Source organism: Pelophylax lessonae (genome assembly GCF_965119305.1).
Source record: "Pelophylax lessonae genome assembly, chromosome: 2".
Classification (NCBI taxonomy): Eukaryota; Metazoa; Chordata; class Amphibia; order Anura; family Ranidae; genus Pelophylax; species Pelophylax lessonae.
The window spans coordinates 567,886,549-567,958,637 of record NC_138769.1 but is presented as its reverse complement, the minus strand read 5'-3'; the positions used below and the strand labels follow the sequence as shown (position 1 = coordinate 567,958,637).

The 72,089-nt window shown below is 44.6% G+C and overlaps 1 protein-coding gene across 2 annotated transcripts; it reads left to right on the top strand.

Annotated features, from left to right (window-relative positions):
• The first annotated feature begins 21,689 nt into the window (after positions 1-21,689).
• Positions 21,690-69,122, top strand: LOC309546089 (17-beta-hydroxysteroid dehydrogenase type 6-like). Of its 2 annotated transcripts, none has more exons than XM_082245602.1 (5): positions 21,690-21,782; positions 46,738-47,082; positions 53,850-54,108; positions 64,692-64,855; positions 68,741-69,122. In XM_082245602.1, the coding sequence occupies exons 2-5, from the start codon at positions 46,770-46,772 to the stop codon at positions 68,944-68,946; spliced, it is 942 nt and encodes a 313-aa protein (XP_082101728.1). In that variant the 5' UTR covers positions 21,690-21,782; positions 46,738-46,769; the 3' UTR covers positions 68,947-69,122. The 2 variants fall into 2 exon arrangements, with proteins under 2 accessions (XP_082101728.1, XP_082101729.1); XM_082245603.1 differs by lacking the exon at positions 21,690-21,782 and adding an exon at positions 31,011-31,132.
• The last annotated feature ends 2,967 nt before the right edge of the window (positions 69,123-72,089 follow it).

Sequence of the window (72,089 nt, the reverse complement as noted above, 5' to 3'; positions counted from 1 at the left end):
CATTGAGATGATCAGTGATGTTCTTGTCCTCGGCCATTTCTATGGTCAACTGGTGGAACTGCTGGCTTTGGTCCTGGGCTCTCCCACCAGACCAGGACATCCTCTTGCTGTCTGTAAAAGCAATCCAGAGGCTAATTAACTGCTAGAATTACTGTTTCATTAAACAGCATGATGAAGTAATAAAGAAGGTGCGCTAAACTAATATAACTCTTGATCACACAAATGACTAAAAATAAAGAGCAAAAAGATTAGTGAAGTGCAAAAAAAAAAATTTGTCATAAATAACCAGAGTTGTATAAAGTACTTGAAACCCATACTTGGGTAAAAGTACAAGTGCTCGATCAAAAAGTGACTTGAGTAGAAGTGGAAGTGCTCGATCAAAAAGTGACTTGAGTAGAAGTACTAAAGTATTCAACATTTTTTGTACTTAAGTACTGCAAGTAGTTTTTTTTAAAAATTTTGCTACTCAAGTACTGAAAGTAAAAGTACCAGTAGTTTTGAAAAAAAAAATTGCTACTCAAGTACTAAAAGTAAAAGTACAAGTACTGTGTTATGTAGTTATTAAAGAAAGAAGTCAAAAGTTTGAACATCATATTGTTTTTTATTATTTCAAATGCAGCTTTTATTTATACATACAGTAGCATTTATTTTCGTATGCGCTGATAATACTGTACACATGTTTTGAACTTCATGAAACCTGCCATCTACTGTTCTGGCAGTGGTAATTTTTATAATAGTAACGAGTAACTATGCAGCACAAAAAAAATATCAGAGTAGAAGTATTGAAATCATTGAAAAAATGTAGTGAAGTAAAAGTGGAAGTAGGAGAAAAAAATTCTACTCTAGGAAAGTACAGATACCGCCTTTTCGGTACTTAAGTACAGTAGTGAAGTACTTCTACTTAGTTACTATACATCTCTGTAAATAACAAAATCAATGTATGCAAAATGCAAAATATGACTGACCAGTTGAACCAGTATAAAACAACAAAGAAAGACTGGTAAAAGTACAGTCAATAGCATAACTTGGTGCCAACAAATAAACGTATGTGCAAAACACAATGTATGACTACCAACTGAACCAGTGTGAACCAACAGAAGCAAACCTGGTCAATAAGCAGCCAATAGCATGAATATGTGCAAATAAACAAATTCTTTCAACTGTGCAAAGGTGCATAGTCCAAATTAAAGTCAGTGGTAAGATTAAATACACTCAATGTAATTCCAAATGAAAAAAATCCACAGCAACTGGATGTGAAGTTGATCCCACCACCGATAATGTGCTGGCTCCCTTACCAGAGTGTATGAAAAAAAAAGGGCGTGTAGATGACCTGATCCACAGGTGGATATTCTCATGCTGGGGTGAGGGGAAGGGGAATATCAGCAACTCCTCTCCTCAACAGGAAAAGGTGAATAAGCCTCTTACCAGATCTGTATATTATAAAAGCTGGTGAAATGGCTCAGCTGGAAGCAGATATCCTCCTCTCCTCCTGGCATATGGCTGGATCGGTCACCTCTAGTATGTTTTGTTATGGACACAGATCCAGGTCAGTGCAGGTAGCTCCCCCTCTGCATCCTCACCAATGGGCTCTTCCACATAAAATCACCGCAGTGTTCCCGATGTGTCACCCCCGGAGAGCTCCCTGCTGTCTCCTGGCCGCTTAGCTCCAACATATACGCAGGTTCCTCCGGACTCACAAAGGCAACGCGCTGCTGCCAACTGAGCACACCACACATCAGCGCACAGGTAGAGCCTCGCCGCCTAGTGGCTGACTCCAGGTACTACATAGATGGTGACCGATCCAGCCATATGCCAGAAGGAGAAAAGGTTATCTGTTTCCAGCTGAGCCATTTCACCAGCTTTTATAATATACAGATCTGGTAAGAGGCTTATTCACCTTTTCCTGTTGAGGAGAGGAGTTGCTGATATTCCCCTTCCCCTCACCCCAGCATGAGAATATCCACCTGTGGATCAGGTCATCTACACACCCTTTTTTTTTCATACACTCTGGTAAGGGAGCCAGCACATTATCGGTGGTGGGATCAACTTCACATCCAGTTGCTTTGGATTTTTTTCATTTGGAATTACATTGAGTGTATTTAATCTTACCACGGACTTTAATTTGGACTATGCACCTCTGCACAGTTGAAAGAATTTGTTTATTTGCACATTTTCATGCTATTGGCTGCTTATTGACCAGGTTTGCTTCTGTTGGTTCACACTGGTTCAATAAGTAGTCATACATTTTGTTTTTCACATACGTTTATTTGTTGGCACCAATTTATCCTATTGACTGTACTTTTACCAGTCTTCCTTTGTTGTTTTATACTGGTTCAACTGGTCAGTCATATTTTGCATTTTGCACACATTGATTTTGTTATTTTTGATTTTTTTTTGCACTTCACAAATCTTTTTGCTCTTTATTTTTAGTCATTTGTGTGATCAAGAGTTATATTAGTTTAGCGCACCTGCTTTATTACTTCATCACATTGTTCCTTATTTTGGATCTAAGATCGCAGCTTCACTATTTTATATCCAGCGCACTTTCTCTATTTACATTCATTAAACAGCATCGCTGGCCAAAAAGGATACTGGACTGATGCCTGTAGCTGCAGGCATCACCCTGATATAACCACTTCAACCTGGCAACGTACTTGTATGTCACAGAGACTGAAGTGGTTAAATTACAGAACTGGTTGTGGTAATTTTACTAAACTAACACTAGGTGGAGATGTTCTACATCCCTCTCAACAGGATAGTAAAGCATTTGGACAGAATTAGATGTATTCATTACAAGAATATAGTTTTTTTAAGCATTTTTATTTTTTTACTTTTCTCTTTAATGTTATCAGTGTTTTAATAACCGCATGTTTTGTGCTCTCTCACATGGATAGCGCTGCCCTAACTTGCTTTGTTTCACAGGGTACATGGAACAATGTCCATCCATTATTTCCATACAAGAAACGGCCAGCATTCAGTCCCACAGATATCTGTAGGAAAGAGTACATCTAACAGTCAGAAGTCTTTGCATTCATGATCTATTTGGCCCCTACATTCCCTCATCATCACAAATAATGTGGGGGTCAAATGTGTTGTGTGCAACTATTGAGCATTGCATGGACACCCTCTGCTCCTCTTCCCTCAAGAAAAGGGGTGTCAAACTCAATTTCCTTTTGGGCTGCATCAGCAGTTTGGTTGCCCCCAAAGGGCCGGTTGTATCTGTAAGACTGATTATCTATTCATTCATTATTCAGGAGTGTGGTTCAGAGTGCAGAATACAGAAGTACACTATGTACAGGGTGCACAGTTCAGGTTTTAGAGGTGTGCATAGCTCCCAACTGTCCCTGATTTTGAGAGACTGTCCCTGATTTGGAACAAAGTCCCTCTTTCCTCCTCATCTATCCCTCATTTTGGTCTGATCTATATAGTTGTACATAAAATGCACTTTTTATTTTTCAAAAAGTGTTTCCAAGTGCCCTTTCAACCAATTTCTAAATTGCTGCATTTGTTATGTTATTATGAGTATCACAATAGGAACCAATCCTCAGAATGTACCGGGCAGAGGCGCATATAGACCACATGTACAGAGAGGAGGATGGAAGAGACACATAGCGTAATCCTGCTTATGGCTAAAAACACTTTATTTAAAATTGCACTTAAATAAGGACACAGAATCGAGCATGTCACAAAAAAAATGCTGTGGTGGATATGAATTGCGGCGACCCCTCATTCTCCCATACAAACAGAAGCCGGCAAAGGGGGCGTGGTGACATCATGTCTGGCAACCCCAACCCTGCCCCCACACAGCTTTCTTGCACCTCTACGCTCTCCTACCTCTCCCTTTGTGGGTGGCTGTAGTAGCGTCCTGTGTAGGCAGCTCTCTCTACTACCCATGTATTTGGCTCGGTTATACCCTCCTGTGTAGGCAGCGCTTGCCTTGCTCTCAGATTCTGGAGAGCGGCCCCCACTGTGCCCCATTCTGTCAACTCCAGAAGCCGTTGAACTGGCTGCAAAACTGGGTTTAAGGGCCACATGACAAGGCCTGGCAGTCTGGATTTTCTTGGGCGCCCCTCCCCCCATGCAATTTCGCTTTCAAACTGCTGTGAGACATACAATAAACAGAAGCTAGAGTCAAAATCAATTTACTGCAGCAGATCAGACTGTGATTGGTTTCCAGAGGTTACAGCATATAATTACTGCTCACTGACTGGCTGCTAGAGGTTACTGCACATGATTTCTGCTTGCTGATTGGTTGCTTAAGTACTGCACATCATTACTGCTCACAGATTGGTTGCTAGAGGTTATTGCACATCCTTACCACTCACTGACTGGTTTCTAGAGAATGCTGCACATCAATACTGCTCACCTGTTGGTTGCTAGGTGTCTAAGGTCTTATCTTGCCCTCCTGTTGGCAGCCATCTTGGACATGTGCAGAATGCTGCCTCTTATAAACTCTGATTGCATCATCACTTGCCTGCTGCCTGGGTGTGTCACAGTGATGATGCTGCACATCTGAATATATCACCTGATGGGTTGCAGTCCTTGCCTTTGCGTTTGTGCTCCAAGGGACATCTCTGCTAACAGTTTTCTGTTCTCCGTGTTCCTCCATGTATGACCTGGTTTGGCTGGTGACTCTCCTTGCTCTCGACCCCGCATTGGCAGCTGACGCCGCATTGACAGATGACCCGCTTCTGGACTCTACCCCGGCTTGGATGACTACCCGCTTCTGGACTTGCCCCCGGCTTATTCCTGCTCTCACTTCCGCACTCTTGCTGTGCCTTTATTGTTTTTTGCTCCAATAAACTGCTTTATTTTACCTGCATCCCCATGTGGTCTGGTTTCCTGGTACCATGACACTAGGCTACTGCACATCCCTACGGCTCACTGGTTGCTAGAGGTTACTGCACATCATTACCGCTCACTGACTGGCTGCTATAGGTTATTGTGCATCATTACCACTTATTGGTTGCTAGATGCACATCATTACTGCTGAATGGTTGCGAAAGGTTACTGCACATCATTATTGCTCACTGATTGGTTGCTAGAGGTTACTGTCTATCGTTAGAACATACTTATTGGCGTAAAATTCTTAGAAAATATAATTTGACCACTGACCTTTCCGCTGAGTACTGCAACACCTATTATGAGTGCCGATTCTGGGTAATAAAATTAGTAAAAGGGCCTTATACTGTGGCAAATCCTGAATCACGAAGACCAAAGCTGGAAATCTTTGGCATGAACGTAGTGGGGGATTCTGCACTGACCAATATAATGAGGGATTTACACTCATCACCAATGTAATTGAAAATTTACCCTGACCACCAATTTAAGGGCGGCTTCTACATAGACTATCAATGTAAGGGAAGATTTGACACTGACCACAAATGCAAGTTAGGATTTTTTACCGACTAGCAGTTTAAAGAGGAAGTTCTACATTGGCCAACAATGTAAAGAGGATTTACACTGACCCCTAATGTAACAGGAGCTTTCATAGTGACCACCAATGTAAGGGGGGGCATTCACACTGACCACTATTGTGAATGAAAAGATTTGACGCAAAGCCCCAATGTAATGAGAAGATTTACATTAAACACCAATGTAATTGAGACATTTAGACTACATTCACATTTGTGTGTGTCGGGAACACATGCAAAATCCCTTTCCTGACACCACAGAAACTCCCTTTAGCATATACACAGCTGTGCCATTGTTAATGACACCCTCACGCATCTGCTGACTTGTACATTTTCACATGTGCCAAAATTAGACGACGCAGTGGTACCGTGTGGTTGGGTGTGATTTTGAAAAAGGCTCAAGGATCTTTTTACGCATTTCTAGCACATTTGCTGCCTTGACAAGTGACATACACCTTATGCACCCTGTCCACCCCAGCATTCAGCAGAGGTGATGGTGGATGGGACCACAGGGGGGCAAGATATACATATGAATGAAGCCTCCTGCTATTTACATATTAATGCCGCCAGCCTGCCTCTATTTACATATCAATGCTGGTTATTTACTCGTGAAAGCTGATAAGGTTTGCACATAGTCATCGAGTCATCTGGACACGACAATAGGGCAGAGCTAGGCAGCATTAGTGACAGCACTTTATACTGACACATCAGGACACAGCGAGGGACCATGATTCAAGGGACAGTTGTCAAGTATAGGGCAGCTACTTTTGGGCCCCACAACAATGCCTGGGCCCAGAGCCCCTACATCTTTTGCCCTGCCTTAAAGATGGCCCTGCTCCCTCCATCCAACTGTGTCCCCTCCTGGTACATTTCTGCACCTTTTTCCTCAGTCTATCTGTTCAAATTTGTGCATCTACCTGGCACCTATTTCCATTCCTTCCCAAAACACCTCTCTACCTAAATGTGTCCCCTCCTGGCACTTTTTTCCATCACTTTCCCATCTACCTAGTGCCTTTCCTGGGACACAAGGAAGCCTCTTCTAAAGATGATGCACATGAAAGCCCGCAAACAGTTTGCTGAAGACAAGCAGACTAAGGACATGGATTACTGGAACCATGTCCTCTGGTCTGATGAGACCAAGATAAAACTATTTGGTTGAGATGGTGTCAAGCGTGTGTGGCGGCAACCAGGTGAGGAGTACAAAGACAAGTGTGTCTTGCCTACAGTCAAGCATGGTGGTGGGAGTGTCATGGTCTGGGGCTGCATGAGTGCTGCCAACACTGGGGAGCTACAGTTCATTAACCACTTAAGCCCCGGAGGATTTGGCTGCTAAAGGACCAGGGTTTTTTTTGCGATTTTTTACTGCGTGACTTTAACGGACAATTGCGCGGTCGTGCGACGCTGTACCTAAACGAATTTGACGTCCTTTTTTTCCCACAAACAGAGCTTTCTTTTGGTGGTATTTGATCACCTGTGCGATTTTTTGATCACGCGCTATAAATAAAAAAAGAGCGTAAATTTTGCAAAAATAACAATATTTTTCACATTTTTTTATATGAAATTCCCCAAAAAAAAAGTAAAAATCAAAATTTTTTAACATTTTCGGCCAATTTGTTTTATGCTACCTATGTTTGGTAAAAAAAAAATCGCAAAAAGCGTATTTTGATTGGTTTGCGCAAAAGTTATCGCGTTTACTAACAAAGGTAAAGATTTTTGTCATTTTTTGTGTTTTTTTTTTTAACGCGTAATGGCGGCGATCTGCGATTTTTTTTTCGGTACTGCGACATTGCGGCGGACAGATCGGACCCTTGACTGACATTTTTGACACTTTTGGGGGTACCAGTGACATTACTGCAGTAATCAGTGCCAGTGGCGGCTGGTGCTCAAAATTTTTGGGGGGGCGCAAAAACAAAAATGTAATAGGTATTGCTTCGCGGCAAAAAACGAGGTAAAAAAATTGCATGACTTTGAGGTCATGGTACAGGCATGGCACATGTGATGGTATAGGCATGGCACAGATGGTACAGGCATGGCACAGGTGATGGAATAGGCATGGCACAGATGGTATAGGCATGGAACAGGTGGTAGAATAGGCATGGCACAGGTGATGGTATAGGCATGGCACAGGTGATGGTATAGGCATGGCACAGGTGATGGTATAGGCATGGCGCAGGTGATGGAATAGGCATTGCACAGGTGATGGTACAGGCATGGCACAGGTGATGGAATAGGCATGGCACAGATGGTATAGGCATGGCACAGGTGATGGAATAGGCATGGCACAGATGGTACAGGCATGGCACAGGTGATGGTACAGGCATGGCACAGGTGATGGTACAGGCAGGGCACAGATGGTACAGGCATGGCACAGGTGATGGAATAGGCATGGCACAGATGGTATAGGCATGGCACAGGTGATGGAATAGGCATGGCACAGATGGTACAGGCATGGCACAGGTGGTGGAATAGGCATGGCACAGATGGTACAGGCATGGCGCAGGTGGTGGAATAGGCATGGCACAGGCATGGCGCAGGTGGTGGAATAGGCATGGCACAGATGGTATAGGCATGGCACAGGTGATGGAATAGGCATGGCACAGATGGTACAGGCATGGCACAGGTGGTGGAATAGGCATGGCACAGATGGTACAGGCATGGCGCAGGTGATGGAATAGGCATGGAACAGATGGTACAGGCATGGCACAGGTGATGGAATAGGCATGGCACAGGTGATGGTAAGGTCATGGCACAGGTGGTGGAATAGGCATGGCACAGATGGTACAGGCATGGCGCAGGTGATGGAATAGGCATGGAACAGATGGTACAGGCATGGCACAGGTGATGGAATAGGCATGGCACAGGTGATGGTAAGGTCATGGCACAGGTGGTGGAATTGGCATGGCACAGATGGTACAGGCATGGCGCAGGTGATGGAATAGGCATGGCACAGGTGATGGAATAGGCATGGCACAGGTGATGGTAAGGTCATGGCACAGGTGGTGGAATAGGCATGGCACAGGTGATGGAATAGGCATGGCACAGGTGATGGTAAGGTCATGGCACAGGTGGTGGAATAGGCATGGCACAGATGGTACAGGCATGGCGCAGGTGATGGAATAGGCATGGCACAGGTGATGGTAAGGTCATGGCACAGGTGGTGGAATAGGCATGGCGCAGGTGGTGGAATAGGCATGGCACAGATGGTACAGGCATGGCACAGGTGATGGTAAGGTTATGGCACAGGTGGTGGAATAGGCATGGCACAGATGGTACAGGCATGGGGCAGGTGATGGAATAGGCATGGCACAGGTGATGGTAAGGCCATGGCACAGGTGGTGGAATAGGCATGGCGCAGGTGGTGGAATAGGCATGGCACAGATGGTACAGGCATGGCACAGGTGATGGTAAGGTCATGGCACAGGTGGTGGAATAGGCATGGCACAGATGGTACAGGCATGGCGCAGGTGGTGGAATAGGCATGGCACAGGTGATGGAATAGGCATGGCACAGATGGTACAGGCATGGCGCAGGTGGTGGAATAGGCATGGCACAGGTGATGGAATAGGCATGGCACAGATGGTACAGGCATGGCGCAGGTGGTGGAATAGGCATGGCACAGGCATGGCGCAGGTGGTGGAATAGGCATGGCACAGATGGTACAGGCATGGCACAGGTGGTGGAATAGGCATGCCGCAGATGGTACAGGCATGGCGCAGGTGATGGAATAGGCATGGCACAGATGTTACAGGCATGGCACAGGTGATGGAATAGGCATGGCACAGGTGATGGTAAGGTCATGGCACAGGTGGTGGAATAGGCATGGCACAGATGGTACAGGCATGGCGCAGGTGATTGAATAGGCATGGCACAGGTGATGGAATAGGCATGGCACAGGTGATGGAATAGGCATGCCGCAGATGGTACAGGCATGGCGCAGGTGATGGAATAGGCATGGCACAGATGGTACAAGCATGGCACAGGTGATGGTAAGGTCATGGCACAGGTGATGGTAAGGTCATGGCACAGGTGGTGGAATAGGCATGGCACAGATGGTACAGGCATGGCGCAGGTGGTGGAATAGGCATGGCACAGGCATGGCACAGGTGATGTAATAGGCATGGCACAGATGGTACAGGCATGGCGCAGGTGGTGGAATAGGCATGGCACAGGCATGGCGCAGGTGGTGGAATAGGCATGGCACAGATGGTACAGGCATGGCACAGGTGGTGGAATAGGCATGGCACAGGCTTGGCACAGGTGATGGAATAGGCATGGCACAGATGGTACAGGCATGGCGCAGGTGGTGGAATAGGCATGGCACAGGCATGGCGCAGGTGGTGGAATAGGCATGGCACAGATGGTACAGGCATGGCACAGGTGGTGGAATAGGCATGGCGCAGATGGTACAGGCATGGCGCAGGTGATGGAATAGGCATGGCACAGATGGTACAGGCATGGCACAGGTGATGGAATAGGCATGGCACAGGTGATGGTAAGGTCATGGCACAGGTGGTGGAATAGGCATGGCACAGGCATGGCGCAGGTGGTGGAATAGGCATGGCACAGGCATGGCGCTGGTGGTGGAATGGGCATGGCACAGGCATGGCGCAGGTGGTGGAATAGGCATGGCACAGATGGTACAGGCATGGCACAGGTGGTGAAATAGGCATGGCACAGATGGTACAGGCATGGCACAGGTGATGGTAAGGTCATGGCACAGGTGATGGTAAGATCATGGCACAGGTGGTGGTAAGGTCATGGCACAGGTGGTGGAATAGGCATGGCACAGATGGTACAGGCATGGCGCAGGTGGTGGAATAGGCATGGCACAGGCATGGCGCAGGTGGTGGAATAGGCATGGCACAGGCATGGCGCAGGTGGTGGAATAGGCATGGCACAGGCATGGCGCAGGTGGTGGAATAGGCATGGCACAGATGGTACAGGCATGGCACAGGTGATGGTAAGGTCATGGCACAGGTGATGGTAAGGTCATGGCACAGGTGGTGGAATAGGCATGGCACAGATGGTACAGGCATGGCGCAGGTGGTGGAATAGGCATGGCACAAGCATGGCGCAGGTGGTGGAATAGGCATGGCACAGGCATGGCGCAGGTGGTGGAATAGGCATGGCACAGGCATGGCGCAGGTGGTGGAATAGGCATGGCACAGATGGTACAGGCATGGCACAGGTGATGGTAAGGTCTGGCACAGGTGATGGTAAGGTCATGGCACAGGTGGTGGAATAGGCATGGCACAGATGGTACAGGCATGGCGCAGGTGGTGGAATAGGCATGGCACAGGCATGGCGCAGGTGGTGGAATAGGCATGGCACAGGCATGGCGCTGGTGGTGGAATGGGCATGGCACAGGCATGGCGCAGGTGGTGGAATAGGCATGGCACAGATGGTACAGGCATGGCACAGGTGGTGGAATAGGCATGGCACAGATGGTACAGGCATGGCACAGGTGATGGTAAGGTCATGGCACAGGTGATGGTAAGGTCATGGCACAGGTGGTGGTAAGGTCATGGCACAGGTGGTGGTAAGGTCATGGCACAGGTGGTGGAATAGGCATGGCACAGATGGTACAGGCATGGCGCAGGTGGTAATATAGGCATGGCACAGGCATGGCGCAGGTGGTGGAATAGGCATGGCACAGGCATGGCGCAGGTGGTGGAATAGGCATGGCACAGATGGTACAGGCATGGCACAGGTGATGGTAAGGTCATGGCACAGGTGATGGTAAGGTCATGGCACAGGTGGTGGAATAGGCATGGCACAGATGGTACAGGCATGGCGCAGGTGGTGGAATAGGCATGGCACAGGCATGGCGCAGGTGGTGGAATAGGCATGGCACAGGCATGGCGCTGGTGGTGGAATGGGCATGGCACAGGCATGGCGCAGGTGGTGGAATAGGCATGGCACAGATGGTACAGGCATGGCACAGGTGGTGGAATAGGCATGGCACAGATGGTACAGGCATGGCACAGGTGGTGGAATAGGCATGGCACAGATGGTACAGGCATGGCACAGGTGATGGTAAGGTCATGGCACAGGTGGTGGTAAGGTCATGGCACAGGTGGTGGTAAGGTCATGGCACAGGTGGTGGAATAGGCATGGCACAGATGGCACAGGCATGGCGCAGGTGGTGGAATAGGCATGGCACAGGTGGTGGAATAGGCATGGCACAGGCATGGCGCAGGTGGTGGAATAGGCATGGCACAGGCATGGCGCAGGTGGTGGAATAGGCACTTACCTGGCGACGGCTCGGCTCCCGGCGGCGGCTTCTCCCCTCCTCGCGACTCTGATGTCCGTCCTCTTCTGCTCGGCTCCTGGCGGCGGCTTCTCCCCTCCTCGCGACTCCTCTTCTTCGCGGGCTGCGGCGGGAAAGTGACCGGGCGGTGACGGTGAGTGACTGATGCACGCACCGGCACCGCCCCCAACGAGGTCACCATGGATGTCCTGAATCATGATTGGTCCAGGCTGGAGTCTGGACCAATCATGATCCAAGACATCACAAAAGGGGGTGGTGTAGCGCATTTTTCTGCGCTACAGTTACGCCCCAGAAGGCCGCCAATTGGCGCCTCTGCTGGTGGAAAACCCCACCCCCCATCGGCACCAATGCGGCGGACGCCGAAAGAGGGGTGGTGGAGCGCAGAGCTCTGCGCTACAGTTACGCCCCAGAAGGCCGTCTATCGGCGCCTCTGCGGGTGGAAAACCCCACCCCCATAGGCACCAATGAGACGGGCGCCCCTTGTGGGCAAAAATTTTTTTTTTTTTTTTTTAAATCTTTTTTTTTTCTTTTTCTTTTTTTGGGGGGGGGGGGCGGCGCCCCTGCGCCCCCTATGGGCCGGCCGCCACTGATCAGTGCTATACATATGCACTGTTACTGCAAAAATTACACTGGCAGGGAAGGGGTTAACTTTATTGGACAGGGAGGGGTTAAGTGTGTCCTAGGGGCGTGATTCTAACTGTGCAGGGACATTCCTATTGGTGTAAAAGCAAAGATCAACCGTTCTTCATAGTAGAACGGACAGATCTTCACTTTTACACAGGGAGAACTGACAGGCAGCTTGTTTACACAAGCCGCTCTGTCTTTCTCCCTTCACAGGAGCGATCGCAGTGTGACTGGCGGACATCGAGTCCGCCGGTCACACGCACTGACTTGTCTGTGAACGAGCCGCGGCGGGCGCGCGCCTCGGCGGGCGCGCGCCCGCCCGCAATAGGCTCGCAAGTCAGTGACAGGCGAGTGACGTACCGATACGTCACTCTGCCTGGCCGGGGCTGACCGCCGCAGTATATAGTCGTGCGGCGGTCGGCAACCGGTTAAGGGAACCAGGAATGCCACTATGCACCCAAAGTGCTTTATCCCAATGATGTGGATTGAATCCTTGTTTGAGTATCCCTCATGAGATTAATTGCTTCTCTGAGATTTCAAATCTTTCACCTATCACCAGCCTATGTGCTTTATTTATCAAGAGTTACACTGCACGCTTCAAACCAGCCTCTCATCCATTTGTTACTTTATGGTCATATATATATATATACATTATTTTGATATGTCTTTGACCTTTTTGACACATGATTTATATGATATAGGAATAGAGGGAGAATGATGTTTGATTGATTTTATCCATGTGTGTCCTGTATGTGTTGGTTTGTCTTTTGGTTGGATGTGGTTTTTTTCATCATGCCAGAATTCTTTGATATGTGTTTTGTGATTTTTATGAGTTTTTTTTTCTTTTTTTCAATAAATGAATCATTTCTGTTCCAGTGATTTTTTCATTTGGATTGGGTGGTTGTAGTATACAAAACCAGTTTGCTTTTATTCAGTTTTCTTCATTAGTATGTACTGGTTTACTCCCCTCCCCCCCCTTTCCTCTTTTGTCTTACTTTAGACACTTGATATGCCTAACCCTTAATTATGATATAAGAACATCCTTGAGTGCCCATCATTTTGTTTTTCTGTATAACTAAAAGCAGTGGGTCGCACATATTTGAACGGTTGTCATTGAAAAAGGGGGGGTGTGACTTGTCATGTGACTTTAGTGTCCAAAGTCACATGATAAGTCTCACAAATGTGAATGGAGCCTAACTCTGTCCAAAAGGTCTCTTGGCTCAGCTGATGCCCTTAAGCCTGGTACATACAATGAGATTATCGGACAAATGAACATTCAGGTTTTTTTTTTGCATGCTAGTCTCCATTTCGAAAAGAAAGAGGTTACTAAAGTTCCAAAAATTCTCGTACCACAGAATGAAAATCTGGAAGTATGTAATGTATTGTATTGGTATTACATGGATGAGAACTGTACTGACTAAAATGAAAAACGTATAATATGGTATAATACGAGAAAAATTTTCATGCTTGTCCCATCGGATAAATTGATAAGACCTGTCCTGACCTGCTCTCGAAAGCCATGTACTAATGAACAGATTATCATACGATCGATTAGAAAGCAGCATTTTTTGTATAATTTTCTGATCATGTGTACTAGGCTTAAAAATGTATGTTTATGACTATTAGCAATGGAGGGGGAAAGTGAGCAACCACAAACAGTTGGTCACTGCACTAGCTTATCTTATCTAAAACATAAGTTCTCTTAAGAGAAGCAGATGTCTCCCTGAGATTGGTGAATGGGGTTGAGCAGACATCTGCCTATCATTTGTATATATTAGTTCTGCCCATCCAACAGGCTGAAGAGTTCTATGCACAGTCAACACATTCTGTTATGGGGCAGTAGGCAGGACTGTTCCACTTTAACCTTACTAACTATAAAGAAAAGAGACCACCCATTTGTATAATTTTGGAATGAAAGAGGCCGCGGCCGTTTATTATTTAAACAATCATAAAATCAGAAAACTCTTTAAACTTTAATAACATCGTAAAAACCACAAAACAACCCGGTCAGCACGACCCAGGTTGTCATATCAGAATTCAATATTGAAATAAATCATCCAAACTTTATAAACATAAACGTCCCCCTTCAAAAGAAGGGGACCCTAAAATAACAAACTGACCGCGACAATAACATGGGAGGGGGGGGGGGGGGAAGTTGAGAAGTCTTCTTTTCTTCTTCTGTAGGTGAAGTGTGAAGATCTGTTCCTGAGGAGACTCCTTAAATGACCTGGCTGGAGACCCACGGCCAATCGAAATCCTGGCCTCCCGGCGGGAAAAACCGGTTTAGGCAAGTAAAGAAGTTATTCTCCCCAGATACAGTGACCTATAATGTTATGATAACAGCCAATCATTTTAAATTCATCTTTATTATTGAAACTGCCTGACAACAAGCTCAAGCTAGGAGCCATGACTGTTTTAACACTACGCCTGCCACAGCCCCATAAACAAAATGGGCTATTGAGCCCATTTTATTTTTATTCTAGTTGTAAAAGGTATGTGAGCCATTCCTGTGCTCACAACATCAGCTGCTTCTCAATGAGGCTAATTTACAAAAGAAGTTATGAATCATCACAAAAATTGGTTGAATATTCACCTTAATTATCCAGTCATGTAAAAAGCAAATTCCTTTTTACTTATTTCATCTTATTTAATAGCCCATTTATATCTTCCTATTTGTTCCCCTGTATAGCTCACTCCTCTGCTAAACATCACACTGGGCTGTTGGATCAGGGTGGGACAATCACTTTGCCCTCTGACTGTGGTTTGCAGAGCTGCCAGAAGCTGTCCTATAGAAATTTGGTTGTTGATTGATCTAGCCAACAATAGCTGGTGGAAAGCTGGCTATAAATAGGTAAATTTTTTTATTTTTTTTCTACCAACAGGTTTTCGTCAACAGGAGGTTGTTTAACCACTTCCCACAAACTGACATACCTGTACGTCGGCTTGCAGAAGTGGTTGTTCCGGGATGATGCCTGCAGCTGCAGGCATCAATCCAGTACCGTTTTTGTAAACCTGGTGGTCAGCTTTCAGGAGATAACAGCTGATGTGGCCCAGCAGCTGCTTGGCCGTTATCCCATTAAGCGGGAGGGGACATCCCCCCCTCCTCCCACAGCTCTGCCCGTGTCTTCCATCCCACCGGGAGACCCGAGCAACCAGCGGGCACATCCGCCGGCTGGTTGGAGTCCCGAACAAAGCCGGATTCGATGTAGTAACCCGAAAGCGGCGTGACAATATTCAAAAATGCAGATTTCAGCATTTTGAATACTTTGAAGTGCAGTGGAGGGGTTTGGGGTCTTTTAGACCCCCGATCCCTCCATAAAAAGTACCTGTCACTGCCTATTACTGTCACAAGGGATGTTTACATTCCTTGTGAAAGCAAAAAAAGTGGTCAGATTTTTTGTTTTAAAAAACAGTGTTAAAAAATTAAATAAAATAAATAGGAAACAAAAAATGTAAAGCGCCCCCGTCGCCGTGAGCTGGTGCACAAAAGAAAACACATACGTGAGTCGCGCCTGCAAATGAAAATGGTGTTCCAACCACACATGTGAAGTATCGCCGTGATTGCCAGAGCAAGGGCAATAATTCTAGAAAAAGACCTCCTCTGTAACTCTAAGCTGGTAACTGTTAAAATATTTAAAAGTGTCGCCTATGGAGATTTTTAAGTACCGTAGTTTGTTGCCATTCTACGAGTGTGCGCAATTCGAAACCGTAACATGTTAGGTATCTATTTACTTATGATGACGTCATCTTTTACAATATACAAACAAATATGGATAACGTTACGGTTTAGTTTTTTAAATGCAATGAAATGTATTTTTTCCAATAAAAAATTGCGTTTGATTGTCCACTGCACAAATACTGTGTGACAAAAAATATTGCAATGACTGCCATTTTATTCTTCAGAGTCTTTACTAACAAAAGATATATAATGTTTGGGGGTTCTAAGTAATTTTCTAGCAAAAAATACTGGATTTTAACTTGTAAACAACATGTGTCAGAAATAGGTTGGTCCTTAAGTGGTTAACCTCAGTGGCCATACATAGCTCAGAATTTTAACTGGTCTCTGCTGAACCCGCTGAATTTCAATCCATGTATGGCCATCTTAAGAGTTTGTCATCAACCCTTCATGCATTTAATGAGTAGAGAAAGACAAGAGTTTCTTATCTTGCGGTCTTCTTTAAGCTGGTAAGACACATGCTACACAGTAAGGATGGAAGAATTTTCTTTTGCAGCTACTGTATTTTGACAGTCAGCCTTGCCAGCTGTCAAAATACCCAAATAGTGCCTGCATCTGATTGGATGCAGGCGTTTGGCTGACAATTCTCTACCCAGCTCCTATGATTTCTCCATCAAGGTATGTTGAGTGGGAGGGTGCCAACAGAGACATCCACTGAGAAAATTTAAAGTGTTAACAAACCCAGGAGCCTGCATTTACTATATCTGGTCTCCCACAGTACACAGAACATGGAAATGCAATTATTTTAGTAAATATAAACTGCTAAATACCTTTTCTCATCAGCTGTATATAGCAGTCTTGTGACATCTATCAGTGTCCGATAGAGCACTGGTTAAAGCTTGTAGGAGGAGTTTTCATTCTCCCTTGATTGTCCTATGAGGCTGCAGGACCCCAGACTCTCTGTCTGGACAGTGCCAGTTAGCCCTGTGCTGATCACATGCACCTAGCAATACACACCAAACTGATCATGTGCAGAGTTACCCAAGGCTCTGTTCTATCAGGAGATGGTTTGGGGACTGTGGAAGGATCAGAGAAGACAGGATCAAACAGCCTTTTTACACAACGTGGAGGAATAACCCCTTACGTTCCCCAGTGAATATATCAAGCATGCTTTACTGCATATACAGACTGATTTTACTCTTGTGGGTTCATCGGAAAAATTGCTAAAATTAGCCAAGTGTATGATCAGCTTTAGTGTCGGTTCACACTGATCCGACACGACTTCGGGCGACTAATGCCGTCGCCCGTGCACCACGACTTCGGCGCGGCTTGCAACGACTTCACATAATGGAAGTCAATGCAAGTCGCTCCGACTTTGCAAAAAAAAGGTGCAGGAACCTTTTTCTAAGTCAGAGCGAATTGAGACGCTCCTATTAGAACGGGAACCATTGCACAGCATGGACCGCTACTTGTCAGGTGACCAAGTCGCCTGACAAGTAGGAACAGTGTGAATCGGCACTTACTCTTTGTATCTGTAGTTACAACATTGTATTTTAGCTGGTCACTTGTCTGCTGATCTTCAAATCTTCTCACCTCTTCTAAGGCGGACTATCCACTTCAGGGATAAGGTCTGCTTTTTAAGATGCCCCCATATCTAAAAAATCAGGATGAAAGAGCAAAATGAAAAAAAAAAAAAAACAACTATGGGAAAAAAGTTAGATATTATAGCTGACTTTCACCAGCTTCCTCCTACAGAGCCTAGGCAAGGGTGATGTCATCCTCCTTTTGGCCAGATCTCGAAGAATGTTGGGTAGCCCAAATCTCAGCTTCTTCCCGCAGCACCTAGGTGAGGTAGATGCCATCCTCCTCCTAGCCAGATCTTGCAGAATGGGAAAAGGGGGCTCAATTCATTGGGGCCCCACTTTTCATGGGCTTGCAGCTGCTTTCCTAATGCTTAAAATAGAAACAGCCTCAGTGTTAGGGCTCTTTCACACGGGCGGTCCGATCAGATCCGCCTGTCAGTTTTTTAGGCGGATCTGATCGGATCCTCCATGCAGCTCTATGGGGCAGCGGGTGTCAGCGGAGTTCACCTCCGCTGACACCCGCTGCCATCCGCATCCGATCCTGTGCTGAAATCTGGACGGATGGAAACCCTATTTTTCCATCCGTTCAGTAATCGGAGCGGAGCGGATCTGATGAGAGCGGACAAGCGGTCCGCTCTCCTCCGATCCCCCATAGAGGGCAGCGGGTGCTGAGACACCTCCCTCTCCGCTCTGCAAGCGGAAACGGAGCTGTCATCCGCCCGGCTCAGCGGGGATCGCGGATCGATCCCCGCTGAGCAACACGGATCCGCCTGTGGAGGCGGACCGTGTGAAAGAGCCCTTAATGTATTTTTCTATTGCCCTTTTAATAAAGCTTCCATTTTTTTCCTGAATCTGGAAATTCCCTAAAAAAAAGGGCCTTCTTCAGCAGTGTTCCCTCAGAGTGGTCGGCAGCAGCACTACAAGCTTCCCTCCCTCCCACCGTTCGTGGCTGGCACTTTAAGAGGATTGTTACCTTGTTTCAAGGGGGCTGCTGTTTAATAATTTTGATTATTTTATGCTTGAATCATGAGGACTGAGCAGATTTATTGTTTCAAATACATACCCTAAAAGATTGTTATAAATTCACTTTTGTTAGTTATTTAACCAATAAAGTGCCGTGGCCATGTTTATTCCATTCTTTTGGTGGGTTTGTCATTTTTGGAATATTGCAGCCTGCAATCCCATATTAATTAGCCTTTCTCCCACAGCACCTACGCAAAGATGACATCATCCTCCTTCTGATTAGATCTCAGAGAATGCTGAATAGTCCAAATCTTGCAACTAGATGATCCCCCCTTGTGCTGCAGTATCTCCTTGTGAGGTTTGGGCTACTCAGTGTTCCTAGGGATCTTGTCAGCAGAAAGATGATGCCCCAAACTCCCCCCCCCCCCCCAAAAAAAGAAAAGGTTTAGGAAGGTGGGACACCTTAAAGGGGTTGTGAAGTCAGAAGGCTTTTTTTATCCTGGTTTATTTTATGTGTTAAGATAAAAAGCCTAATACTTACCTGAGCCCATCTTTATCAAGCGATGTCAATGAGTGCCTCAGTCGCCTGGGACTCTCTCTTCTGATTGGCTGAGACACAGCAGCAGCGCCATTGGCACCCACTGCTGTCAATCAAACTTAGCCATTCAGGTGAGATAGGGGGTGGGGCTGACGGCAGCTCCGAGTGTGAATGGATACACGGAGCTGCAGCTCCGCTCCGGTGCCCCATAGCAAGCTGCTTGCTGTGGGGGCATTAGAGAGGAGGGAGGGGCCAAGAGCACCAAAGAGAGACCCAAGAAGCGGAGGATCTGGGCTGCTCTGTGCAAAACCACTGCACAGAGCAGGTAAGTATGACATGTTTGTTATTTTATTAGAAAAAAAATGAGACTTTACAATCAGTTTTAAATAAGCAGACCTTGGGGTTGAATTACTAAAACTGGAGAGTGCAAAACCTGGTGCCGCTGTGCATGGTAGCCAATCAGCTTCTAACTTAAGCTTGTTCAATTAAACTTTGACCAGGGGAAGGCTGGGCCAGACGGCAGGGGGGCAATTACCCCCCCCGGCCACTCTGCTGCCCCGAAAAAGGCTGCACTGCTTATGCCACAGACATGCCTAAAGGATTCCTGGTGAAGAGAAGTAAAAAGTCCCTGCTGCTGATCTACTGAGTGCGAGTTGAAGACAAGGACAAAGCTCACACCTCCTCCCCCAGCATGGATGGTGTAAACTGTGTCTGAGCAGAGGCCAGTTCCATGCCCCACTGGAGACTTTTCTGCCCCAGCCAAGCTGTCGCACCTCCCCCTGCTGCCCAGTTCGGAATACCGGATTCAGCCGGTAAGTAGAGAGTATCTGGAGCAGGGCTTCAGCTTGGAATTGGGGGTCAGGATGAGGATTGGGAGAGTGGGAAGGGGGGGTGAGGGAAAGTGGGAAGGGGGCTGAGTCGCTCCACCATGGGCCTCTGGTTTGTACTTGCCCCCTGGGCCGAAAGTTGCCAGTCTGCCCCTGACTTTGAAAAACAACCTGGAAGCTGATTGGTTTCTATGCAGAGCTGCAACAGATTTTGCACTCTCCAGTGTTAGTAAATCAACCCCCCTGTCACTGAGGTGAACACTTCACTTTAAACATCTCTTCAACAAAAAAGGCAGAAAAAACATTCGAGCTGAACCTCAGACATAGCATCAGTTATTTAAGGCCCCTTTCTCACTGGTTCACTTCAAAACTGCCAGCAAAGCACTGAGCGCTTTTGCAGCGATTTTGTGGTGCTTTTGAGGCGTTTGCGGTGGGGTTTTTAACCACTTTACGTCTGCCTGCAGTAATATTACTGCGGCAGAGTGGCTCGTTATCGTCTGACGACGTAGTACTACGTCGTCAGACACTCCCCTTTCTCGGCGCCGCGCGTGCCGCCGGAGGCTCACTCCCGCTGTATTCAGTCACAGTGGGAGTTGGGCCAGGGGAGGAGCAGCGGCGATCGCCGCTGCTCTTCCCCGATCGTCGGGGATCTAGTGTGGAGATCCGCCTGCTTGTGTAAACACAAGCGGCCGGATCTCCTAAGTGACAGGCAGGGTCAGATTGCAGGGTTCAGCATAGCTGAACCCTGGATCTGTCCTTGTGTCACATAGTCCCCTCCCCCCACACACGTCAGTAAGCACCAGCACCAATATCGCAGTCCCGCAAAAAAAAAAATCGCAGATCGCCGCCATTACGCGTTAAAAAAAACCCACCAAAAATTACAGAAATCTTTCCCTTAGTTAGTAAACGCAATAACTTTTGCGCAAACCAATCAAAATACGCTTATCGTGATTTTTTTGTACCAAACATAGGTAGCAGAAAACAAATTGGCCAAAAATTAAAAAAAAATTTTGATTTTTACATTTTTTTGGGGGGAATTTCATATAAAAAATGTGAAAAATATTGTTATTTTTTCAAAACAAACGCTTTTTTTTGTTTATAGCGCAAAAAGTAAAAATCGCACAGGTGATCATATACCACCAAAAGAAAGCTCTGCTTGTGGGAAAAAAAGGACGTAAATTTCGTTTGGGTACGGCGTCGCACAACCGCGCAATTGTCAGTTAAAGTCGCACAGCGCCGAATCACAAAAAGTAGCCTGGACGTAAGACAGCAAAATCCTCCGGTGGTAAAGTGGTTAAAGGACACGTGACTCAATGCACCAAAATTGCTGTGAGGTGTTTTTTTTAGGCATTTCCTATTCATTTCAATGGAGGGGATCATCTTTTTTAGCTCCTCAAACATGTTCCAAAGATGCTGTATGCAGGATTTATTTCAGCTTACCACCCCAATGTGAAAGCACTCATTGATTTTTTTAATGGAAAGCATTTTTCTAGAGCTTTTTTTAATGTAAAAGTGCTTGAAAAACTCCTCATTGCGAAATAGCTCTAACAGGAAACAGCCAAAATGTATTAATACTGAATAAGTAATGAAATTATTAAAAAGATATTTTGAACTGAACTGGAAATAACCTAAATGGTGGCAATGCTGAATTTGTTATGAAATTATTATTTAAAAAATTATTAAGTACTTATTTCTAGGTTTTTAAATCCACTGCTGCTATAAAAATGTATAAGTGGAAAACTGTACAACTGTCACCACCCACTGACATGTGACTATGTTTATCAGCAGCAACGTTTCTTTAAAGAGTGTGCCAGGGGCTAGACTTGCAGCGTGGAGGAGAAATACTCAGGAAAGGTAGTCACCTAAGTGGAGCTACTGCACAAAAGGTACTTTTATTTCTCTGATCGTATACAAATAACACTATTTATTCTATAGATGCTGGGCAACTATCATTGTAGGAAATATGTTTCTATTCAGCACAGACCTCACCTAATATATTATTTTTATAGTATTGACACATAATGCTTTTACTTCAATATACTGTGTTTGAGGAGAACAGTGGTATAAATATGACAGTCCCTACTTGTGTATTTAGATGCATTTTTCAACAAGCACTAGTATAAGATAAACCAATAGTCCTAATAAATGCTTTTGGCAGTTACCATTTTTTCTCACCTTCAGTGATGAGGGCTCAGCTAGAAAAGTCTGGCATACTTGTTACATTAAGTGCCGGTTCACACTGGGGCGACCTGTGAGGCGACCTGGTCGCCTCACAGGTCGCCGCAGGTCGCCTCCCATAGGGAAGCTGCGGACCCGTTCTAATAGGAGCGACACAAGTCGCTCCGACCTAGAAAAAGGGTCCGGAGCTTCTTTGGGGCGACCAGGAGGCGACCGCCATAGACTTCAATGTTATGAAGTCCGTGGCGGCCGCTCCGAGGTCGCGGCGCGCTGCTCGCACCGCGATCTCGGAGGTCGCCCCTGCAAGTAGCGTCGCGGTAATGTGAACCGGCGCTTAGGGCGAAACTATAGGCAAAAATAAAATGACATACAAGTGCATCTCAAAAAATTAGAATATCATCAACAAGTTAATTCATTTCAGTCATTCAAAAAGTAAAACTCATATTTGTTATAGACCCGTTACACAGAGTGATTCATTTCATGCATCTTTTAATTATGATGATTATGGCTTACAGCTAGTGAAAACCCAAAATTCAGTATCTCAGGAAATTAGATTACAGAAGACCAATAAAAAAAAAAAAACAAAGAAAGAAAGGATTTTCAATACAGAAATGTTGGCTTAATGAAAAGTATGTCCATGTACGGTATAGTATGCACTCAATACTTGGTTGGGGCTACTTTTGCACAAAGTACTACATTAATATGGCGTGGCATGGAGGCGATCAACCTGTGGCACTGCTGAGGTGTTATGGAAGCCCAGATTGCTTTGATAGTTACCTTCAGCTCGTCTGCATTGTTGGGTCTGGTGTCTCACATATCCTCTTGACAAAATCAGATTCTCTATGGGGTTTAGGTCAGGCAAGTTTTCTGACCAATCAAGCATAGTGATACCATAATCATTAAACCAGGTATTGGTACTTTGGCAGTGTGTACAGGTGCCAAGTTCTGCTGGGAAATGAAATCAGCATCTCCATAAAGCTGGTCAGCAGAGAGAAGCATGATGTGCTCTAGAATGTCCTAGTAGAGGGCTGCACTGACTTTGGACGTGATAAAACACAGTGGACCAACACCAGCAGATGATATGGCTCCCCAAATCATCACTGACTGTGGAAACTTCACACTGGACCTCATGCCGCTTGGATTCTGAGCCTCTCCACTCTTCCTCCAGCCTCTGGGACCTTGATTTCCAAATGAAATGCAAAATTTACTTACATCCAAAAAGAGGACTTTGGACCATTGAGTAGCAGTCCAGTAAAGGAAAAAATGTAATTTAAAGTTGCACGCGGCTGTAATGTATTGTCGGCAATACAGATAAAATTTTTTATAAAAAACGGCGTGGGGTCCCCCCCCCCCCCCCCCCCGGTGACCCTACAGGGATGGATCCTCCAGATTGGCAAACCACAACATCTGTAAAAATATGAAGGAAACCTCTGTAAAAATAAATAAAAACCATGATGAAAATGCTGCTGTCCTAGAGTGGCTAGGCTGCTTCTCTATAGATACAGTAGAGAAGTGAGCATTGCCATCTTAAGAAAGGAAATGTGTTAATGGCCAGATCACTTGCTAAAAATAACATAAACAGACTACAAAAAAAGAAAAGCAAAATACAGCCTCAACATACAGTATAAGGATGGATCTAAATACTGCTGTATAGTTTGATGGGTCCATGTAGACAACTATGTTCAGATCTGTAAAAAAAAAAGTATCAAAATCTGCATCTGAATCTGCAATTGGAGGTACCGGTGTAACGTGAGAATTACCTACCCCGTGAGAAAAACCTACCCCTCGTCACTTCCGGCCAGGAACAGCTGAGCAGCGCAGCAGTGCGCATGCTCACAGCCCCGGATACCTAATGGAAGAGCTGAGGATCAGAGTAGTGCGCATGCGCACTAGTCTGAAACGATCTCGGTGTCCGTTAAAAAAACCTACCGACGCGGCGGTGACATAAAATAGCTGGGCTGCACTATGAGTCATCTCCGCTCCTGTCCCGGTCACTTCCCTGATCTTGGCTAGTAAATATAAAAGCGGCTGGCGGCTCCGTGATTTATCTTTTCATACAGCCGCCGCCGCTTTTATATTTAGTAGCCGAGAGCAGGGAAGTGACCGGGACAGGAGCGGAGATGACTCATAGTGCAGCACAGCTGTTTTAATGTAACTGCTCGCGTTACACAGACTGCCGTGAACCAGAAGTGACGGGGGTAGGGTTTTCTCACGGGTAGGTAATTCTCACGGAACACCGGCGTCAAAACAACAGAAGGCTGCTAGTCAGACTGATACTACCTGCATCCTAGCAACAAAAGGAGGGTAGACAGCTTTTTTTGGAAGCTGTCTGTGTGCTAGCAACAATAAAAGGCTGGTGGCAGGAGCCGTCTGCATCCCAGCAACAGTATTTGAAGCTGCGTTTCCTGCACCACATATACGTGAACCGAGCCTATCTTCCAATAGGGACATCTGCTCCAGGGACAACTGTCTAAGACTAAGGCTAGCCATAAATGGATCAGATTTGTTTGATTAACTAGCGGTCTGATCAATAAAAAACAAACAGATTTCCTCATCTACGCAAGCAAGATGGACAGAGGAATCCTCCCCACTGTGTTACTGTATTCTGACAAAAGGAACTCCACCGCTGTCAGAATACACTGATGCAGTGCTGATCAAAGAAAAATTTTCCAACATGCCAGTTCAAGAGATGTTGATCATTAGATTGACATCTCTGGAATGGGAACATCCATATATAGATCAAGATTTGGCCAGTCCTGGCTGAACCATACAAATTTTGCTCTATGGCTATCTTAACCACTTGCCGACCGCCGCAAGTACATATACTGCGGCGGTCAGCCCCGTGCAGGCAAAGTGATGTATGGGTACGTCACTCGCCTGCAAACCAATAGGGGGCGAGTGCGCGCCGCCGGTCCTGCCCCGCTCGTTCACGGGCATCCCCGCTGCCTCGCGCGAGTGACCGGTGGCTCCGTTGTCTGCCGGTCACTCGCGATCTCCCGCTGGAGAGGGAGAAAGGCAGGCGGCTAATGTAAACAAAGCCGCCTGTCATTCTCCCTGATGTAACAGCAGAGATCATACCATCCTGCTATGTAGGATTGTATGTCTCTGTGGTTACATCAAAAGCCACGCCCCTTTACAGTTAGAAGCACGCCCCTAGGGACACACTTAACCCCTTGCTCTCTAATAAAGTTAACACCTTCCCTGCCAGTGTCATTTTTACAGTAACAGTGCATAAGTATAGCACTGATTACTGTAGTAATGTCACTGGTACCCCCAAAAGTGTCAAAAATGTCAGTCAAGGGTCTGATCTGTCCGCCGCAAAGTCGCAGTCCCGCAAAAAAAATTGCAGATTGTCCGTTAAAGTCACACAGTGCCGAATCGCAAAATAGGCCCTGGTCCTTGAGCAGCCAAATCCTCCGGGGCTTAAGTGGTTAAGGCTTTGCTGCTCCTCTAAGAAGCAATCTGCACATAATATGTCACCTCCTCATCACCTATTCAGATATTTCGCCAATGGTACACAGTACTGTTGGGATACACATACACTCTAAAGTGGAGCGTTACCCTTAACTCTTTGTAGAAAAAAAAAATGTATTTAGCAAGGAACATACATTCCATATTAATGATCATGCCAAAATGAGTGTGTGCTATAAATTGTCTCCAGCATTGCTCCTGTCTCTTCTTGCTGGATGCTGCCATTTTGCTGAAGCTTCTGCAGCAGTAAATCATAAAGCGGAACTAAACTGATCGATTAAGGCTCGGTTCACACTTGTGCGATGCGGGAACGCTTCGAATATGCAGCGTGTTCCCGCATCGCATCCGCACATCTGGCAGTTCACACTGCCATATGCGATATGCAGGGGGTGTCAATTAAAAGTTAACGACATCCCCAGTTTGATTGCATATCGCAGTGCGATCTGCAAGTACGCACAGAATCGGATCGCACAAGTGTGAACCACTGTGCGATCTGATTTTGATGCGGCTCAAAAAATGCCTCCTGTGCGTCTTTGGTATGCAGTGCGAATTCAGCCATACAAAGTGTATGGCTGAAATTCGCACCGCACATGAGATCGCATGTAATGAAGGAGCAGTGTGCTCCGAATTACATGCGATCTCCGCAGCCGCACAAGTGTGAACCGGCACTCAAAGTGGAACTTTGGTCAGAAGATGAAGTCCTGCTAGATTACTTCAGGCTGGCCCCTTTTGCAGGTATAGCTATGTAAAACAAACAATAAGCGCCTAAACTGTTTAACCACTTAAGGACCAGGCCTATTTCTGACACTTGTTGTTTACAAGTTAAAATCAGTATTTTTTGCTATAAAATTACTTAGAACCCCCAAACATTATAGCAGAGACCCTAGAGAATAAAACATAGATCATTGTACTTAAAAATCTCCATAGGCAAAGCTTTAAAAATTTTTACAGGTTGCCAGTTTTGAGTTGAGTTGAGTTGAGTGAGGGACGGGACGCATGTAAACATCCCTTGCAATAGAAATAAGCAGGACAGGTCCTCTTTAATGTGAGAGCTGGAGTCAAAAAGACACCTAAAAGCAAAAAAAAAAATGGGCCCTTTAAGGCCATTGGGAGGAAGCGCCGTATAACGTCGCTCCGGTCCTCCAAGGCCATAGAGTCGAGTGGGGGCCATCTTGCCCTCACTTGACTTCCTGCACAGCACCTGAGAGGATCTGATAATTTTCCCCACTACCAACGGCTCCGGTAAGCAGGGAAAATAACCAGGAAGCGGGGACCGGGAGGGGGCACTCCTCCTACCGGCCTAAAAGTGATCCCACAGTGAATCCGCTTGCTGGGACCATTTTTATGTGAAAGAAGATCGCCCGCCCTGTAAAAAAATACAGAGGATATGGCAGCTATCTGCTGCCATAACACCAGTATTTATCATCAAAGTCCCGAAGTAAAACTGCAGCGGGCGGTCTGGAAGTGGTTAAAATCCAGTAATACACTGTCTTATCCTGCTCTGCATATGCTCAGCTGCTCTCCATTTTTAGGCACTTTTAGGCACTGGCGAGTTTGTAGAGGCCAATCTGCTGACAGCCTTATATGTGGAATTAAACCCTCCTATTTTTTACAGCCAAGGAATCTGCTTCTGTTTGATCTGCAATTGCACTTGTGATCAGTTATTACACCAATCGTTTGAGGGTTTGACAGTTTGGTTAAGGACAGAGGCAAATGTGACAGTTAGGAATCCCGGAATTCCAGGAATGTAACTGTTTTTAGAAACTGTTAAATCAATGGGTTTAGTTCTGCTTTATGATTTACTGCTGTTCAGGGGTTCTGGGCTTCAGCAAAATGGCAGCTTTCAGCAAGAAGAAACAAGCGCAATGCTGGAGACAATTTACAGCACACACTAAATTTTGGTAGCATAATTATTATTGTGGAATGTATGTTTCTTGCTAAAGAACATTGTTTTTTTGATCAAGTTGTTATGGATAAAGTTTCGCTTTGACGGTTTCTGAAAACGGTTACTTTTCTGGAATGCACGGATTGCTAACTGTCACATTAGCTTGTATCCTCAACCAAACTGTCAAACCATCAAAAGGCTGGTGTCATAGCTAATCACATGTGAAGCATCACATCTCCCAACTTTCTGAGATGGGAATGAGGGACACCTATAAGTAAAAGAATAAAGGCATAGGACACACCCCTTGCCACGGCTCCTATAACCCCTATAGGCAAAGGACAGCGGGAAGGTGGTTGCATTATCCTGACCGGACATCATATGACGGCAGGGGGGCACGCAGAGCAGCGATCAGTGCTACAAAGAGCAATTGACTCCTGCGCTTGAGGGGTACCCTTGCGGCTAGTATCCCAAAAAATGCGATTTGGGTCTGATTGAAGTTGTTCCGGCTGTGCTGCCAATCTCAACGGGTCATGGTAACCCAAACAGGTTCTGCAAAAGCAATGGACAGAGGGCGCACCAGCCTAGTGCATTATCTTTAAAACAGTTTATTATAAACATACGTACACATTATACTCACAAGGCAATTGTGAAACATGGGCAAGTATAAGCAATATGGGACCACCGAGGTTCTCCACTGGGCATCATCTGCTGCCGCAGGCCGTGGAAGGATGTAGAACTCCAAAAAAACGCTAACGCGTTTTGGGGTGTTCCCCCTTCATCAGCTCGGCGATCGGTGCTGCGGTGTGTCACTCTGACGTAGGCTCTTTACCATGTGACCAGCTGTGTCCAATCACAGCTGGTCACATAGTAAATAGGAAGTGCCGTTGATCGGCTTTCCTCGGTTCGTGCCTGACAGGGGGGGAGCATTGATTACCAGTGCAGACCCTAGGGGGGTGCCACTAGAACCACCAGGGATGCCCACCCATGACCCCAGGGATGCCCACCATGGCCACCAGTGGTGGCAGTCAGGGCTCAGGGAGGGCTCAGGGAGCCCGCCAGTGCCCTCCCCATCAGTGCTGCCCGCCAGTGCCCTCCCCATCAGTGCTGCCCACCAGTGCCCATCATTGCCATCTATCAGTGCCGCCCACCAGTGCCCATTATTGCCTACCAGTGCCGCCTATCAGTGCCCCTCAGTGCCGCCCATCAGTGCCGCCTATCAGTGCCACCTATCAGTGCCCATCAGTGTCGCCTATCAGTGCCCATCAGTGCCGCCCATCAGTGCCGCCTATCAGTGCCACCTATCAGTGCCCATCAGTGCCGCCTATCAGTGCCCATCAGTGCCGCCTATCAGTGCCCATCAATGGCACCTATCAGTGCCCACCAATGCTGCATATGAGTGCTACCTATCAGTGCCACATATCAAACACCATCAGTGCTGCATATTAGTGCCACCCCATCAGTGCCACCCCATCAGTGCCTCCTCATCAGTGCCTCCTCATCAGTGCCTCCTCATCAGTGCCTGTCAGTGCGGCCTCATCAGTGCTCATCAGTGCTGGAAAAAAACGTATCTATTTACAAAATTGTATAACAAACAAAAAAACTTTTTATTTTTTCAAACTTTTCGGTCTTTTTTAATTTGTTTAGCAAAAAAGAAAAAAACTTGCGGTGATCAGATACCACCAAAAGAAAGCTCTATTTGTGGGAAAAAAATTACATAAATTTGGTTTATGTACAGTGTTGCATGACCGCACAATTGTCATTCAAAATGCAACAGCGCTAAAAGCTATAAATTGGCATGGTATTAAAGTGGTTAAAGGAGAATTATACAAAAAAAAAAAATGATTGCCCGAACTCTTGAGTACGTTTTTACCACTTTTTTCCCTTTATACTGACTTTTAAACTGCAAATGCAGCAATTTAGAAATTGGATAAAAGGTTTAGCTCTGTAAAACACGTTTTGATAGATAAATAGTGCATTTTTTATACAACTGTAGAGATTATTCCAAAATGAGGGACAAATGAGGAGGAATGAGCGACAGAGGGACTTTGTTCCAAATGAGGGACAGTCCTTCAAAATCAGGGACAGTTCGGAGCTATACCATGGGAGTTGCAGTTCAAACAGAAGCAGCTTCCTTGGCTGTAAAGAAAGGCCCTGAGTAAAATAAGTAAAACAATAGATGGACTGGCATGACGGGGGTTAAAAGGGGCTTGGAGCATAGGAAGGGGCAGGAAAGTTAAGATGGTCATTTATTTTGGTAGAGAGAGCGGATTGGGCAAAGGTTTGGTAAGGGTGGTGTTTGGTAGAAGTAGTGAGTTAACAGAAGAGGGGTGGTCCTAAGTTGGAGGGGAGACAGCAAGGAGCATCTTCCCACCCTAATTCTAGTGGTTATGCTGTGTTGGGTATCTGAAGTGGCGAGACATTGGTTTTTGTTTGGCGGGGTGCAAGGTCCTTTTTAGGTTAACATGGGCTCAAAAAGGTACGGTGTAGGGACCCGTCTGAGGTACGGCTCCCTGGTGGTGGGATGTGTATCTGCGAGTTGTCTCCGAGCCGGTGGTTTTGCGGCTGGAAGCCTGAGAAGTGGCACACAGGTACTGTTCTTTGGTTTTGATGCCTATTAGGACCTTGTGGCTCCATTCTTTATGCACTATGTGTTCATGTTATGTTATATATCGTTATTATTTGTGATTTAGGTTTTGGTTAATAAAAGGCTGCTATAGCCAAATAAATCCAACCTGGTGTATGTGGTTTTATTTAAAGGGTTGGGGTATTGGTATAGCAGTTGTTTTTATAACAAGCCATATTTAATACCTTAGTCAAGGATAGGAGGGTTTAATTCCGCTTTAGGGCTCTTTCACATAGTCCGCCTCCGTAGGCGGATCCGTACTGCTCAGCGGGGATCGATCCGCGATCCCCGCTGAGCCGGCGGATGACAGCTCCGTCTCCGCTTGCAGTGCGGAGAGGGAGGTGTCACAGCCCCAGCTGCTCTCTATGGGGAATTGGATGAGAGTGGACCGCCTGTCCGCTCTCATCCGATCCGATCCCCAGGACGGATGGAAAATAGGGTTTCCATCCGTCCGGATTTCACGGACAGGATAGGATGCGGATGGCAGCGGGTGTCAGCGGACATGTCACCGCTGACATCCGCTGCTCCATAGGGCTGAATGGGGCATCCGATCAGATCCGCCTAAAAAACTGACAGGTGGATCTGATCGGACCGCTCGTGTGAAAGAGCCCTTAGGCTGTCAGCAGATTGGCCTCTACAAACTCAGCAGTGCCTAAAAATGGAGAGCAACTGAGCATGTGCAAAGCAGGGTGAGACAGGTTATTGCTGGATTTAAAATAGTTAGACACTTATTTTTAAGACAGACACTTATTTTTAAGACAGTTAGACACTTATTTTTAATGGTTTACATAGATATACCTGTAAAAAATATCTTATGAAGCTTAGGGATTATACTTGCAGGTTTAGTCAGATGTGGCAAAAAAAGGGCATCAAATCGGTTTCTATTGGTTACTAAAACTTGCACATCATCCTGACCTTTCCCCCAGCTGCTAAATAAGCTTGCGTGTGTCAACACAGATCCTCCTACTACAATCAGCTGGTTCATAGGATCCAAACCCTCTTACTCATATCAGAAGTCAAAGTCCACTGTGAACTTCTTTACTACGTTCATTGTGTTACTATAAAACATCAACACCTGGGTAAGTAATATCATCTCATGTTTTTATTTAACTATGAAGGAAAAGAGCAGATGACAACTAAGCACAGCTTGTTTTCAAGACTTTAGGCATGAAACGTAAAGGATAAGTTCACTTTTTAAATAAAAATAATAAATGCACATTTTTTTGCTGGTAAGAAATTGTACATTTATTATTTTTTGTTTTGGGAGCCTGGAAAGCATTGCACCAGCGATCAGCTGATCCATGCAGGTCTCCTGCAGATCTATCAGTGTATCGGCTTGCTCGTACCTCATACAAGGAAGCCGATACATTGTGACAGGAAGACTCCATAAACTACCACGGCGCTCACAGCAGCAAAGGCTGCCGGACCTTGTAGTTTTCCATTCGCAGAGGACTGTAAATGAGTGACGAGGCTGGGTGGGCGGAGTCCCACACAGCCGCGCCCTTTTTTGACATGGGGAGAGGATCCCCAATTTGATGTCACAGCGGGGATCGGAGGGGGGCGCAGGGGCTGGTGCATTCATAACATGTTATACCCTGAATGTGGGTATAACATATAACATGTTATGAAAGGTGAATTTATCCTTTAAAAAGTAAAGCATGCTCGGGGGCTTGTTTACACCCTCTGAAGCGATCCACTCACTCTTCATAGGGTGTTTGACAGGCCTCTTTTAACCCCTAAAAAATGTGCAGTATGGTTGCGGTATTGTTCATATTCCCATCGCACACATTCCTGGATAAAGGCACATCTATAGTGGGTGCTGCAGCAATCACCAGCTGAACACTGGATATAAATGTGATATACTGTATGTGATATTTAAATGTTTGCACACCACGGATCATGCATAGCAGTCCAAAACTTTTTATTGCAAAAAAGATCACATCACAACAGGGTAAGTGTAATGTTTCAGAGCCATGCAGGACCCCTTCTTCAGGCATGGGGATATCATTCATTACGCCGGAAGATCCTGTGGACGAGCATCACGGCCACTGTGCAGCCCAAGCCTCCATCTCACTGCGGTTTCACCCTGCTGTCCAAGCCTCCATCTCACTGCTGTGACACCCTCCACTTCCTGCTGGACAGGAAGAGGAAGAGAGGAGATGATTACAGACCCAGCCTCCACATGGACACCGGAAGGACCCATCTTGTCTGCTTATACTTACCTTGATGTAAGTTTTTATTACTTGTTTGCCATATTAAATCGCAGTCTTAACTCAGAGGCGCCTGTTTTCTCTTTTGCTTGTTGCATGTGGATATCACTAGCCTGACGAAGGGGTCCTGTGTGACTCAGAAACGTTGCACTTTCCCTGTTGTGATGTGATATTTTTTGCAATAAAAAGTTTTGGACTTCTATCAGGGCCGGTGCTACCACTAGGCAAACTAGGCGGCCGCCTAGGGCGCACTGCCACCACTAGAGAGCAGCTTTGGCCAGTGCCACATTCCTCTCCTGTCCCCTCCTCATCCCGGGTGGATGTTACCTCTAGAGAGGGGGGCTCTTTGTATATGAAGGGGTGTGTAGGGTTAAAGAGAGGCAGTGTGTATATGAAGGGGGTGTAGGGTTAAAGAGGTGCAGTGTATGAAGGAAGGGGGTGTAGCATTAAAGAAGGGCAGTGTCTGCAGGAAAGGGGGCAGCGTGTACAAGAAGAGGGGTGTAGGGTTAAAGGGGGGTAGTGTGTATATGAAGGAGGGTGTAGGGTTAAAGAGGGCAGTGTGTATATGAAGGGGGTGTGGGGTTAAAGGGGGCAGTGTGTGCAGGAAGGGGGGGCAGTGTGTACAGGAAGGGGGGAGTAGGGTAAAAGGGGGGCATTATGTACAGGAGGGGGTGCAATGTGTATAGTTTTTTGTTTTTTTTTGGGGGGGGGGGTGGTGTGCAAGTAGCTGGTCTTGCCTAGGGTGCAAAATAGTCTAGCACCGGCCCTGACTTCTATCCAGTATGGCTGTGGACGGTTGCAGTGCGGCCCCATTCATTGTGACAGGGAATCATTTTTGCAAAACTGTGATGCAAAGCAGCACCCCTTTGCAACTTAAGGGGGAGCAGTTGGGGGGGTTAAAACGCAGCTTACCTACGCGTCTTTACCAATCCCAAATGCAAGTGTAAACGAGGCCTTGAAGCTTGTTCACACTAGTCCACACAGTAGCAGCCAGCATTTTATTGTGTGTGAAGCTGTCAATGTGAGGTATGGACTTAGGGTTGCCACCTCATTCCTTTAAACCCGAAAACGTATAAATTACACAGGTTCTGTGGCTAATTTAATGCAGATAAGGCACCAGGTGAGTTTAATTACCACCCTAATCAGCCACAGAACCTGTGTAATTAATATGTGTTCAGTTTTAACCGGTTGCCGACCGCCGCACGACTATATACTGCGGCGGTCAGCCCCGGCCAGGCAGAGTGACGTATCGGTACGTCACTCGCCTGTCACTGACTTGCGAGCCTATCGCGGGCGGGCGCGCGCGCGCCCGCCGCGGCTCGTTCACAGGCAAGTCAGTGCGTGTGACCGGCGGACTCGATGTCCGCCAGTCACACTGCGATCGCTCCTGTGAAGGGAGAAAGACAGAGCAGCTTGTGTAAACAAGCTGCCTGTCAGTTCTCCCTGTGTAAAAGTGAAGATCTGTCCGTTCTACTATGTAGAACGGTTGATCTTTGCTTTTACACCAATAGGAATGTCCCTACACAGTTAGAATCACGCCCCTAGGACACACTTAACCCCTCCCTGTCCAATAAAGTTAACCCCTTCCCTGCCAGTGTCATTTTTGCAGTAACAGTGCATATGTATAGCACTGATTACTGCAGTAATGTCACTGGTAACCCCAAAAGTGTCAAAAATGTCAGTCAAGGGTCCGATCTGTCCGCCGCAATGTCGCAGTACCGAAAAAAAAATCGCAGATCGCCGCCATTACGCGTTAAAAAAAAAAAACCCAAAAATGACAAAAATCTTTCCCTTTGTTAGTAAACGCGATAACTTTTGCGCAAACCAATCAAAATACGCTTTTTGCGATTTTTTTTTTTACCAAACATAGGTAGCATAAAACAAATTGGCCGAAAAATGTTAAAAAATTTTGATTTTTACTTTTTTTTTGGGGAATTTCATATAAAAAAATGTGAAAAATATTGTTATTTTTGCAAAATTTACGCTCTTTTTTTGTTTATAGCGCGTGATCAAAAAATCGCACAGGTGATCAAATACCACCAAAAGAAAGCTCTGTTTGTGGGAAAAAAAGGACGTCAAATTCGTTTAGGTACAGCGTCGCACGACCGCGCAATTGTCCGTTAAAGTCACGCAGTAAAAAAGCGCAAAAAAACCCCTGGTCCTTTAGCAGCCAAATCCTCCGGGGCTTAAGTGGTTAAAGGGATGAGGTGGCAACCCTTGGTAGGGTAGGGGTGGTGTGATGCGTGTTTCAGCATATTGCATGGTTTACTTTTTTTTTTTGAAGGGTCACATGGTAACACGTCTGGTCTCCGCACAGTAGTGTATTCACATGCAAAAAATACAGTATGTCCGCATATTTCTGCACTGCTTCGCACCACATGTCATACCAGTGTTGTGGTGTGAATGGGAAAATAGAAAAACAATTGTTTTCTATGTGCCCTTCTGGTGACTGCCATTTCTCCAGTGCGTAAAAGCACCAGTCATCGCACATAGTGTGAACGAGCTTTCAAAGTCCATAGTTGTACTGTATAATAATTTATATTCTATGCTGTAAATTACCAGAAATTTGATTTTTTTTTTTTTTTCTTTCGAAAAGTTATTATGCTGAACATTTTAAAGGAGAAGTACAGCCAAAGCTTGTTTAGCTCTACTTCTCTTGTGGATCACAGGAGTACAGTTCCTTCTGCATTCCTCTGACCTGTTTTCAGCTGAAGCCCGCTGCCAGCTGACGCTGCAGAGGCGGGACAAGATTGTGACAATAATGTCAGAATCCACCTACATGCCTGGACCGGCACCCAGCTCAGCCTCTCATCCAGCAGCTGAGAGGCTAAGCTGGCCGCTCCCGCCCCCTCCACAGCCCAGCACTCCAGTGAGCATGGAGGGGGCAGAGCAGACAGTGGTGACTGACAATCAGCAGCGCTCTGCTCAGGGAGCTCTGAACCAAGCGACTGGTGGTGTTTGATCACTCGGTTCTTAAGGCCCGTACACACGTACCGATCGTCGGCATACAAACGTCGGCGGACGAAAGATCTGCCGATTGTATGCGTGTTAGTATGGTGCCTCCGACAGCTGTCTGCACACAATCTGCGGACAAGAGTCTTTCTTGCAAACATGAAAATTTTTGTCTGCGGACACCAGAACGGACTTTGTTCGCCTGTCAGTACAGAAATCAGCCGACAGACCGCAGATTTGCAAGACTGGGCATGCTCAGAAAATAAAAAACACAGGGAAAGTTAACCATTACATGACATCACTTCTGCAGTCAGCTGAAGTCTGCGGACAAAATTCTTGTGCTGTCCTTGTGCTGTCTTTGCACTTTTCAACAGACACCGACATCCCGGGGAGAAAAGACGAACATTTGTATGACGACGATCTGCGTGTGTGTATGGGGCTTTAGTCTTAGAGCTGGTGGGGATAGTCGGTCCAATGCTGTATTCTTTTAGGCAAGTATGATTTAAAAAAAAAAAAAACTCCATACTTCTCTTTTGCTTGGCATCTCACTTCAGTGACTCTACTCCACTTCTCAGACTTCACGGTCCTCCATGTTTTTAGGATGTTCAGAATTTTGCACAGGTAATTATCACAGCAGTTTCCAGTAAGCAAATTCTGAAAAACCTGACTTGCTGTGAGTATTTGTGGATCAGAATAGCTACTTTAACCTTGTGGGTTAAAAGGTTTATCAGGTCTGTGTGGATTGAATCTATCTTACATTTTAATTTAAAGTGGTTGTAAACCCACTTTGTTGACATTTACCTATAGGTAAGCCTATATTAAGGCTTACCTATAGGTACTATAAATATCTCCTAAACATGCACCGTTTAGGAGATATTTACAGTGCATGCAGCCGATGACGACTTTGGCGCATGCGCTCTGAAGGAACGGCCACCTGTGCCGTTCCTTCATAGCCCAGTGCCGTGAACAGCAGTTCCCGTGCGCATGCGCGGGAGTGATGTAATCGTGCCTTCGGCCAATGAGATGGCCGGAGGACGCAATCCAGGAAGCAGGACGGCCGAACATGTCGGCTGTCCTGTCGGCACTGCGGGGGCTTCGTTTTTAGGTAAGTACTTCATAATGAGCTAGTATGCGATGCATACTAGCACATTATGCCTTTGTCTTTACAGGGTTTTTTTCACATTTTTTTCAGCGGTTTACTTCCTCTTTAAAGTATCTTTTTGTTAGGTCTTGTTCATGTGTATGTCAGCTTGTATACGAGCAGCTTGAACAGCAAGTTTTTAGGGTTCATTCACACTACCTTTGCTGTCTGAACAGCCATCCATGTTCAGATCGTTCTTCAGAGAGCATTTGACAGGTAGTCACCTCCTCACCATCTGCTTTAACACCTTGAACCCTGCACTAGTATGCTGCAATGTGGCTCTATTCACTTGATGGTGGTGGTAGCACCCGCTGAAAGCGACAGGGGGTATAAATCCTGTGGTATGTGTATGCCACTGCCTCTGCAGGAGAGTGACTGGGGTGGGGGTAAAAATGCAACTCATCTGTGCGGTTTTGCAGCCCCCCCTCCTAACCACTAGTGTGAATGAGCCCTTACAACCTTTTATCAAACTTCATGCACCCCTCCCCCCTTAAACTGCAAAGGCAGAGGACAGGGGTGTAAACATGCCACAGCTGCGATGCTTTACATTGTGGCGCAGCAAAAAATATCCTACTTTTCATGCTCGACGGGCAGTACTGCTCACCAGTTGTGACCCATTCCCCTGAACGAGACCACTCCACAACAATGCGCAATGTATGCGGTTGTGACATGGTGGCGCAAGTTTGTAGGGATTAAAACAGACATTGAGATAGCAATGTAAATTTCTCCTTAAATGTTATCAGAAAAGCTATGCCTTGTGGATCATCCTTCAGGTGGTAATGCTAGTGTGGCAACGTTCTTGAAGTCTTTAACTCCTTGGCTCGGGCTGCACACAAATATGCGGCCTCTCGGTGGGTAGGCCTTGGTTTATTAGTACAAATAAAGTATGAGAACAGGTGAACTACTGGGATGGCTAATATCCACACCTATAAATGAACTGCAGCACTTATCAACACAAGTACTCAAGAGCTTGCATAGAGAAGTATAAAAGCAAAGGGTAGTGTGCTATTCAGATGTGTGATAAAGCTAAAAAAAATAATTTTATGATAAGCCAAGAAGTGTAATAAATAAAAAACAATATGATACACCTCCACAATATATATACACATATATATATGAAAAGCAAGTAAAAATCAAATGCTGAATAATTATAAAGCACAAATATATAAAATCTTTCCAAAATTACAGTGCATTTCTAAATGTGCAAACGATGCCAAAAAGTGCAAAAAAAAAAGAAACAAAAGTACAAATGCAACTGTGCAGAGAGCGCGTGCCCTGCACGCTCCCAGCAGCTAAAAGAAAGATTACATAGTTTACATAGTTAGTTAGTGAGGTTGAAAAAAGACATCAGTCCATCCAGTTCAACCCATAATGTGTGTGTGTGTGTGTTGTTTACTGTTAACCATAAATTGTATACTCCTGTATGTTGTGGTCTTTAAAGGTGCCCATCTAATAGTTTTTTGAAACTATCAATGCTCCCTGCTGATACCACTGTTTGTGGAAGAGAATTCCACATCCTTACCACTAACCCCTTACGTAGTTTAAGGTTAAACTGCTTTTCTGCTAGTTTTAGTGAGTGGCCACGTGTCTTACTGTATTCCCTTTCTCTGAATAGTTTGTTCCTTATGCTACGGTCGCCAGTACAGTATTTGTACATTGATATCATATCCCCTCTCAATCGTCTCTTCTCCAGAGAGAATAAGTTCAATGGTTGCAGTCTTTTCTCATAGCTGATGTCCTCCATTCCTCTAATTATCTTTGTTGCCCTTCTCTGGATTCTCTCCAGTTCTAGCACATCCTTTCTGAGGTCCAGAACTGGACGGCATATTCAAGATGTGGCCAGACCAGGGTCTTGTAAATAATCTCTTTTGGAGAATAATCTCTTTTTCTGGAGTGAATCCCTTTTTATATATGTGCCAGTATTCTTTTGGCTTTGCTTGCAGTGGCTTGGCATTGCATGCCACTGCCAAGCCTGTTGTCCACTAGTACCCCCAGGTCCTTTTCCATCTTAGATTCACCCAGAGGTCCCCCCCCCCCCCCCGTGAGTAACTTGCGTTTGTATTTCTGACACCCAAGTGCATTACCTTACATTTTTCAACATTAAACCTCATCTGCCATGTAGTTGCCCATCCCCTTATTTTGTTCAGGTCTGCTTGTAAGGTTACAACGTCGTGTATAGAAGATATTGGCCTTATATCATTGCTTTGTATCGTCCACAAATACCGAGATTGTGCTGGATATCCCATCCTTTAGGTCGTTTATGAATAGATTAAACAGGGTTGTTCCCAGGACAGATCATTAGGGATCCACTTTCCACACCCGCCCAAACCGAGTACTTCTAATTTATCACCACCCTCTGGACTCGCCCCTGGAGCCAGTTCTAAATCCAGGTACTCACCCTATGGTCCATTTCTACGTACCTTAGTTTGTACAGTAAGCGTTTGTTGGGAACTGTGTCAAATGTCTTTGCAAAGTCCAGATACATCACTTCCACAGGCCATCCTTTATCTAGATGGCAATTCACTTCTTCATAGAAGGTTAATAGATTGGTCTGGCAAGAACAATTTTTCATGAATCCATGCTGATTACTACTAATAATACTGTTTTCATTACTAAAGTCTTGTATATAGTCCCTTAACATCCCATCCAAAAATGTGCAGACTACTGATGTTAGGCTAACCGGCCTATAGTTCCTTGGGATATATCTCAGCCCTTTTTTAAATATTGGTACCACGTTGGCTTTTTTCCAATCAGCTGGCACCATACCTGTCTGTAGACTATCCATAAAGATCAAGAACAATGGTCTGGCTATCACCTGGCTGAGTTCTTTAAGAACCCTCGGGTGCAGGCCATCCAGTCCCGGTGATTTATTTGTGTTAAGTTTTTCAAGTTTAGTTCTAAGTCTATCTTCTGTTAACTATGAGGGTGCTTCCTAAGGTGTATTATTTAATTTAACATTACATGCTGGGTTAGTGTAGCCCCCCAATTATTTTGTGAAGACTGAAGAGAAGAATTTATTTAGCACTTTTGCCTTCTCTCTGTCCTCTTACGATTGCTGCTTGCTGATCATGTGCCCGATCGGGAGCTTTCTGATCATGTGCCCGCCGTGTCACGGTCAATCACGGCAGTCACACGATCATAAACCTTGCCCTGCCTCGCGGCATCCTAAACTCCTCCAAGGGCCAGGAGGCACTGGCTCCAAGGGGTTAAAGCATCCTTCAGCTCCATTTTCCTAATGTTAAACTAATCCTGAACTAATGTTAAATGTTAAACAGATCCTAATTAGAGTGCTGACTGTCAGTTTAACAATTCAGACCCCCGCCTGTGTTGTTAAGCACTGCTCTGTTGTTTCGGGGAGGGCTTCCATGGACGATCTCCCGGAATCATGCCCCCCTAGGGTGCTCATCTGGCGCACTCCCTGATCGCAGTGAAGGCACATTCACAGCGGCTCTTGTGATTGGACACAGCTGATCACATGTAAACACACTTGCCGTTATTTGCATACCTTTCCTCTGCGCTGTCACAGCGTGAGGAGAAGAGAGCCGGTAACCAGCCAGGGTGACAGGGGACACTTGATTATCAGTGTTGCCTCATCAGTGCCCATCAGTGCAAAGTGAAGGAGAAAAATTACTTATTTGCAAAATGTTGTAACCAAAACTAAAAAAGAAAAAAAAACGTTTTTTTTTTTTTTTTTCAAAATTTTCTGTCTTTTTTAATTTGTTTAGTAAAAAATAAAAAACTCAGTGGTGATTAAATACAATTTAAAAGAAAGCTCTATTTGTTTGAAAAAAAAAAAAGATAAAAATGTCATATGGGTACAGTGTTGTATGACCGCGCAATTCTCATTCAAAGTGTGACAGCGCTGAAAGCTGAAATTGGCCTGGGGTGAAAGTGCCCAGAAATGAAGTGGTTAAATAAACTGCTGACAGGCTTTGAACAAGCTTTAAAGCAGATATCCACTGTGTCTAAGCAGCATATACCTAAAATGCTATTAATTCATTTTTAATATTCACAGCAAACTTCCCCATCCATCCATGTCTCCATGCTTTATTTTGGTGAGAAATCTCCTTGAAAAACACCCCACAGCATTTCTGGCTGTGGCCATCTTGAGTAAGGGCAAATGATTCTAGTAGCATTTACTTCCTGACCTTAACTCAAATATGCATGCAGGAGAGTGTGCTTACCTGAGAAAAACCCCTCCTCCTCTCCTGCAGACTCCTGGGATGTATGGCATAATTTGCCTAGGCAGGAAACCAGGAAGTAACTAAAGAAAAAAAAAGTTTAAAACAAGTAATTATCATATACAGTGGGTACAGAAAGTATTCAGACCCCCTTAAATTTTTCACTCTTTGTTATATTGCAGCCATTTCCTAAAATCATTTAGGTTCATTCTTCTTCCTCATGAATGTACACATAGCACCCCATACTGACAGAAAAACACAGAATTGTTGACATTGTTGCAGATTTATTAAAAAAGAAAAACTGAAATATCACATGGTCCTAAGTATTCAGACCCTTTGCTCAGTATTTAGTAGAAGCCCCCTTTTGATCTAATACAGCCAGGAGTCTTTTTGGGAAAGATGCAACAAGTCTTTTACACCTGGATTTGGGGATCCTCTGCCATTCCTCCTTGCAGATCCTCTCCAGTTCTGTCAGGTTGGATGGTAAACGTTGGTGGACAGCCATTTTTAGGTCTCTCCAGAGATGCTCAATTGGGTTTAAGTCAGGGCTCTGGCTGGGCCATTCAAGAACAGTCACGGAGTTGTTGTGAAGCCACTCCTTCGTTATTTTAGCTGTGTGCTTAGGGTCATTGTCTTGTTGGAAGGTAAACCTTCGGCCCAGTCTGAGGTCCAGAGCACTCTGGAGAAGGTTTTTGTCCAGGATATCCCTGTACTTGGCCGCATTCATCTTTCCCTCGATTGCAACCAGTCGTCCTGTCCCTGCAGCTGAAAAACACCCCCACAGCATGATGCTGCCACCACCATGCTTCACTGTTGGGACTGTATTGGACAGGTGATGAGCAGTGCCTGGTTTTCTCCACACATACCGCTTAGAATTAAGGCCAAAAAGTTCTATTTTGGTCTCATCAGACCAGAGAATCTTATTTCTCACCATCTTGGAGTCCTTCAGGTGTTTTTTAGCAAACTCCATGCGGGCTTTCATGTGTCTTACACTGAGGAGAGGCTTCCGTCGGGCCACTCTGCCATAAAGCCCTGACTGGTGGAGGGCTGCAGTGATGGTTGACTTTCTACAACTTTCTCCCATCTCCTGACTGCATCTCTGCAGCTCAGCCACAGTGATCTTTGGGTTCTTCTTTCCCTCTCTCACCAAGGCTCTTCTCCCCCGATAGCTCAGTTTGGCCGGACGGCCAGCTCTAGGAAGGGTTCTGGTCGTCCCAAACGTCTTCCTTTTGAGGATTATGGAGGCCACTGTGCTCTTAGGAACCTTAAGTGCAGCAGAAATCTTTTTGTAACCTTGGCCAGATCTGTGCCTTGCCACAATTCTGTCTCTGAGCTCTTCAGGCAGTTCCTTTGACCTCATGATTCTCATTTGCTCTGACATGCATTGTGATCTGGAAGGTCTTATATAGACAGGTGTGTGGCTTTCCTAATCAAGTCCAATCAGTATAATCAAACACAGCTGGACTCAAATGAAGGTGTAGAACCATCTCAAGGATGATCAGAAGAAATGGAAAGCACCTGAGTTAAATATATGAGTGTCACAGCAAAGGGTCTGAATACTTAGGACCATGTGATATTTCAGTTTTTCTTTTTTAATAAATCTGCAACAATGTCAACAATTCTGTGTTTTTCTGTCAGTATGGGGTGCTATGTGTACATTCATGAGGAAGAAGAATGAACCTAAATGATTTTAGCAAATGGCTGCAATATAACAAAGAGTGAAAAATTTAAGGGGGTCTGAATACTTTCCGTACCCACTGTATTTCCCTATATTTCCCTATCTATTTACTAATACTAGCAACATGAGGATTAAAAATAATCAATGATGACTGGGAAAGTGAAGTTCCTTTCTTGCATCCTAAGCGCTAAAGCCTGCTAACAGCTTGTTTAACCACTTGCCGACCGAGTACGGTAATAGTACTGCGGCAAAGTGGTTCGTTATCGTCTGACGACGTAGTATTAACGTCGTCAGACACTCCCCCTTCTGGGCGACGCTTGCGCGCCGCCGGAGGCTCGCTCCCGCTGTTTTCATTCACAGCAGGAGTCGGGCCAGGGGAGGAGCAGCGGCGATCGCCGCTGCTCTGCCCCGATCGCCGGGGATCTAGTGTGGAGATCTGCCCGCTGTGTGTAAACACAGCGGGCGGATCTCCATAGTGACAGGGAGTGACAGATCGGACTGTTCAGCATAGCTGGACATCCGATCTGTCCATGACTCACTCAGTCACCTCCCCCCCTACACGTCAGTAAGCACCAGGCATACATTAACCCCTCCCTCTCCAATAAAATTAACCCCTTCCCTGCCAGTGTCATTTTTACAGTAACAGTGCATATATATAGCACTGATTACTGCAGTAATGTCACTGGTAACCCCAAAAGTGTCAAAAATGTCAGTCAAGGGTCCGATCTGTCCGCCGCAATGTCGCAGTCCCACAAAAAAAATCGCAGATCGCCGCCATTACGCGTTAAAAAAAAAAAAACACCAAAAATGACAGAAATCTTTCCCTTTGTTAGTAAACGCAATAACTTTTGCGCAAACCAATCAAAATACGCTTATTGTGATTTTTTTTACCAAACATAGGTAGCAGAAAACAAATTGGCCAAAAATTTTTTAAAAAATTGTTTTTTACATCTTTTTTGGGGGGAATTTCATATAAAAAAATGTTAAAAATATTGTTATTTTTTCAAAATAAACGCTCTTTTTTTGTTTATAGCGCAAAAAGTAAATATCGCACAGGTGATCAAATACCACCAAAAGAAAGCTCTGTTTGTGGTAAAAAAAGGACGTAAATTTCGTTTGGGTACGGCGTCGCACGACCGCGCAATTGTCAGTTGAAGTCGCACAGTGCCGAATCGCAAAAAGTGGCCTGGACGGAAGACAGCAAAATCCTCCGGTGGTAAAGTGGTTAAAGTGGCAGAACTCCCATTAAGATCCGCGTTCAACATTGACAAACTGGAGTTGAATGGTTCGGTAAAAGCTTAAAAAAAAACAAAAAAACACTGTCAGCTTCTTGGGCCTAAAGACCGCTTTATATGCCATACAGGCCCATTGTATGGATTCCTTGTACACAGAAAAGGCAAAGCAGCAGTTTCTTATCTCTATTATGGGTGCTAACATGAAGAAAAGAGATAACTGTAAGCCATGCAAAACAGGAAAATATAGGTTTGAATGTAAACCAACATAATCTACATTTTAAAAATGGGTGGAATTTGATATAAATTACACCAATAGTATAAGGATAGGAATCACAATGGTTTTAAAGCCGGCCATAGATGGTTCAGCGGGGACCATCTGAGATTCAAACCATGTATACGCAAGGCTGAATGTACCCAAGCTAATCAATCAACTTGGGTACAACCAGCCTGTCGGATTTTGCATGCGATAATTGCTAGCGGCTATTATAGCCGCTAGCAGTAATCACTGTGTTCTCCCAGCAGGGACACCTCCCCCTTTCCAGGAGAACATAATGGCTGCGTTGGAGGCAGTGTCCCATCAACACTGACTGTGTTGGTGGGGGAATCAAGTGTTTTTCCTCCTCGCAACCTGTGCTTGCAGGAAAGAAAACGGCTCCATCTATTGCCGGCTTAAGACTTCCCTGCCAATTTGGAGTGCTAAAACTGTATCTATGATTATAGATGACACCTATTGGGGATAGGTGTAGCTATTCAACAAGCAAGTATGTGCAATATATGAGAGGAAATAGCCCACTTATACAACACTTTCTTTGAAGTGAACCTTACTAATACAGTTTTTATTGCCATTGTGTCTGACTGAGTTGGAAAGATATCTCTCACTTCCTGTTCTGATGACAATGTTGTCACCTCTACATGAATTGTGGGAAAATCTCCTGAATTGGGCTACTGACTGTTTAAAAAAAAAAGTGTCTAGACGCCCTTTTTTAAAGCATAATAGGATAGCATGAATATGTTCTATTGGCAGCCCTGTAACTGAGTAAATTAACAGCTGCTTGGTTTTAAAATGCCGTGCAAAAATAATCATGGCTCATGACACACTGCATATTGCTCATGTAAAGGAAAAGACCAGCACTTGAACTTGACAAACTGGAGTTGAATGGTTCGAGGGAATCCATAGCGGAGAAGGATCTGGGTGTTCTGGCAGATCATAAGCTTAATAATAGCATGCAATGCCAAGCTGCTGTTTCCAAATCAAGCAAAGTCCTTTCTGGTATTAGCAGAGGCATGGACTCCAGAGAGAGAGATATCATTTTGCCCCTGTACAAATCATTAGTAAGACCTCATCTGGAATATGCAGTTCAGTTTTGGGCACCAGTTCTTAAAAAAGATATCAGGGAACTGGAGAAAGTGCAGAGAAGGGCAAACAAACTGATAAGAGATATGGAGGAGCTCAGCTATGAGGAAAGATTAGAGGAACTGAATTTATTCTCTCTTGAGAAGAGGAGATTAAGGGGGGATATGATCAACATGTATAAATACATAAGGGGTCCATATAGTGAACTTGGTGTTGAGTTGTTCACTTTAAGGTCAACACAGAGGACAAGGGGGCACTCTTTACGTCTAGAGGAAAACAGATTTCATCTCCAAATACGGAAAGGTTTCTTCACCGTAAGAGCTGTGAAAATGTGGAATAGACTCCCTCCAGAGGTGGTTCTGGCTAGCTCACTAAATTGATTTAACCACTTAAGCCCCAGAAGATTTTACCCCCTTCCTGACCAGGGGTTTTTTTTGCGATTTTTTTTTTTTTTTTTTTTTTTTTTTTTACTGCGTGACTTTAACGGACAATTGCGCGGTCGTGCGACGCTGTACCTAAACGAATTTGACGTCCTTTTTTCCCACAAACAGAGCTTTCTTTTGGTGATATTTGATCACCTGTGCGATTTTTTTTGATCATGCGCTATAAACAAAAAAAGAGAGTAAATTTTGCAAAAATAACAATATTTTTCAAATTTTTTTATATGAAATTCCCCAAAAAAATGTAAAAATCAAAATTTTTTAACATTTTCGGCCAATTTGTTTTATGCTACATATGTTTGGTAAAAAAAAATCGCAAAAAGCGTATTTGATTGGTTTGCGCAAAAGTTATCGCGTTTACTAACAAAGGGAAATAATTTTGTCATTTTTGGTGTTTTTTTTTTTTTACGAGTAATGGTGGCGATCTGCGATTTTTTTTTTTTTTTTTTTGCGGGACTGCGACATTGCGGCGGACAGATCGGACCCTTGACTGACATTTTTGACACTTTTGGGGTTACCAGTGACATTACTGCAGTAATCAGTGCTATACATATGCACTGTTACTGTAAAAATGACACTGGCAGGGAAGGGGTTAACTGTATTGGAGAGGGAGGGGTTAAGTGTGTCCTAGGGGCGTGTTTCTAACTGTGATTGGACATGGCTACTAGTGTAAAAACAGAGATCAACGGTCCTACATAGTAGAACCGTCTGATCTCCATTTTTACACAGGGGAAAATGACAGGCGGCTTGTTTACATTAGCCGCCTGCCTTTCTCCCTTCCCGGCGAACGATCGCGAGTGACCGGCGGACATCGGGTCCACCGGTCACTCGCACTGACTTGTTAGGGAACGAGCCGGGGCGGGCGCACGCGCTCGCCCGCTATTGGCTCACAAGCGAGTGACAGGCTAGTGACGGTACGTCACTTTGCCTGGCCGGGGCTGACCGCCGCAGTATATGTACTTGCGGCGGTCGGTTAAAAGTGGTTAAAAAAGGCCTGGATTCTTTCCTGGGTGTACTTAATATAAGTGGGTACTAAAATTTTGCCTCTCGGAGGATCAGGAAGGAATTTTTTTTCCCCTGCTGTAGCAAATTGGATCATGCTTTGCTGGGGTTTTTCTCCTTCCTCTGGATCAACTGCGGGTATAGGATTGTGTATATGGGATTGTATGGTTGGGTTTTTCAATACTGTTTTTTTTTTGGGTTGAACCAGATGAACTTGTGTTTTTTCTCAACCTGACTAACTATGTAACTTCCTTGCGGTACTGTACAATAACTGTGGAATATGGAAAGCAAATAATATAGGGGGGGTGCAGGTTGGAAAATGAAAGCAGACTAGTCGCCCTTCACCTATACTGTTAGAAGCCTTGTATTTTACAAGGAAACCAACATACAACATAATTAATTTCTAAATATGCCATGCCATTAACTTCTTTCAGCGTACAGTATTCATAATTTCTAAATATGTCATGCCATTAACATAATTCTCTCAACAGATTGAGTTGCAGTAGATATTACTGCTGCCAGCATGTGGTTCCCTGTACTGGTGGTGTTGGGGCTGCTTCTCCTGTACAGATGGTACAGACAAAGTCAAATCTTGGAGAATCTAACAGATAAATATGTATTTATCACTGGATGTGACTCTGGATTCGGGAATCTGCTGGCCAAGCAGCTGGACAAACGTGGAATATGGGTTCTGGCTGCCTGTCTGACGGAAACTGGGGCTGAGAATCTGAAGAAAGAATCATCTAGCAGACTGCAGACAGTAATATTGGATGTGTCAAATAGCCAGAGTGTAAATTCTGCTGGGCAATGGGTATCTCAAATTGTTGGAGACCGAGGTAAGACCACTTGGTTAGTCCCTGATGTAAATTTCTGCAAAACAGTTATTTGTAAGCAAGAGATTCGGCCTATATTATTAACCATTTGCCGACTGCCTAAAGACGATTTACGTCGGCAGTCAGCCCCTCACAGGCAAAGCGACGTAGGTCTACGTCGCTAGCCTGTGAGGCTCTAGGGAGCGAGCGCGCGCTGCTGGTGGCGTGCTCCCGCTCGCTCACGGACCCCCTGCGCGCGCCGGGCACTCACGATCATCTGTTAGAGCGGGAGAAAGGCAAGCGGCTAATGTAAACACAGCCGCCTGTCATTCTCCCCTGTGTAAGAATGGAGATCACACGGTTCTACTATAGAACCATTGAACTCTGTTCTTACACCAGTAGCCACATCCAATCACAGTAAGAATCACGCCCCTAGGGACACACTTAACCCCTCCCTCTCAAATAAAGTTAACTCCTTCCCTGCCAATGTCATTTTTACAGTAACCGTGCATATGTATAGCACTGATTACTGTAGTAATGTCACTGGTAACCCCAAAAGTGTCAAAAATGTCAGTCAAGGGTCTGATCTGTCTGCCGCAATGTCGCAGTCCCGCTAAAAAAAAAAAATCGCAGATCGCCGCCATTACTCGTTAAAAAAAAAAACAACAAAAATCTTTTCCTTAGTTAGTAAACGCAATAACTTTTGCGCAAACCAATCAAAATACGCTTTTTGCAATTTTTTTTACCAAACATATGTAGCATAAAACAAATTGGCCTGAAATGTTAAAACATTTTGTTTTTTACATTTTTTTGGGGGGGGGGAATTTCATATAAAAAAAATTTGAAAAATATTGTTATTTTTGCAAAATTGACGCACTTTTTTTGTTTGTAGCGCATGATAAAAAAAAAAAAAATTGCACAGGTGATCAAATACCACCAAAAGAAAGCCCTGTTTGTGGGAAAAAAAGGACGTGAAATTTGTTTAGGTACAGCGTCGCACGACCGCGCAATTGTCCGTTAAAGTCACGGAGTGCCGAATGGCAAAATAGGCCCTGGTCAGGAAGGGGGTAAAATCTTCCGGGGCTTAAGTGGTTAATGGAGTTTGTTACAGGCTTTGAGAGTGTCATCAGAAGCAATTTTGGGTAGGAGATACCTGGCCACTGTCTTTCTAGACCAACTACAATGCACTTAGAAATGCATACCTTATAGCTACAAGAAACTAAGATAAACTTTGTTCTAATACTTATGTCACATGTCTTAATTATGCACAAGAAAGCCAAAGAAAATATATCAAACCTCAGAGAGTGAAAATGTTTTATAACCAATACAAATGTAGCCCTCTTTTGAAGGGGGGAGGGAGAACGAGATCCTTCTCTTAAAGAGGTTTTAAACTCGTTTAAAATTTTTTTTTTTTTTACAACCTGCAAGAGAAAGACATAATGAGCTAGTATGCATCGCATACTAGCTCATTATGAAATACTTACCTTAGAACGAGCCCCCGCCGTGCCGCCCGCTTACCTGTATGACGAGTGACATGTTCAGTCGCCCGTCTTCCGGGATCGCGGCATCCGGCCATCTGATTGGCCGGAGCCGCGGTGACGTCACTCCCGCGCACGCGCGCGGGAGCCGACGGTCACGGCACGGGGCTCTGAAGGAATGGCACGATCAGCCGTTCCTTCAGAGCGCATGCGCCAGTGACGTCACTGGCTGCATTAAAGGTAAATATCTCCTAAACGGTACATGTTTAGGAGATATTTACAGTACCTATAGGTAAGCCTTATCATAGGCTTACCTATAGGTACAACTTCCTGAGGAGGGTTTACTTCCTCTTTAAGTGGAAAATGTGGGTTTGATAATAAAGTTGTCAGTGCCTCCACCCAGGACAGGGCCTCTGAAGAGAGGGGATTCCCTTCTTGAGATATTAACCAGTTATCTAAACAAAGTAATTGGGAGCAGAAGAACTACTGTAACCAGCATATAACATTAATCATAAGCTTGTAGATGCACAACAGTATGGAAATATTACAAACTTTATATAAGAAAAGATTTAAAATAGTACATACAGTATCTCATAAAAGTGAATACACCCCTCACATTTTTGTAATATTTTATTATATCTTTTCATGTGACAACACTGAAGGAATGACACTTTGCTACAATGTAAAGTAGTGAGTGTACAGCTTGTATAACAGTGTAAATTTGCTGTCCCCTCAAAATAACTCAACATACAGCCATTAATGTCTAAACTGCTGGCAACAAAAGTGAGTACACCCCGAAGTCAAAATGTCCAAATTGGGCCCAAAGTGTCAATATTATGTGCATCCACCATTATTTTCCAGCACTGCCTTAGCCCTCTTGGGTATGGAGATCACCAGAGCTTCACAGGTTGCCACTGGAGTCCTCTTCCACTCCTCCATGACGACATCACAGAGCTGGTGGATGTTAGAGACGTTGCGCTCCTCCACCTTCCCTTTGAGGGTGCCTCTTTAGGGTTTAGGTCTGGAGACATGCTTGGCCAGTCCATCATCTTTACCCTCAGCTTCTTTAGCAAGGCAGTGGTCGGCTTGGAGGTGTATTTGGAGTCGTTATTATGCTGGAATACTGCCTTGCGGACCAGTCTTCGAAGGGAAGGGATCGTGCTTTGCCTCAGAATGTCACAGTAGTAGTAGTATTCATGGTTCCCTCAATTAACTGTAGCTCCCCAGTGCTGGCAGCACTCATGCAGCCCCAGACCATGACACTCCCACCGCCATGCTTGACTTTAGGCAAGACACCCTTGTCTTTGTACTCCTCACCTGGTTGCCGCCACACACGCTTGACACCATCTGAACCAAATAAGTTTATCTTGGTCTCATCAGACCACAGGACATGGTTCCAGTAATCCATGTCCTTAGTCTGCTTGTCTTCAGCAACTGTTTACAGGCTTTCTTGCGCATCATCTTTAAAAGAGGCTTCCTTTTGGGATGACAGCCATGCAGACCAATTTGATGCAGTATGCGGCCTATGGTCTGAGCACTGACAGGCTGACCCTCCACCCCTCATTAACCTCTGCAATGCTGGCAGCACATCTATTTCCCAAAGGCAACCTCTGGATACGACGCTGAGCACTTGCACTCAACTTCTTTGGTCGACCATGGTGAGGCCTGTTCTGAGTGGAACCTGTCCTGTTAAACCGCTGTATGGTCTTGGCCACCATGCTGCAGCTCAGTTTCAGGGTCTTGGCAAACTTCTTATAGCATAGGCCATCTTAATGTAGAGCAACATATATTTTTTTCAGATCCTCAGAGAGTTCTATGCCATGAGGTGCCATGTTGAACTTTCAGTGATCAGTATGAGAGAGTGAGAGTGATAACACCAAATTTAACACACCTGCTCCCCATTCACACCTGAGACCTTGTAACACTAATGAGTCACATGACACCGGGGAGGGAAAATGGGTAATTGGGCCCAATTTGGCATTTTCACTTAGGGGTGTACTCACTTTTGTGCCAGCGGTTTAGACATTAATGGCTGTGTGTTGAGTTATTTTGAGGGGGCAGCAAATGATACTGTTATACAAGCTGTACACTTACTACTTTACATTGTAGCAAAGTGTAATTTCTTCAGTGTTGTCACATGAAAAGATATAATAAAATATTTACAAACATGTGAGGGGTGTACATACTTTTGTGACATACTGTACATTCATTGTACAAACAGGTAATACCCGCAAAGGGCCTGATAGGAGTTCAGGTGGAATTGTGCACATATACTCAGGAATATATAGTTATTACCAAAGATAACTCCAGATGATTGTTGCAGCAAAGTCCATTTGCAGGGGACACAAGTCTGTTTACACCCACTCGTTTATAGTATTGAATAGACTGACAGGCGTACCTGATAAGAATGCCCATCCCATAGGAGGCCTATAACATTGACTCTGCATTCTGCAATTTCCTATGCATAAATATACATGGACAACATGTGAGCAATAAAAAGAGGGGGGGGGGGGGATTTGGGACTTTAAATGAGTCGCATGAATAACCCATTTGACTCCATCCCTGGCTATGTATTTAAATATTAAAATGTGAGTGAATGGTTTAAGGATAGAGCTTTGTGGAAGATGCCTTTTTTTACGGGATGTCTCTTACCTTTTATATGAAATTTACATTCTATTACTCTATATGTGATATTTCTAATAGTCTTCTTTAGGAAATAGACTTTGTTGCAGAAGGTTCTGCCTGATTTGGGCATTTATATAGAATACTCTTGAAGTGGTAGTTAACCCACTTTGACTACTTCACATATTTCTCCCTGTTCCCTGATGACAAGTGCGTCTGTCTATGTTTTATAAAGAAAAGCCACCTTTACAATATTTCAGAGCGATTCCCGGTGATCACGTGACTGGCCGGCTCTCTACTCTCCCCGTCTGACAGATGCAAGGGGCGGGGCCGAGATTCCCCCACTGACATCAGGCGGGGGGCGAGAGGAGTGATTGCTGGGAGCCGCTCTGAAATGCGGTAAAGGCTGCATCTTTTTTTATACAACACAGAGACAGGAGCACCCTTCTTTAGAGAACACAGAGGATTATATAGGACAATAAAAATTATAACAGCAGAAGGAGGGGAGGGGGCAGGCTCTGACAAAGGAACAGAGAGTCACGGAGGGAGGAGGGAGAGGAGCATTGCAGCAGGCCCCTATCCTGCCATCTTGGGTAGGGTTGCCACCATTTCTTCAAGCCAAACCCGAACACTTTAGCAGCGCACAGCTATTTTTGTGATTAAGTAAGATTTCTAATATGGATTTAATCACTAGAGACCCCCTTTACACCTGAACCCACAAACTCTGATTTAAGGAACACTAAGAACTCTGATGTAAGGAGGGGACTCTGATATAAGGAGGAACACTGCAGACTCTGGTTTAAAGGGTAGCGCTGATATAAGGGGGTCTCTGGTAACCAGAGCCCCCACTTACATCATGGTTCCCGTCATTCCACTTTAATTTGGGTTCCCAGAGGCCCCCTTACATCAGAGTTCCACTTTACACCAAAATATGCAGTATTCCCCTTACATCAGAGCCCCCCCCCTTAAATCAGGATTCTCAGAGCCCCCCTTACTTCAGAGTCTGCAGAATTGCACTGTAAGGAGGAGCTCTGTGGAGGGGAACGATGATGTAAGGGGTACTACAGGAATCCTGATTTAGAGGGGAGCTCTGATGTAAGGGGGAACACTGTGGAACTCTGGTGTAAAGAGGAACTCTGCTGTAAGGAGGGCTCTGCTCACCAAAGCCCCCACTTACATCAGAGTCCACTGAGCACTACTTACATCAGAGTCCCCCTACATAAGTGTAGAGGCAGGAGAGACAAGGAAGGGAGGGGGGCACTTTAGTCACCATGGAAGGTGACCTCACTCACCCCAGAAAGGAGGCTCAGGTAGTTTTCATGCTACATAGTTCCTCAACCATGTGCAGTAGTTTCCAGCTGCTGGGCTTTCCAAAACACAATGCTGCCGAGGATTGGAGTGTGGGCAGGGCTGCAGGCACACATAGGAGAGGGGGGGAGGAGCAGGTCCAGCTTTTTCTCTCTCCTGTCTGTGCAGAGAGGGGGGCGGCTGGCTTTCAGTGCTGGGTCTGGACCAGTGTGAGAGAGAAGACTGAACACTCTCTGCTTACAACTGCAACCAGCAAAACTTCCGTGGAGCCACAGTTTGGGCTCTTGGAGCCCAATCGCAAGTGTGACCTCTGTGACCCTTGTCGTTTCACCGCTGATTCATAGCCAAGCACCTGGCTACAATGCTGTTGCTGCTACAGGCTCAATTTAGTAATCTTCACAACTCATATCCAGTATCCTAAGTCCCATGGTCCTGGAGCTGACTCAGACTTCCAAGGACAGGGCATCTGGCAGTTACATTCAGATGTGGGGACAGATATGGCATATGCAAGAATATAGAATCTGATTGTCCCTACATATCACTTATATGCAGTTTATTTTCAACTATGTATTGTTATGGCACAGCTGTGAATAGCTCAAAATGTGCTATTGTTGTTGCCTGATACCAACTGCCTGCTAGGAAGAAAATGGGAAAAATCCCAAAACTCAGTTCTCGGTGGCACTGATGTTGGAAAGAAGGCCCAGCTCGCAGTCTGCTCTCAAATTCATCCTAAATGCATTCTATCAGGTTGAGGTCAGGACTCTTTGCAGGCCAGTCAAGTTCCTGCACCCTAAACTCACTCATCCATGCCTTTATGGACCTTGCTTTGTACACTGGTGCATAGTTATGTTGGAACAGGGAGGGCCAACCCCAAATTGCTCCCACTGCAGCCACACTTTCTGGGCCAGGGTTTGACTGAGGTCAGATAAATATTCATAGCCCAGTGGCTAACCATCCTACTTTATTTCTGAAAGCTTCTTCCAGAGACAGGCAGGAGAAATCAACCACCAGGAAGACCTGACCAGACCTAGAAAATAAATTGTTACTCAACTGGATACAGCATAGCCAAAAAATAAACGTATCCAGCCTAGGGCAGAGCGCCACATCTGGAACAAACTTCCCATAGAGACAGTAATTTGAACTTGGACACAAAGGTTGAAGAAAGTTGGGGGGGGGGACAAACAAAAATATTTTAAAAAAACAGACTCAATGGACTACCTGGTCTTTTTTCCGCTTTTTCCGTCTTCTATGTTTTGATGACAGAATTTTCTTTCTTTCTCATGAGAATATATACTTGCCAATTCGTAAATGACTGTTTATCGTCATTAACTTTTTTTTTTTTTTGTCGTACTGTCATTTATCTTGCCCAAAATATTTTTCCAGGACTCTGGGGACTGGTGAATAATGCTGGCATTAGTGGTCCAGTTGCTCCAATTGGTTGGCTGAAAAATGATGACTTTTTAAAACCTTTGAAGGTGAATTTACTTGGGATGATTGATGTAACTCTTACATTACTACCCCTTATCAGAAGAGCCCGTGGACGGATTGTTAATGTTTGCAGCATCCTTGGCAGAATGGCACTTGTTCCAGGTGGTTATACTATATCTAAATTCGGCGTGGAGGCATTCTCTGACACCCTAAGGTAATTAGGCATCCAGTGTGATACACAACATTGCAAAATTCACTGTGTTATTGAGCACAACCTCTATTTATGTGGAATTGCAGCAGGAAAAAAAAAAACTGAAATCATAAACAGGAATTAAAAAAATAGTGATTAAATGTCACAAGATTTAACAGAAACCACAATAAGATTAAGTAGCAAAGGAACTTCATGGCACTCAAGGTAAAATTACCACAGAATATAAGAAAGTAATAATATAAGGTTACAAAAACTTGTATGTAAAATGACACACAAAGGTTAAAGCAAGTGGTGTCTGAGACCAGAACCATCTACAGTATTGTGCAAAAGTTTATTTTATTTTTAGGCAGGTGTGAAAAAATGCTTTAAAGTAAGAATGTTTTTAAAAATATACATTTTTAATTGTTTATTTTTATCAGTTTACAAAAGTGAGTGAATTGAAGAAAAATTTAAATCAAATCCATAATTGGTGTTGCTATACCATTGGCTTCAAACCAACATTAATTCTTATACTTGTACACGTGTAGGATTCTGTAGCACTAGAGTCAGGTGTATGATTTACCAATCATATGTAGCATCCTCCTAGGTAGATGCTAATGAGAGAGTATAGTTTTGAGCTCTGTCTGCTTACCAGAGGGGCTGCAGGTAAATCTTTATTGCATTCTGCCTACCAGAGATCAGGATCTGTTAGTGAGGTATGCTCATTGTGCTCAGCATGCAATTCATTCAGTTTAGAGAGTGTTTCACACTGGTCCAATAGGGAGGCATTTTGGACAGTGGGAGGAAACCTGACGAATGGGTGCACAGGCTTTTTAATACAGTCCTGGTGATTGGCAGAGGGCAGGTCACCTCAGTGTATTTCTGGGATTTGGTATAAAAGCCAGGAGCTCATGTGCTGTGGGGTCTTTGGCTGGAAAGCAGAATCCCGGAGGGAGGGGGCGGCTGCCTCCTCCTCTGTAGAGGTGCCATGCTGTCGCAGGAAGTTGTCCTGAGGGCCAGAGGAGTGGTGAAGAGGAGCTGAACCCAGAGGTCCAGAAGAGCTGACTGAGAGGGGAGACACTGCAGACCCTGGGACTACAGTATTGTGAGTACAAGGACTCCTGTACTAGGGAGAGTGTCCTGAAGATAACTAGTTGTTCACCAAGTCATCTTAAGGATAGGATGCTTATTCCACATTCATCCGAAGAGGCAGGATGAATCAACAGCCTGGCTGCTCCAAATCTATAGTAAAGCAGAGAAGATAGGAGTTCTCAATCACTGTGAATAGTTAAAGTTGGAGTATCCCACTATTTCCTTCTCCAATCCCCCATTTTACAATAAAACGCAAAAACAACCAAACACCCCTGGACTGATTATTGGAGTGTGAGCCAAGGAGAATTAAGGAATTGTCTTTGCTTATGGCTGTGTGCTGATAACCGGGGGAAACCACAGAGTGAATATTAAGCAGTCCCTGCAGGGGCGGTGCTACATATACAAAGTAGGTGCTAATGATCATCAATTTAATATATACTAAAGGTTGAAACACAGTCATTATCTGAAACAGAAACAGCTGTGTAGGAGGCTTAAAACTGGGTGAGGAACAGTCAAACTCTGCCACTAATGTGAAGTTGTGGAAGACATTTTCATGTTACAGGTCATACACCATGGTAGGACTGAGCACAGCAACAATATTCAAGGTAGTTACTCTGCATCAGCATGGCCTCTGCCCAAAAAGATTTTAAAGCAGACTGGGGTTTCAAGATGTGCTCTTTTGAAGAAGCACAAAGAAACGGCCAACGCTGAGAACTGTAGACCTCGGCCAAGGAAACCTAATGTAGCAGATGAAAGACACATCATGCTTACTTCCCCTTGACAACGGAGAATGTCCAGGAGTGCCATCAGCACAGAACTGGTGGAAACCAGTGGAACCCAGGTACAGTAATCTACTATCTGGAAAAGTCTGACCAAAAACTGTCTTCATGAAAGAATTGCGGCCAAAAAGCCATACCTCTGACGTGGAAACAAGGCTAAGCGACTCAACTATGCACAAAAACATAGGAACTGGGGGTGCAAAAAAATGGCAACAGGTGTTCTGGACTGAAAAATTTGGCTATAGTAGGAAGCAGTTTGTTCGCCAAAGGGCTGGAGAGTACAATATTGAGTGTCTGCAGGCAATAGTAAAAGCTTATAGGAAACATTTGTAGCGCTAATAATGATAAATAAAAGTCCACATTAAATTGTGTAAAAGAAATGTCCTTATAGAATCCACATAAATAACCATGGATATCCACGTGAGGTTTGAGGATGACATCCACCAGCAATCCTAAGAAGAACAGGGTGAGATAGAACCACCACTAATAGAGGTATATTCTTACCAGATCACAAGATCTTAAAGGCAGTATATATCAGTTGATATCAGTTGGAACAGATCATCACCCCAGCAGGTATCCCCCGTTAGTCATCCTCCACATGCTGCTTTACCTCTGTGAGCATATTTCTCAAAAAACACAAAGGAATCCTCTCATAGTGTAATATGTCAAACTAGGGCCTTTTACTGCGATAAGAAATAAAGTGCACTCACATATTTGCAGAGTGGCAGCAGCGTTAACATTGATCGTGGATGTTTCTATCCACAAAGATGGCCGCCGTCGTCCTCCACTGCGCATTCGTCTGCCTACAGCCATATATACAAGTGTCCTGAGGTAGTGAATGCTATGGATCCTTTTGAGTTTGAGAAAAATGGCCTGCAAAGACCTATTACATTTAAACTTAATACTAGCACTATACTCTAAAACCCACTTTGCATACGATAACTTTGTGCAACCAATTACAGCCCTACAAAGCCAGGTTGCCTGTTCCCCAGATACAGTTATAATAGATGTTTTAAATTGTTATTCCACCTCCTATCTGTACAATACCAAGTGGTACTAGCTGGTGTCCAGTGTATGTTTTTTCAGTACAGAGGAGCTCGACCAACCATGATCTGAACTCCAATTGGAACTCTAAACTGGGAGTTCAGGTTAGAGATGATTTCGGAGGACACCTGAGCTCATCTCAGTAGTAGATGTATAGTATTGCAAAAAAAGTAACTGTTAATCAACCTTTTTTTTTTGCTTATATGCTTGCTTTACCCCACCCCTGTCTTTCACCTGCAGCATTTGGCAGTGGTGACATCATTGTGTAGCGCTATCCACAATAAATATCAAAACACAATATTCATGACAGTGAATAAAAACAATATCAAGTCCATATGTAAGTTCTTAAATGAATAAGGGAAAAAAAGTTGTGCAAAGAAAAAGGAACCACAAGTCCCAGCATGCGGATGCACTCCGTGTTTCTTATCACCATGCCCCTGACGACGTCAAGCCTATGACAAAACGCGTTGGGCAGTTCCAGACGTGACGTCACCACGCCCCCAGAGCCGGCTTTTTAGTGTATGAGTGTGGGTATGCCGCAGCTCCTGTTTTACAGCGAACAAGGGTTTGTTGTATGGGCGCTTTCATGGAATACAGCAGGCTTTAAGTGAGACACTGCACTTTGGCAGCACTGGAGAGGAGAAGCTGCTCTGAAAGTGATAAAGATAAAAAGACAAGGCACCTCTAAGTGCAGTAGGCTCTGAGTATTTATTAGGTTAAAGTGTAAAAGCACTCATGTTTGGTAAACGTGACATGGGCATAGCAAAGATCTATCTGGAGTCTTCCTATCCGCTGTGCTGAGTGGTTGCAGTGAGGACATCCGGTGATCCGCTTCCTGTAGATGCGTCCTTTCGTCTGTGTCTCAGCTTAGTCGGCATGAGATTTCCTGAAGGCAGCATGGACGCAGCGGCCGGTGTCCAATAGAGTGGGTGGGGGGCGGTTACATGTTTCGGAGCTCAGCTCCTTCGTCAGACCTCCCTTTGCTATGCCCATGTCACATTTACCAAACGTGAGTGCTCAGAGCCTACTGCACTTAGAGGTGCCTTGTCTTTTTATCCTGTTTTACAGCATCTATGGATTATATATGCCTGACCATGCTTTGAACCATGTGAGTGCAACTTTTTTTTAATAAATTGGATTTCTCAACTGTATTACGCTATGTTCCTGTACATTTCTTTATGCATGTGGCCCCTTACCATCCAGTCTTGAATGCCTTCCTGGTACTACTTCTATGAAAGTGATACTACACCCTATGAAAGCAATACCTGGCAGTCTCCTTGTATTATGTCAAGCGCATAGTGGCCTCTCCATTGGTTTGGGTGGCCCATGCTATCTGGTAAGCTGCTTATCGGTGTGCTGTTCCTTCCACGGGTGATTTTTCCTTGATAAGAAACAGAGTGCATCCGCATGCTGGGACTTGTGGTTCCTTTTTCTTTGCACAACTTTTTTTTCCTTATTAATTTAACGACTTACATATGGACTTGATATTGTTTTTATTCACTGTCATGAATATTGTGTTTTGATATTTATTGTGGATAGGGCTACACATTTATGTTTTTTAGTTCTGTGTTGGATTTCTCTATAGGTCCATGTGTGCTGCATTCCCGCACATCACGTGTATATTGTTCTCATTTATTTTCCATTATAGAGCAGAAACCCATCTGTTTTTTGTTTAGGGGTGACATCATGCACCTTCTGGCTATATCTGGAGAATAGGGAGTGGCTCAAATCTCAACCGTGGACACTCTTTCGCTGGACTCGAGTGTCATCTTTTGATATTCAGGGTACTCCTTACCCCAGTGAGGATCTTCTTCTTTTCTTTACATGTACCACTTTTTTCCCCTTTTTTTAATACAGAGGAAGGGGGCCCAGACCTTATAGCATAGTTGCCAACATTTAAAAAAAAATTCCAGGGACACTTTGCAGCACAGCTATTACCACACCCACATCCCTGAAGCTCCGCCCACTCTGCATAATTAATCTCGCCTATTTATCAGATTATAGAGTCTACTCAATGTAGAGCAAGGGTGTCCAACCTTTTAGCTTCTCTGGGCCACATTAAGTGTAGAGAAATTTTCTCAGGCCACATATCAAATCTACTACAGTTAAGGTATATAAGTAAAAAAATGCCGCCACGCCCTTCCCACGCACCCGCGGCCCCCGCACTAATTTAAACACAAATAGAGGATGATCAAATGAAATTGAATCAGTATACAGAGGTTTACTTCTTCTAAATGATAATAAAGGAACACTCTAACTACCATGACCACCTCAGTGATTTCAAGTGGTCATGGTGGTAGGAGTTTAGAAACACTGCACATGCTCCCCCCCCCCCCCTCTGAGGCAGCCTCTGCCTACCGTTAGTTGGAAGCTGCTGTGGCCGTGCCCCCGACCCGACTTCCTTCCTCCCCAGCAAAAATTGTCAGGGGGCAGTGGGCCGCATTGCCTGAGGTTCCGGGCTCCATGCAGGTTGGACATGCCTGATGTAGAGAGAATTACAGGAAATTAAAAAGGGAATTTCAAACTTAAGGCCAAAGTAGCAGAGTTGGAATAATTCTCCCATTCAGCTGCACTACTTCTGCGTAACATTTATGGGCAGCCCGATTAACAGGCGCTTCCAGGGACAACAGAAAATACCTGGGACAGGCTCCTATTTACAGGGACTGTCCCAGGAAAAAGGACAGTTGGCAAGTATGTTATAGGTGGGACATTGCATTGTATTGGGCCCGGGTCCAGGGCCCTCTTCCCCTGTAAAGATCACTTGCTCATAGTATTGCAAAAATGTAGCAAAATATCTGCATGATAAACTTGAACATTTCTGCATCTGGGTCACAGGAGTACAGAACTACTGTAAGTGCACTCCTGTGACCCACAGGAGAAGTATGGACAAAATAACTTTGGCCATACTTCTCCTTTGAGTTTCAGAGCACTGTATTTGGACATGCAATAATGCAGCACAATTTATCTTTTAACCACTAATCTGTATTTTCACTTGTTGCTTAGCATTATACAAACACACCCTAATAAAAAAGCACATTATGGTCCATATATCACGTGCTGGTGTGCATTGTGTAGGGGAAGTGCAGTGTTTGCTTTTTTCATTTTATTAAAATGTCACGTCATTTATTTCTATGCACAGCAGCACTTTTCTTTTGTGCTGCATAAAAATGCAGACATGCTGCATTCTTATGCAAGAATAGCCTGTACTGTAAGGGGTCTTCTAATTGCCCGACTGTTGGCGCTAAACTGCTAAAGCTCCCACCCTGCTTCCTCTTGGATGGGACAACAACCTTCTGCTATTAGCTGAAAGCCTCCACCATCTTGTGCGCAACTCCTTGCCATAGTTCTACCCACGACATTCCTGGTCATTAGCCTTTATATTCATAAGAAAATAATGTCCACATACAGTCAGGTCCATAAATATTGGGACATCGACACAATTCTAATCTTTTTGGCTCTATACACCACCACAATGGATTTGAAATAAAACAAACAAGATGTGTTTTAACTGCAGACTGTCAGCTTTAATTTGAGGGTATTTACATCCAAATCAGGTGAACGGTGTAGGAATTACAACAGTTTGTATATGTGCCTCCCACTTTTTAAGGGACCAAAAGTAATGGGACAGATTAACAATCATAAATCAAACGTTCACTTTTTAATACTTGGTTGCAAATCCTTTGCAGTCAATTACAGCCTGAAGTCTAGAATGCATAGACATCACCAGACGCTGGGTTTCATCCCTGGTGATGCTCTGCCAGGCCTCCTGCTTGTTCTTGGGGCATTTTCCCTTCAGTTTTGTCTTCAGCAAGTGAAATGCATGCTCAATCGGATTCAGGTCAGGTTATTGACTTGGCCATTGCATAATATTCCACTTCTTTCCCTTAAAAAAATATTTGGTTGCTTTCGCAGTATGCTTCAGGTCATTGTCCATCTGCACTGTGAAGCGCCGTCCAATGAGTTCTGAAGCATTTGGCTGAATATGAGCAGATAATATTGCCCGAAACACTTCAGAATTCATCCTGCTGCTTTTGTCAGCAGGTCCATCAACAATAAATACAAGAGAACCAGTTCCATTGGCAGCCAGCCATACATGCCCACGCCATGACACTACCACCACCATGATGAGGTGGTATGCTTTGGATCATGAGCAGTTCCTTTCCTTCTCCATACTCTTCTCTTCCCATCACTCTGGTACAAGTTGATCTTGGTCTCATCTGTCCATAGTATGTTGTTCCAGAACTGTGAAGGCTTTTTTAGATGTTTGGCAAACTCTAATCTGGCCTTCCTGTTTTTGAGGCTCACCAATGGTTTACATCTTGTGGTGAACCCTCTGTATTCTCTCTGGTGAAGTCTTCTCTTGATTGTTGACTTTGACACGCATACACCTACCTCCTGGAGAGTGTTCTTGATCTGGCCAACTGTTGTGAAGGGTGTTTTCTTCACCAGGGAAAGAATTCTTTGGTCATCCACCACAGTTGTTTTCCATGATCTTCCAGGTCTTTTGGTGTTGCTGAGCTCACGGGTGCGTTCTTTCTTTTCAAGGATGTTCCAAACAGTTGATTTGGCCACACCTAATGTTTTTGCTATCTCTCTGATGGGTTTGTTTTGTTTTTTTCAGCCTAATGATGGCTTGCTTCGCTGATAGTGACAGCTCTTTGAATCTCATATTGAGAGTTGACAGCAACAGATTCCAAAAGGAAATAGCACACTTGAAATGGACTCTGGACCTTTTATCTGCTCCTTGTAAATGGGATAATGAGGGAATAACACACACCTGGCCATGGAACAACTGATCAACCAATTGTCCCATTACTTTTGGTCCCTTAAAAAGTGGGAGGCACATATACAAACTGTTGTAATTCCTACACCTTTCACCTGATTTGGATGTAAATACCCTCAAATTTTAAGCTGGAAATCTGCAGTTAATTCACATCTTGTTTGTTTCATTTCAAATCCATTGTGGTGGTGTGGTGTATAGAGCCAAAAATATTAGAATTGTGTCAATGTCCCAACATTTATGGACCTGACTGTAAGTTATAGTTTCTGCACTTTACTGTTCCTCTTTAGAGATGGCATTGACATTAACATCACATAGACATACTGACGGGTGTCTTTAGCATGCTGTACTGTACATCGCCATACACAAAAATTTACAAACTATAGCAGTCATTTGTAAAAGTGAAAAATTTACTTACAAGCCATCTTCCCTTAGCATCTCTTTCTCTTCTCCTTGGAAGCACCACGGTGTTGGGACCCATTTTCCTGTATATATTAGATTCTGTAACATTCTGCTTTATTCAAACCGAGGTTAACATGCTGAAGCATCCTGCTCTGTCAGACGAAATTAGCAGTGTTTTCTGTAGGGTACCAGTCTCTCTCTATGTCCCATTCTATAGCTCTGCCTAGCCAGGCACGCTCCCAGATGCTGCTCTCTCTTTCTCCCAGGGTCATTAGTATACTCAGAGGGCTCTGACTGGGCCTATTAAACTCTATGCATCCAGCTCAAGACTCCCTGCATATTGTATCAGAGACAGGAGTGCTGCAGCTGCACCTACTGAAGTGTGTACACCAGTGTTAATTTCGTCAACGAAAACATTTGTCAAAATGTTCCTCAGCTGCATTTTTACAGTAACAAAAACAAAATTAAAAGTGCACCCCATTTTCGTCAACTGACAATAACCATGACGAAAATCACTTCCGTTTTCATTAACGAACGAAAACAAAAGGAAAATGTGAAGCCGGGACGTTTACCCTCATGAACCAACTAGCTCTGCCTGCTTCCGCTCCCAGTAAGAAAGTGACTGTGCAGCCAGCATTACAAGCCTCCTAGCCCTCAGACAACCATTCAGAGCAGCACTGTGCATTACAGGCCTCCTGAGTCCCCATGAGAGTCCAACTCCCAACTCACGAAGACCGTCCAGAGCAGAGAGCACCCACTGTGAGTGTGTACATTACAATTACAGGCCTGAGACCTCCCCTCAGACCACCATATATCCAGAGCAGTGTGTGTGCATTACAGGTCTCCTCTGACCACAAGCATCCAGAGCACTGTGCATTACAGGCCATTCCTCAGACCCAAGACCACCATCCAGCACTATGAAGCATTAAAGGCCTCTTCTGATCACCGGCATCCAGAGCACTGTGCATTACTGGCCATCCCTCAGACCTGAGATCACCATCCACCACTGTGCAGCATTACAGGCCTCTCAGAGTCAGACCACCATCCAGAGCACTGTGAAGCATCAAAGGCCTCTCTTACCACAATCCACAGCACTGTGCAGCATTATAGGCCTCTCATACTACCATCCATAGTACTGTGCAGCAATACAACCTCCTCAGACCACCGTCCAGAGCACTGCATAGCATTACAGCCACCAACCAGAGCACTGTGCAGCATTACAGGCCTCCTCAGACCATCCAGAGTGGCTAAAACTGTATCTGTGAGTTTGTTAAAAACTTAATACCATAAATAATAACACGATATTAATTTTTTTTTTTACTCCTGGAGTATATAAGGAGTTTGGAAATTCTATAGAAATGCTTAAATAATGCATTACAATTTAACTAAACACATTCTATTTTAGTTGACTAAAATTATTTTATTCAATTAAAATGTACTGGAGATTTTAGTAGACTAAAATACGACTAAAACAATTGCAGATGATTAAAACTAAAGCTAAAATGGCATTTTAGTCAAAAGACTATAACTAAAACTAAATCAAAATTCAATGCCAACATTAACACTGGTGTACACCACTCTCCAGGATTTCAGCCCAGAGCAGGGTCCTAGCAGTAGCTGGTTACATACACATGGCTATGCAGTATTTGGCTCCCATGCCCCATTTAACCAAGGCTCCTCACCACCTGACATTTAAATGAACACTAACTCCACCCATTACAATAAGGAGGGTCTTTTTAAAAGAGGGCCTATCACTTACTTTCCCCCTTACCATACTATAGTGTTCAACACACATGTGCGGCCTGATAGGGGCACAGAGTAACCAATTGTGTTTTATGTGTCCTTGTTGATCAGTACTGCTCAAAGCACCTAGTGTGAACAGGCCCATATTATACAGTTACAAGCAGGCTAACAAAGCAAAAGTCTGAGTGCATCTTTCACTAAACTGACTTCAATAACCTTAATTAAGGTGTATCTCCAGGTATTTTTTTTTTTTTTAGTCTTTGTCCCCCATTTGTGAGATTCCCCACTCTGTTGGTACTGGTATCAGTTCTCAGATCAAGATCAGCTATGATCAAGTGTAGTATCTGTTATTATCAGTTTTTGGGAGGAAGTAAGCTGGCGTCCTTTGAACGGCAAAAAGAAAATGTGTTGTATTTTTTCTGTTCATTTCTTTTCTCTAGAAATAAAAGAAAATCGCTATTTTTTTTATATATTTTTTTTTTTTTTTTTATGCAAATCAAAAAATGTTCTTTGGAGTATGCAACCTCAACTATTTAAAGATGAAGAGGGATGCTTTTTGGCGCCATAATAAATAAGGAATAGATGTGTCACATTTCCCTTTTATTTTGTATAGGCCAAATTAATCAGCTTCTATAATGTTTTAATATTTAGAACCATAAACCAATATCTGAACATTTTATTTGTTAAACCAATATCAGACCTTTTTCTCCAAATGTCGGACAGCTGTGACCCATGGTATAATTTTGTTTTTATATTTTTTCTTTCAGACGGGAAGTTGTAGATTTTGGTGTTAATGTTTCTATAGTTGAACCAGGAGGTTTCAATACTGGTATTATGAACTTATCTTTGTTTGAAAAGAATATAAGAGAAAAATGGGAGACTCTGCCGGCAGAGACCAAGAAGAGTTATGGAGAACAGTACATAAAGCAACGTGAGATCATAAACATTTATTCTTCGCTATCACTAAGGTTAACCCTTATCAGACTTATTCAATGAAAAGACGACTACAGCTATCTAAAATCTGGTTGCTATGGGATACTGCATTTTTCACATTATAGGTCTTTACACTGAGGGAGGGTTGAACGAAAAAACTCAACAGATCTCCGCATCTACATAAATGATGTGGATGCAGGTATCTTTACCCCCCTCCCGGCGCTATTGAATTTTGACAGTGGGTACCCTCACCTGGCCTTTGGTGGCAAAGCATGGTTTTCAAGCATGAAGGCAGTTGTTTGATCGTGCTGAACTGGATAACTTACAGTTCATGCATACCCATCTTAAGTCTGATAGATGTTGTAGTTGAAAATGATAAAGCACTGGAAAATTCAACCTCACATTGCAAGACCTTTTAATTGAATGCATGTCAAGAAAGCACATTTTTTGTATGCTTCACAGCCTTTGGTTGGATATATCACCATTAATTACATTCTTCTTATTCCCTTTCTCGCACCTCTTTTACGCAATCACAAATCATTTTTTTGCATGTATAGTATATACTTCTCTGGCCTCCCTCTCCCTCATTCTCCTCCTAGGCGAGACTAACGTACCCACAGCTAACTACCACCTTCTAGGATATCCACGCTGAATATCTTAGAAGGCTGCAGGTTAGGAAGCTCTGCAAGATTTTGCTTTTACATAGATGTCATCTGGGATGCGATGTGGATATCCAAGGAGATTGTGGGTGTTCAAAGGTATGTCCCCTAGGTTTGAAATTGACAAGTGAGGGGGCTAAGATAAGGTTTGCATTTTTCTATGCACAAAAATGTAAATTTATTTGCGATTGTGTAAGGGAGAGGTGGGTGAAAGGGAACGAGAGACGGGGCAACTGATGATTAAAGGTCCACTGAAAATGTTATCTAAAGCCAATCTCTATAAGTTTGTGTTTTATCCAAGTCATGGTATAGATAATTTAGTAGTAGTTGCTCACAACTTTTTTCTTTTAAAGCCCGTAGCGTGTGAAACACACTCAAAAGACTTCACCCGGTGCATAAAAAAGTGCACACACACAAACGTGAGGAACACAAAAAGTGCACAGGGTGTGCGAACAAATGGTCTTCCCTCCGAAGAGGTAGGACCCGAACCTCGATCCCCCGGGGCGCAAGACTCCTGACAGGGATTTGAGGTACTCATGGTCTGTCTGGCCGGAACCAGACTGACCCCGTTCTTCAGGGGGACTGCCGAAACAGCCCCCACCGAGTACTAAGTGGGGCTCCCCCGAAGGGAGACCCCATGAGAGAGGGCGGACCAAGCCAAAAGGCCATATCCACCCCCTCCCAAGACTCAAGGTAGGGCCCGAGGACCCACACCCTACAAGTCGTGCCAAGTGAAAAAAGGTGATAGAAAAGTGACAAACCACAAAGAAAAAGCACACACAAACAAAAAGGTGGGGGAGGGGAAGTGGAGAGGTGAATTAGTGCCCTTGTGAAAATACAAAGGCAGGCCTTCCGGCCGGAATAAAAATTCCTCTGGTCGAAGCCAAAAGGCCTTGCCCAAGAGGCAGGTGCTTAAAAAAGTGTGCGTAGGTGCAGTGACCATGGTGCCGAAAAACTCAAGGCGAGCTGCCCCTCACCAGTGAGAATTAAGGCACCCCTGGGCTGCCACCCCAGGGGCACATACACTACAGGCTTTTTCTACCCCGGCCCAATAGCCAGACCGAGTGTAGCCCTTGCCCACCAGGAGGTTTGGAACGTGGACAGCTTAGGGTGAGCCTGCCTTCTACTGGGGACAAGCCTTTTGCAAGGCCAGATTCAACCCAGGAGGAAAGGCCCTCCCACCGCCATCCTAATTTCTCACCAATTACATCCAGGAGCAATACAGACCGGCCCCCATGACGAACCAGCCCTCTTGCTCCCTTCAAACTGGTAGGGGCGGACCCATTCAAACCAGAAGGCAACGGACCCATCCGGCTTTCTCTGACAGTGCCTACTTCCTGGTCCCCCAGTGACGTCTGGAGCGCCCCGGTTCATTTCAGCCCCTGCCGATACTAACCCTCAGGGTCCATACCAACTGATAAGAACAGATACTACACTTGATCTTAGCCAAAAGGCCGAGACAACTACTGTGACCAACTAATACTAGCTAACTAAAACCAGGCTTTTTTTGTTAGGAGAGTTAGGAGAGTGGGGCTCTGACAGGCCCGTCTCTGCACAGTGAGAGAAGACGGACCTGTCATCTGCCTGCTCAGCAGGGATCAACGGATCGATCCCCCGCTGAGAAAAGTGCAGTCAGCCAGGCGGAACACCCGTGTTAAAGGACCTATATTGTTAAAGCTTAATTGAACAAGCTGAAGTTGGAAGCTGATTGGTTACTATACACAGCTGCACCAAATTCTTTGTGCATCAATTTTAGTAAATCTCCCCCAGTATCTTTGATTTGTCTGTTTTTTTCTCACATTTTTATTTTTGGCGCTGTGTGGGGCACACTTACAGTAGACATTTGTTACTCTAAGAATGCAAACTAAAGATTCTCTATACAATTAAGATTTTTTAATGCTATAGAGATACCTTCACCAGCTTAGTTTATAAAAATGGCACAGATTTGATGGTTGTTATTAACTACTTTCGTTCCGCGCTATAGCCGAAGTACGGCTACAGCGCGGACTCGAATTTCCGGGAGGCCGTCTTTAAACGGCCTCCCAGTAACAGGCTCCCCGCGCGCTCCCGCGAGCGCGCATCGGGGAAAATCTGTGTTGGCAGTGTCCCTTGGACACAGCCAATCACAGATCGTGGTAAATGGCCAATCACAGCGGCCATTTACCACTTGATCGGGCCGTGCAATGAGAGATGATCTCATATGTAAACATATGAGATCATCTCTCATCGCCAGCTCTCTTCCTCACACGGAGACTGCAGTGTGAGGAAGAGGAGAGCCCAAACAGCGGTAAGGGGAACACAAAGGAATGTAATCAGGGCACTGATCACCAGTGCCCTGATTACAGAAGAGGGGAAAAAATGCCACAACTGCCCACAGTGCCCGCCATCAGTGCCCCCATCAGTGCTGCCAGTCAGTGCCCATAGTGCTGCCAGTCAGTGCCCATCAGTGCCTTCTCATCTAGGCACTGATGGGCACTGACTAGCAGCACTATGGGCACTGAGTGTGAGCACTGATGGTGCTGCCCATCAGTGCTGATCCGTGCCACCCGTCAGTATCCATCAGTGCCACCCATCAGTGTCACCCATCAGTGCCCATCAGTGCCGCCCATCAGTGCCACCTCTCAGTGCCCAGCAGTGCCACCTCTCTGCCCAGCAGTGCCACCTATCAGTGCTCATCAGTGCCGCATATCAGTGCGCATCAGTGCCACCTATCAGTGCGCATCAGTGCGGCATATTAGTACCTCCTAATCAGTGCCACCTCATCAGTGCCCATAAGTGCCACCTCATCAGTGCCCATAAGTGCCACCTCATCAGTGCCCATCAGTGCAGCCTATCAGTGCCCATCAGTGCTGCCTCCTCAGCGCACATCAGTGAAGGAGAAAAATGTATTTATTTTCAAAATTTACTCACAGAAAATAAGAAAAACTTTTTTTTTCAAAATTTTCTGTCTTTTTTCTTTTTTTTTTGTAAGAAATAAAAAACCCAGAGGTGATTAAATACCACCAAAAGAAAGCTCTATTTGTGTGAAAAAAAATGATAAAAATGTCATATGGGTACAGTATAGCAGCGCTGAAAGCTGGCCTGGGCAGGAAGGGGGTACAAGTGCCCAGTAGGCAAGTGGTTAAAAAGGAGAAGAAGGCTCATATATTAGTAATGCTTATATAAAGTGTGTAAGCAACAATGCACTTTTAACTACCATTTTGTATTTTATATATTACATATAGTTATACAGCATATGAGCACAGCGATTTCCTCTGGCTCTTCCAAGATCTTCAAGGTGACGAATTGCATGGAGCATGCCCTGACTGCTTGTTACCCATGGACAAGATACTCTCCTGGATGGGATGCCAAATTTTTTATTCTAGTTTCTTACATGCCAACAGTCATCGGGGATCTCATAGCAAGGAGGAATTCACCAAGACCAACATAGAGAACACCATCTATTCCAAATTGCAGGAATCCATCAGGTACAAGACGGAGTATAAGCATTAATCTTGGCTCATTTAATAAAGCAGTTAAGATCAAGAAGTTAGTGGTGAATTGTATTCAGGCTATATGTGTCTCTGGTTTGTGTCTGTGATGTATGATTTAATATAATCCTGCCATTAGTTTTGTGTTGTTATATTATTATACGTACTGAGCTTCTAATACAGTAAAGGCCTGTAGATGGTTCAGATTTAATTTTTTTTTTTTATCTGGGGGGGTGTATTTTGGAATGCAATACACTGCACTATAATGACTCTGCTGCATTTGTTTAGCGATACTTTATCTGTCACAAAAAAAAAAAAAATAGGCAACAATAAATCGACCATAAACAAAAAAGCAAATTGCATAGCCACAAACCAAACTCCTATATCATACAACAATTCTAGAGTAAATGCAACTGTAAAGACCATCAGTTGAGCCTGGTCACAATGTGGTTATTATTGATTACATTTTTTATTTACCATCACCAATCAATCATGTAAAACAGAAAATAATTCAAACTAACACAAAAGCTAAAATAGGGGACACTAGTATTGTCTGCTTGTAACTTATACAGATAAGTGTCACATTTTTCACTGCACCTGTGCTGTGGTGCAATGTGTTAAATAAATGTAATACTGCTACAAAACATAGTTGGTGACTTAAGCCACCTTCGTATATTTTATGCTATAAATGGTTGCAATTTAGTGGTGGGATTATAAAAATTGAGCATTAGGATTCATTAAAAGAAACCTGTCAAATAATAAAAAGCCATTGCTAAACTCTATTTCGGAAATATTACTTGCCTAGTGACCACGCCAATCATTTTGTTTTTAGACAGCTAAACACACAGTTAAAATGCATAGAAAGGATCTGACTTACCTGCCACAGGATCTTTGTTTCTCTTTATTCAGTCCTGGAATATTTACAGTGCAGTCCTGTCTGATTTTTCTCTGCTTTTGTTTCAGTACTAAGTTACAGGTCTTGCTTCCCCAACCCCATGCTGTGACTGGAGAGTGAAAGGACTGATGATCTCGCATCTCTATCACTCGGCTCTCTCCTCCTATCAGCATGTTCCTTGTAGGCACATGAGCACTGCAGTGGATCACAGGTGCAATGTCAGGCTCCTGCAAACACTTCCTTCAGCACTCTGCCCCATACCTCTATATGGTCTTTCAGTCGGAGGAAGTGTAGACTACGAGTAGTCCATTGAAAACTACAAGTACGTCTGCCGTTGGGGCAGATGGAACCTTGAAGTTAATGCATTCACAGATCTCTGAATGAATGGCGTGGCTGTGTGAACAGAACCCTGCATAGCTAGGCAAAAATTAAAAGTGACAGTGGCTGCAGGTGAGATGAAGCCGCATACACTGTTACAGTACAGCATTTACACCATGTTACACCCTACATAAGGTTATAACCATGTGCAAAAAGTGCACCTAGGCTTTAAAATGATATTAAAGCATCTTTCTCCAAATATTTTTCCACAAATTGTGCTTTTTCTTCCAAACTGTCCCCTGGCTACTCTACCCAACTTCAGGTATGTGGGTTCCCACTGGTGCCTGCTGGAACCCCTAAAGTCCCACTGGACTGCTCTTTTTGTGAACTAAGAGCTTACAGGCAGCAGCTCTCAGCATTGCGCACACCAGCACCGCAAAAGACCCAGAACCAAAATCAAAGTTCAAACCAGGAGCGCACACAATTGTAGAATCTGGCAGGACTCTAAGTGCCAGCAGGCACCGGCACCCACGTACCCAAAGTTGTCAGCATCTATCAGCATCTCATTTTACAATTATAGGGATAGAGGGGAAGCAGCCACTCCGGACACAAGGGATAGTGATGGGTAAGCCAAGGTCAGAGCAACAGGCAGACGAGGGTAACCAAGGGACAGGCCAAAGGTCAGGATCACAGGCAAACAGGAGTAGTCAGAGACAAGCCAAAGTCAGTACACAGAAAGGTAGATGTAGCACACGGCAGACAGGAACACAAGCTAACAAACACTGTTGAACAGCAAAGCAGACCTGCAGTGCACTGGTTAATATAGACTTCCTGGAATTGCCTGGGGTGGAGCCATACAGGGAGGAGAGATGATAAAAGGCAGCCAGAAGGAGAGTCAGGCCTCTAATGGAGACATGGAGGAGAAGGTAAGCTGCCAGACACTATTGTATGTCCATGACACATAGGCTTTTACAAGAGTTTAAAAGCTGCTGCGGTTAGGGGAGGTTCAAACTCCCTCTCCTGAATACAGAAGAATTGCGTTCAGGATAGGAAAGGATAGGAAAGTTTTGAGCACTTGCCACAAAACACAGCAAAATCATGGTCAAATCGTGGCGTGTTTTGAGTTTTCCTACGGCCAATGGTGAACCTAGTCTGTGTACACATACTTTATACTGTATTCACACAAGATTGTTTATCAGATTGTAGATAATGGTGCAGGTTGCTGTGCAGTTATGCAGTTACCTGACTTAAGGCTGGACTTCAGGCAGATATAAATAGTGATGTCGCGAACCTAAAATTCGCTGTTCGCGAACGGCGAACATCGGCAAATGTTCGCGAACCGGCGAACCGGGCGAACCGCCATAGACTTCAATAGGCAGGCGAATTTTAAAACACACAGGGACTCTTTCTGGCCACAATAGTGATGGAAAAGTTGTTTCAAGGGGACTAACACCTGGACTGTGGCATGCCGGAGAGGGATCACGCAAAAAAAAGTTCTTAAAAATTATAATTTTTTGATAGAGAGCCAATTATTGGAAAAATTAAAAAAAAATAAAAATAAAAAATTTCTTTGGATTTAGCATCTGGGGGGTCTAAAAAGTGTACCTGTGAAGTTTCAGCTCTGCATGTCCAGAACCCCTAAAAAACAGCATTTGTCTTATATTTTCAGGAATATGGCTTCTCTGCGGCTGGCTTTTTCTCTTGCAGGCATTTATCGGGCATTTTTTTAGGCAGGCATGTCATTTTTTTTATTTAGTGTCTGGGGGGTCTAAAAAGTGTACCTGTCAAGTTTCAGCTCTGTAGCATGTCCAGAACCCCTAAAAAGCAGCATTTTTCTTATATTTTCAGGAATATGGCTTCTCTGCGGCTGGCTTTTTCTCTTGCAGGCAT

What these genes read in the sequence shown, in the direction of transcription:
- LOC309546089 (XM_082245602.1), top strand. Translation starts at nt 46,770, where the DNA reads ATGTGGTTCCCTGTACTGGTGGTGTTGGGGCTGCTTCTCCTGTACAGA. An exon ending in TCAAATTGTTGGAGACCGAG is followed by an intron (nt 47,083 to 53,849) that starts GTAAGACCACTT and finishes ATATTTTTCCAG; the next exon opens with GACTCTGGGGACTGGTGAAT. An exon ending in GCATTCTCTGACACCCTAAG is followed by an intron (nt 54,109 to 64,691) that starts GTAATTAGGCAT and finishes TTTTTCTTTCAG; the next exon opens with ACGGGAAGTTGTAGATTTTG.